This window comes from Papio anubis, chromosome 2 (assembly GCF_008728515.1).
Source record: "Papio anubis isolate 15944 chromosome 2, Panubis1.0, whole genome shotgun sequence".
NCBI classification, from domain to species: domain Eukaryota; kingdom Metazoa; phylum Chordata; class Mammalia; order Primates; family Cercopithecidae; genus Papio; species Papio anubis.
In genome coordinates this window covers 118,384,344-118,456,432 of record NC_044977.1, presented here as the reverse complement: position 1 = coordinate 118,456,432, position 72,089 = coordinate 118,384,344, and the positions used below count along the sequence as shown (strand labels likewise).

At 40.7% G+C, this 72,089-nt stretch overlaps 1 long non-coding RNA gene and 1 pseudogene across 1 annotated transcript; one reads left to right on the top strand and one right to left on the bottom strand.

The window, feature by feature from the left end:
• Positions 1–26,447: 26,447 nt before the first annotated feature.
• LOC103882186 lies at positions 26,448–60,115 on the top strand. Its single transcript, XR_643933.4, has 3 exons — positions 26,448–26,833; positions 47,724–47,869; positions 58,270–60,115. It is a non-coding gene; the product is annotated as an uncharacterized LOC103882186 (long non-coding RNA).
• Positions 57,105–58,271, bottom strand: LOC101016259 (annotated as a pseudogene).
• Positions 60,116–72,089: the final 11,974 nt, after the last annotated feature.

The following is a 72,089-nucleotide window of genomic DNA, read 5'->3' as shown; positions in this document are numbered from 1 at the left end:
CTCAACTCTGCACCAAGTGGACCTAATAGACATCTACAGAACTCTCCACCCCAAATCAACAGAATATACATTCTTCTCAGCACCACATCGCACTTATTCCAAAATTGATCACATAGTTGAAAGTAAAGCATTCCTCAGCAAGTGTAAAAGAACAGAAATTATAACAAACTGTCTCTCAGACCACAGTGCAATTAAACTAGAACTCAGGATGAAGAAACTCAATCAAAACCACTCAACTACATGGAAACTGAACAACCTGCTCCTGAATGACTACTGGATACATAACAAAATGAAGGCAAAAATAAAGACGTTCTTTGAAACCAATGAGAACAAAGATACAACATACCAGAATCTCTGGGACACATTTAAAGCAGTGTGTAGAGGGAAATTTATAGCACTAAATGCCCACAAGAGAAGGCAGGAAAGATCTAAATTGACACCTTAACATCACAATTAAAAGAACTAGAGAAGCAAGAGCAAACACATTCAAAAGCTAGCAGAAGGCGAGAAATAACTAAGATCAGAGCAGAACTGAAGGAGATAGAGACACAAAAAACCCTCCAAAAAAATCAATGAATCCAGGAGCTGGTTTTTTGAAAAGATCAACAAAATTGATAGACCACTAACAAGACTAATAAAGAAGAAAAGAGAGAAGAATCAAATAGATGCAATAACAAATGATAAAGGGGATATCACCACCAACCCCACAGAAATACAAACTACCATCAGAGAATACTATAAACACCTCTATGCAAGTAAACTAGAAAACCTAGAAGAAATGGATAATTTCCTGGACACTTACAGTCTTCCAAGACTAAACCAGGAAGAAGTTGAATCCCTGAATAGACCAATAGCAGGTTCTGAAATTTAGGCAATAATTAATAGCCTACCAACCAAAAAAAGTCCAGGACCAGACGGATTCACAGCCGAATTCTACCAGAGGTACAAGGAGGAGTTGGTACCGTTCTTTCTGAAACTATTCCAATCAATAGAAAAAGAGAGAATCCTCCCTAACTCATTTTATGAGGCCAACATCATCCTGATACCAAAGCCTGACAGAGATACAACAACAAAAAAAGAGAATTTTAGACCAATATCCCTGATGAACATTGATGCAAAAATCCTCAATAAAATACTGACAAACTGAATCCAGCAGCACATCAAAAAGCTTATCCACCATGATCAAGTGGACTTCATCCCTGGGATGCAAGGCTGGTTCAACATATGCAAATCACTAAACGTAATCCAGCATATAAACAGAACCAAAGACAAAAACCACATGATTATCTCAATAGATGCAGAAAAGGCCTTTGACAAAATTCAACAGCACTTCATGCTAAAAACTCTCAATAAATTCGGTATTGATGGAACGGCATCTCAAAATAATAAGAGCTATTTATGACAAACCCACAGCAAATATCATACTGAACGGGCAAAAACTGGAAGCATTCCCTTTGAAAACTGGCACAAGACAGGGATGCCCTCTCTCACCACTCCTATTCAACATAGTGTTGGAAGTTCTGGCTAGGGCAATCAGGCAAGAGAAAGAAATAAAGTATTCAGTTAGGAAAAGAAGAAGTCAAATTGTCCCTGTTTGCAGATGACATGATTGTATATTTAGAAAACCCTATTGTCTCAGCCCAAAATCTCCTTAAGCTGATAAGCAACTTCAGCAAAGTCTCAGGATACAAAATCAATGTGCAAAAATCACAAGCATTCTTATATACCAGTAACAGACAGAGAGCCAAATCATGAATGATTTCCCATTCACAGTAGCTTCAAAGAGAATAAAATACCTAGGAATCCAGCTTACAAGGGATGTAAAGGATCTGTTCAAGGAGAACTACAAACCACTGCTCAGTGAAATAAAAGAGGACCCAAACAAATGGAAGAACATATCATGTTCATGGATAGGAAGAATCAATATTGTGAAAATGGCCATACTGCCCAAGGTAATTTATAGATTCAATAGCATCCCCATTAAGCTACTGATGACTTTCTTCACAGAATTGGAAAAAACTGCTTGAAAGTTCCTATGGAACCAAAAATGAGCCTGCATTGCCAAGACAATCCTAAACCAAAAGAACAAAGCTGGAGGCATCATGCTACCTGACTTCAAACAATACTACAAGGCTATAGTAACCGAAACAGCATGGTACTGGTACTAAAACAGAGATGTAGACCAATGGAACAGAACAGAGTCCTCAGAAATAATACCACACATCTACAGCCATCTGATCTTTGACAAACCTGAGAGAAACAAGAAATGGGGAAAGGATTCCCTATTTAATAAATGGTGCTGGGAAAATTGGCTAGCCATAAGTAGAAAGCTGAAACTGGATCCTTTCCTTACAAAAGGAAATTCAAGATTATGATTAAGGAAATTACTAAAATTAATTCAAGATGGATTAGAAACTTAAATGTTAGACCTAAAACCATAAAAGCCCTAGAAGAAAACCTATGGAATACCATTCAGGACATAGGCATGGGCAAGGACTTCATATCTAAAACACCAAAAGCAATGGCAACAAAAGCCAAAATTGACAAATGGGATCTAATTAAACTAAAGAGCTTCTGCACAGCAAAAGAAACTACCATCAAAGTGAACAGGCAACCTACAGAATGGGAGAAAATTTTTGCAATCTACTCATCTGACAAAGGGCTAATATCCAGAACCTATAAAGAACTCAATCAAATTTACAAGAGAAAACAAACAACCCCATCAAAAAGTGGGCAAAGGATATGAACAGACACTTCTCAAAAGAAGACATTCAAACAGCCAACAGACACATGAAAAAATGCTCATCATCACTCGCCATCAGAGAAATGCAAATCAAAACCACAATGAGATATCATCTCACACCAGTTAGAATGGCAATCATTAAAAAATCAGGAAACAACAGATGCTGGAGAGGATGTGGAGAAATAGGAACACTTTTACACTGTTGGTGGCACTGTAAACTAGTTCAACCATTGTGGAAAACAGTGTGGCGATTCCTCAAGGATCTGGAACTAGAAATACCATTTGACACAGCCATCCCATTACTGGGGATATACCCAAAGGATTATAAGTCATACTGCTATAAAGACACATGCACACGTATGTTTATTATGGCACTATTCACAATAGCAAAGACTTGGAATCAACTCAAATGTCCATCAGTGACAGACTGGATTAAGAAAATGTGGCACATACACACCATGGAATACTATGCAGCCATAAAAAAGGATGAGTTTGTGTCCTTTGTAGGGACATGGATGCAGCTGGAAACCATCATTCTCAGCAAACTATCACAAGAACAGAAAACCAAATACCTCATGTTCTCACTCATAAGTGGGAATTGAACAATGAGATCACTTGGACACAGGAAGGGGAACATCACACACTGGGTCCTATTGTGGGGAGGGTGTAGGGAGGAGGGATAGCATTAGGAGATATACCTAATGTAAATGACGAGTTAATGGGTGCAGCACACCAACATGGCACATGTATACATATGTAACAAACCTGTACGTTGTGCACATGTACCCTAGAACCTAAAGTATAATAAAAAAAAAAAAAAGAAAAATAGCTATTAAAAGTAGTTCAACCTAAATATATACACTAAATATGTTAAATTTAGTTTAAGGGCCAGATACATCAATAAAGTGACATGATGTTTGGTATGTGGTATTGATAGAATACTTAATGATATGAAAAAATCAAAATATACAGTAATTAGATTTTTTTAAAAATCATATAACAAAACAGTGAATAGAACATGTCCTTTTAGTGACTTGGTGGATACCAGTTAATATCTACATATTGACATGATTAACATGCATTATCTCTGGCTGTGGTACTGTAGATTACTTTATATTCATCTTTGTGACTTTCTTTGTTTTCCGAACAGCTATGGCAATTTTGTATTATTTTTGCAATCATAAAAATAAACCAAATACTACATACACACACCTCAGTAAGGAGAATTGGGCCAGGCGTGGTGGCTCATGCCTGTAATCCCAGCACTTTGGAAGTCCGAGGTGGACAGATCACCTAAGGTCAGGAGTTTGAGAGCAGCCTGACCAATATGATGAAGCTCTGTCTCTACTAAAAATACAAAAATTAGCTGGGTATGGTGGCATGCGCCTGTAATCCCAGCTACTCGGGAGGTTGAGACAGGAGAATCTCTTGAACCCAGGTGGCAAAGGTTGCAATAAGCTGAGATTGCATCATTGCACTCCAGCCTGGGCAACAAGAGTGAAACTTCTTCTCAAAAAAAAAGTTTAAAAAGAGAGAGAATTGGAGAATTGGCAGAGTATTCCTGCACCACTATAGCTCTGGAGAAAAAAAGACTTTGCTTCCTCTCACGACCTTCTACAACTCTTGTCATGGGTCCATTTTCATTTGCAATTGGGCAGATAATCATGGACATAAAGCAATTTACGTCCACCCTTAAATAAAGTTTAAACAGTTGACTGGGAGGTATGCCTTTAGCAAAGAGTATTCCTTGTGCTTCCCAGAAGGCTGAAATGCCTTTCACAGAGGAAACATTCAAAAAGGACAGGCATCTTCCCTGAGAGGGAAAATCATCATTAGGGTTAGGGGAAGGGCAAGGAGAAAGTACACAAAGGTTGAGCGGTTAAGGCCAACTTGGGAGCAGCACCTAGGGCAGGCAGTGATGGCTGAGCAAGGAAGAAATTGGTCTCAATACAGACCTACTCAAGTTCATAGTTGAGAAATAGGAAACCAGAAAATAACCAGAAGAAAGCAGTAGCTTTCTAATACCTCTTCATGCTGGACGTGAGTGGTGAATTAGAGAAAGTTCGTGATATTCCCCTGAGTACCTATGTTCAGAACCAACTGTTGAGAAATCTATTTGAACTCGATTTCATAACCTACTAGAGAGACTAAAAACATGTTGAAACACGAGAGAAAATGATTAAAGATATAAATAAATCCAGACTTGTTTTAATACATGTGGCATCTCAAAGTACAAATTTTGTTACTTCATATTTTGGCTAGTGAGGTGTTTTTTTTGTTTTTTTTTTTAAACAAAATAGTCCTTCGCCAGGTACCTCCAGATAAATGGCTTGGTGTACCCAGGATTCCAGAATTCTTATTCAATGATAATGAAAGGATGCTTCCCTAGGGTTTTATAAAACAAAGCATTGGGAAAAACATAAATGACGTTATTGGTAAAATATACAGATTTACTGACTAGTTCATGTGCACAGGCATTGTGAAATATGTGGGTGTCGTTTTGATGATTGAGTCCTCCACTCAGTAACTAGTCATAGCATGAACTCCAGAGCCAGGCTCTGGGCTTGACTCCCAGCACTGCCACTTATTGTCTATATGGCCTCAATCAAGTTATCTAACCTCTCTATGCCTCAGTTTCTCTATCTAGAAAATGGAGTTAGTAACAATAACCCCTTTGCAGGATTACTGTGAAGACTAAATGAGTTAAAATATGTAAAGCACTACAGCACCTGGACATGGCAAATAAAAGGGAGGTGTTGGTTCCCCATCTCTCAATATTCCTTTGTCTTCCACATCAGCAGTTATCAATCTTTCCCCCAATTCATCACGTTGAGAAATATATGTTTTCATCAGTAATGGGAGCTTACTATGGCAGTGATTTTTAAGAGGAAGGTATGGAAACTTCCCTGGATGGGGCGAGGGTTGGAGAGTGGAGAATTAGACTCTTGTGGATGCCTTCACCTTGTAAATGCTCCCCAGATGACTTTGACATCCACTTCATTTTTTTTTTTTTTGAGACGGAATCTCTCTCTGTCACCTAGGTTGAAGTGCAGTGGCATGATCTCGGCTCACTGTAACCTCTGTCTCCCGGGTTCAAGCAATTCTCCTGCCTCAGCTTCCCAAGTAGCTGGGACTACAGGCACACGCCACCACACCCAGCTAATTTTTTGTATTTTTAGTAGAGACTGGGTTTCACTATTTTCGCCAGTCTAGTCTCGAACTCCTGACCTTGGGTGATCCATCTGCCTCAGCCTCCCAAAATGCTGGGATTACAGGCGTGAGTCACCACACCCCACCATCTACCCCATTTTCGTGAGAGTCATGAAGTAGAATAGTCCATCCAGAGATACTATTAGCATCAATTATTCTAATCTGCGTTAACATACAATTTCTTTGATGACCTGCTGGTCCCTGACAGAACGATTCTCAGATCCTGCCTGCCCCTTTCTACCCACTCTGTCAAATTATCAGCATTATACGTTTGCTTCTCTTTTTATAGTAAGAGAATATGTGCATCCCACGCATCACCCAAACTACTCCGAGTTCTCGGACAGTCATGCTGCTTCCCTAAGCCGGAAGCAGCTGTCTACACTGGGGACACAAGTTATGCAACTATCCTGTGATTTGAAGTGAGGATCAATTTATGAGGGTGTTTTTCATGAAGTGTTTTAGTTTTGCCGTGGGGAAACCCAAAGAGGCCATCTCTCTGCAGAATTCTGTCTTCTAAATATTGTAGTCAGACTTTAAAAACTGCCACCAGGTGGAACGCAAACAAACTAAAAACTGCCTTTCCCTGGGGCCACAGCCAGGGCTCTGCTCTGACTCTGATGGGCCTGGACACCTTTGCTTTGTAGGCCCCTTCCTCTATTAAAAAAAAAAGGAAAAAAGGTAATATTTTATGACTATGTTGGCATAAAAATGAATGTTTATATATTAAAACATTTTATTTAACTTAAAAGGTTAGGAGTTTTTATTTTAAAATAAATTAAACCCCCCAGCATTTTGGAAGGCTGAGGCGGGTGGATCACGAGGTCAAGAGATCGAGACCATCCTGGCTAACAGTGGTGAAACCCTGTCTCTACTAAAAATACAAAACTTAGCTGGGTGTGGTGGCACGCACCTGTAATCCCAGCTACTTGGGAGGCTGAGGCAGGAGAATGGCTTGAACTCGGGAGGCAGAAGTTGCAGTGAGCCGAGATTGTGCCACTGCACTCCAGCCTAGCAACAGAGTGAGACTCCGTCTCAAATAAATAAATAAATAAATAAATTAATTAATTAATTAAAACCTTTTGATGGGTCCCTAAAAATACTCTGCACCATAGGTACTGTGCCTAATGGACAAGTTGTCCCTTGCCACAGTGGTTGCCAAGGGGCCATAACAGAAGAGTCTTGTCATTTTTTTCTAGCTCCCTACAAGTGGTCACATTAACTTCAAGGCAAAATCTAGAAGGACCAGCTCAACAAGTAGAGAACTGTGTATATGAGTGTCCTGTTAGCAGATCTTGCCACATTTTTCACATTTTTTTTTTTTTTTTTTTTTGAGACCGAGTCTCGTTCTGTCACCCAGGCGGAGTGCAGTGGCCCGATCTTGGCTCACTGCAGCCTCCACCTCCCAGATTCACGCCATTCTCCTGCCTGTCTCTCGAGTAGTTGGGACTATAGGCGCCTGCCACCACACCCGGCTACTTTTTTGTATTTTTAGTGGAGACGGGGTTTCACTGTGTTAACCAGAATGGTCTCAATCTCCTGGCCTCGTGATCTGCCCACCTCGGCCTCCCAAAGTGCTGGGATTATAGGCGTGCGCCACCATACCCGGCCAGACCTTGCCACATTTTGTCCTGAAGTAATGACAGTTACCAGTGTCTACAATGCATAACTGTAAATGTCAGCACCTTGGGTTGTCAGTTGAATTGCATGAAAATAAACTACCAAGGGTAAAACTGCTCAAGTAAAGTGGCCAGGTCCAATCCACTGTCTGGATACCACCCAAGGAATGCCTGTGAAGTCTCAAGTTTTTTAATCTTATAAATTACTCTCATTCCCTGTCCTTTAATATACACAAGCATATACCATTATATGCTGCCTGGTGGGGCAGTATTGATTTGTTGCAATGCTATTTATCTCAGAAATAAGTTTGCCTAGTCTTTAGGATTTCTGCTTGCCTCATGCTAACTCTAAGGGCAAATGGAATGTTCTGAGCACATGCTCTGAAGTCTAGTCTCACTAATTTTCTGCTATGTGAATGGAAATCCTCACCTCCTTCATCTGTTTAATGGGAATAACCAGAAAGCAGATCTCATATGGTTGTTGGAGGATAGAAAGCAATAAAAGTGCCTACTATATAGTAAGCATAAACAATTATTTTTTTCTGGCAGGGCATCGTGGCTCACACCTGTAATCCCAGCACTTTGGGAGGCCGAGGTGAGCAGATGATCTGAAGTCAGGAGTTCGAGACCAGCCTGACCAACATGGAGAAACACCCGTCTCTACTAAAAATACAAAATTAGCCGGGCCTGGTGGTGCATGCCTGTAATCCCATCTACTCCGGAAGGCTGAGGCAGGAGAATTGCTTGAACCCAGGAGGCAGAGGTTGCAATAAGTGGAGATCGTGCCACTATACTCCAGCCTGGGCAACAAGAGCAAAACTAGGTCTCAAAAAATAAAAAGATATTATTTTCTTTTTGTTTTTGTTTGTTTGTTTGCTTGTTTGTTTTTGAGATGGAGTCTCATTCTGTCACCCAGGCTGGAGTGCGGTGGTGTGATCTCGTCTCACTGCAACTTCTGCCTCCTAGGTTGCAGTGATACTCTTCCTTCGGCCTCCCGAGTAGCTGGGATTATAGCGGTGCACCATCACGCCTAACTGATTTTTGTATTTTTAATAGAGACGGGGGTTTCACCATGTTGGCCAGGCTGCTCTTGAACTCCTGACCACAGGTGTTCCACCCGCCTCGGCCTCCCAAAGTGCTGGCATTACAGGCGTGAGCCACCATGCCCAGCAATAATCATTTTCATGCCATAGCATCTACTGGCCTCCTCCTATAGCGACCAATGCAAAGAAGAGCAAACAAATCACTGCTTTGTTCACCTGTTAGCCTCAGAGCATGGCCAAATTCCTAGCACATATTAGGCAACCAAAAATATTTCTTGAATGAATAATCAAACAAATGAATAAATAGTTCCTAACATGTTTTAAAATAAGTTATTAACCTCGTGGCTAGCGGCAACATTTCCCTCTTTCCTATATCCTGTTTTTAATTAATAAGTTATTTTTCCTAACAGTAAATGTATTATGTTGTTGAAATTTTAGATACGACACAGAAAAGTGCAAAAGAGAAAATATAAAACCATGCATACCCTAAAGCCCAGAAGCAACCTCTGCTAATGTATTGGTATCCTTTCAGAGCTTTTTTCAATATATGTCTAGTACATCCTCCCATATTATAAATCTATGACTACTTGCCTATAGTCATGTGCTGTGTAACAATGTTTCCATCAATGACAGACTGCATCTAGGAAGGTGGTCCCATAAGATTATCATGGAGCTGAAAATTTTTCTATTGCCTAGTGGCGTCATAGCCGTCGTATGTTGTAGCACAACACATTACTTGCATGCCCTTAGTGATGGTGGTGTAAACAAATCTATTGCACTGTTAGTCATATAAAAGTATAGCACATACAATTATGTACAGCATACAATGCTTGATAGTAATAAGTCACTTTGTTACTGTATTTATTATATTATACCTTTTATTTTTATTTTAGAGTGTACTCTTTCTACTTATATATTTTTTAAAAAGATAACTGTAAAACACCCTCAGGCATGTCCTTCAGGAGGTATTCCAGAAGGTGTTGTTATCATAGGAGATGACAGCTCCATGCACCTTACTGCCCCCATCTCCCTGCGAGGTAAGATGTAGAGATGGAAGACAGTGTTATTGCTGATTCTGACCTTGTGTAGACCTGGGCTAATTGTGTTTGTGTCTTCGTTTTTAACAAAAAGTTTAAAAACTAAAACTAAAAATTGTTAAAAATACAGAAAAACTTATAGACTAAGAATATAAAGAAAGAAAATATGTTTGTACAGTTAGACAATGTGTTTCAGACTAAGTGTTATTACAAAGGAATCAGAAAGTTAAAAAAAATTAAAATGTTTTTCAAGTAAAAATGTTACAGTACGCTAAGGTTAATTTATTACTGAAGAAAGAAAAAATGTGGCCGGGTACAGTGGCTCAGGCCTGTAATCCCAGCACTGTGTGAGGCTGAGGCAGGCAGATCACGAAGTCAGGAGATTGAGACCAGCCTGGCCAACATGATGAAACCCCGTCCCTACCAAAAACATAAAAAATTAGCCAGGCGTGGTAGCATGCACCTGTAATCCCAGTTACTCAGGAGGCTGAGGCAGGAGAATTGCTTGAGCCCAGGAGGCAGAGGTTGCAGTGAGCCGAGATCATGCCACTGCACTCCAGCCTGGGCAACAGAGCAAGACTTTGTCTCAAAAAAAAAAAAGAAAAAAAAAAGTTTAGTAGATTTAGTGTAGCCTAAGTGTACAGTGTTTATAATGTCTACAGTAGTGTAGAGCAATGTCCTAAGGCCTTCACATTCACTCAATCAATCATTCACTCTCCCACAGCCACTTCTAGTTCTGCAGGCTCCATTAATGGCCGGTGCCCTATACAAGCATACCATTTTTATCTTTTATATCGTATTTTTACTGTATACATACCATTGTGTTACAATTGCCTACAGTATTTAGTACAGTAACGTGCTGTACAGGTTTGTAACCTAGCAGCAATAAGCTATACCACCTAGCCTGGATGTGGAAGGCTATAACATCTAGGTTTGTGAAAGCACAATCCAATATTTGCACAATGACAGCATCACCTGACGACACATTTCTCAGAACACATCCCCATCATTGTTAAGCGGCACATGATTGTATTTCAGTATAGTCTCTGAAAGTGGCAGTGCTCTGGGAACACTTATGTATAAAGTCTCCAATACCTGGTATGAATGAGTGAGTTTGTCAAAGTGTTTTTACCATTGACTGAAAAGATCTGCATAACCTGAAACTCAGAGTCATCAGGGCAAATGGAAAACATTTTTGAGAAGGAGGAAATGAAGCTAAACTTTACCCATTGTAAAATTGAGGCTGGGCGCAGTGGCTCACGCCTGTAATCTCAGCACTTTGGAAGGCCAAAGCCGGTGGATCACCTGAGGTCAGCAGTTCCAGACCAGTCTGGCCAACACGGTGAAACCCCATGTCTATTAAAATACAAAAATCAGCCGGGCGTGGTGGTGAGCATCTGTAATCCCAGCTACTTGGGAGGCTGAATCTCTTGAACCCGGAAGGCGGAGGTTGCAATGAGCCGAGATCGCACTACTGCACTACAGCCTGGGTGACAAGAGCAAAACTCTGTCTCAAAAAATAATAAAAAATAAAATAAAATAAATTGAGCCACAGCTGGCCTTGATGATGAACATCAAGTCAGTACGGCTTAATGCAGAATCCTAATAACAATGGTCCTGTCTTGCTAAAGAAGTAAAGCAAACAAAGACCCCGTAACATTACCTGCATTTATATGTAAGAAGAAGGACAAAGAGGTTTTTTCTTTTCTCAAAAGTTGTTTTAAGATTCATAGTCATCCAGCTTTCACTTTTGAAATTAATGTTAGCTTGTTTCCACAAAAAGTGTGAGGAAATGAGTCAGGACAGAGTAAAAGGGTGGAGTGGGAGGGTTGGGGAGAGAGAGAAAGAGAAAGAGAGAGAGAGAGAGAACTCATCTGAGGAACAGAGGCAGGGTGATTATGTCTGAGTGGTTTTACTATCCTACACCTGGGTTTCCTGAGACTGGGAAAGTTCCAGGAATAGAAGCTGCCTTGAGAGCTTCCTATTGGCATTCTTTCCCATTAATTTGGCTTTTTGCAAGTTATTAGGCAACTTAAGTTGTTTAACTTTAACAGTGTTCTGTTTTTCTGTGGTTTCTGGATTACGTAATACCTAATCAAAGAATAAACAACCAAGGAAAATAAGTTTTTCTTCATACTTTGGCAAGTGTATTCAAAAGGCAAAGATCTAGATCTGAGAAACAGTTTGGTAAAAGTGAAGGTGCAATTAGAAAACTAAATATCACAGAAATGAACTGGCTGGCCTCTCCAGGGAGGTTTTCAAGGTGATATATTTTCAGTGAAATGAATCATACATGCTTTTATGGTCACTGGTCAGAGTGAAGGTTACTCAGTAGAAAAGCAGTGTTGTTTTGATTCTACTAGTCTGATGGTGAGAATGCCCTTGAATTCAAATTAAAGAAATGTTTATTGCTGGTGCCTACAGCACTGATATATGACTTTGTTTTGCAGTTAAACTCTGATCACTTTTCATGCTATTGGGAACTTATTTTTCAGCCCACAAGATGGAAGAACAGATGATTTAACTGATATTAAATAGAGGCTGTTATTACCTTTTGTATGGTCACTTTTTGACCTCAGTTGAACCTATGAGAAATGTAAACAAAACTGTGTATACATTTAAATATGAAGTGAATTCTTCAGGCAGAAAGCACAAGGTTATAGCCATAATGTAGAAGAAAAAACAATAAAAAGGTAACCCCAAAGCAGGTACCACCCTCATACCTGGTTTGATTTATGTGATCTTGGAGACGATTGCCACACCTAAAATGCAGATAATAATAAATATTTATCCTATCTGCCTCATGGAGACTCACACGAAGTACTGATGGGTGCACTTTCACAATAATTTGCCTTCTTTTCACATTAACCTCGCTAAGCATTATGCTAAGTGCATTGTATTTTATATCTATTCTTCTTAACTATTCTGCAAGCTGAGTGTCCTCTCTCTCCTCTCTCTCTCTTTCTCTTTTTTTCCCTCTCTTTCTCTCTGTCTCTCTCATAGAAGGAGAAATTAAAACTCAGAGACTATAAGTAATTTTTTTCAAGGTGTAAATGAATGATTTGAGATCACAAGACTGAGAAAAATAGACTATTCTTTATGAGGAAATATAGGTCATGTAGCTTTGGATTGATACTCTTTTCACTTGGTTATTTTATCTGACAAAATTCAGATGAAAAAGCAGAGAGACTTACTTTTTCACCTTAAATCATTTTTTCCTAGGAAATGTTAAAAGAAAAATCATTGCTAAAGATAACTTTTTTTGCTTTCATTTAAATGCTTTTCTAGTTTGTACAATACTTCTCAAACGTAATCTCTGCTGGAATGCTTTTTAATTTTTTACCTTTAGCTCCTAGCAAATATGAATTTTTTTTTGTTGTCGTTGTAAGACCCAACAAAGCAAATTAAAATGTTAAGAAGAAATATACAGAAGTGAACCTCTACCACACCACCTTAGACAATTGGCCGAAGTCAGCATCACCAGCAAAGGGACGAATCAACATCATGTGCCTCCTAGCATGCTGCACTGAGCAGAACACAACAATACTTGAATGATATTCCTGACAAAGGTTGTATAACCTCAATCTATAATGGTCTGACAACCCCAGATTGAGGGACATTCTAGTAAATGACTCATCTGTACTCTTCAAAAATGTCCATATCATGAAACACGGTAAGACTGAGGAACTCTTTGAGAATAATGGAGACTAAAAGGCCGTGACGGCTGAATGCAGCACCTGATCCAAGACTTTCATTTGTTATAAAGGACATTATTGGAATAATTGGCTAGATCTGAATAAGGTCTGTACATCAGATAGTAGAATTAGATCAATGTTAATGTCTTAATTTGATTATTGTTGCATGGTTATATAAAAGAATATACTAAAATATTTAAGTACTAAAGGGTATCATGCCTGCAACTTATTCTCAAAGAACTCAGAAAATGTGTTGAGAAAGAAAAAAAAAAAAGCAAACAATGCAGTAAAATGTTAATGTTTGGGTAATTCCAGATGGAGAGCACTCAGGGATTCTTAGTAATAATCTTGCAACTTCTCTGTAAGATGGAAATTGTGTAAAGTTTTTTTTCTTTTTTCTTTTTGAGATGGAGTTTTGCTCTTGTTGCCCAGACTGGAGTGCAAGTGCACAATCTCGGCTCACTGCAAGCTCCGCCTCCTGTGTTCAAGCGATTCTCCTGCCTCAGCCTCCTGAGTAGCTGGGATTACAGGCGTGTGCCACAACGCCCAGCTAATTTTTATATTTCTAGTAGAGACGGGGTTTCACCATGTTGGTCAGGCTGGTCTGAATGCCTGACCTCATGATCCGCCCACCTCGGCCTTCCAAAGTGCTGGGATTACAGGCATGAGCCACTGAGCCCAGTCAGTGTAAAAATTTTTTTAAAAACCTTCTTAAGGTGCGTATATGCAAATTTATCTTTTTATTTTTAATATTGTTAAATTCTTAATTTTTAAATTTTTGTGGGTACACACTAGGCGTATATATTTATAGGGTACATGAGATGCTTTGATACCGGTATGCAATGTGTAATAAGCATATCAGGGAGAATGGGTTATCCATCCCCTCAAGCATTTATCCTTTGTATTATAATCAATCCAATTACACTCTTTTCATTATTTTTAAATGTACAGTTACTATTAACTATAGTTGTCCTGTTGTGCTATCAAAGAGTAGATATTATTCATTGAATCTAACTATTTCTTTGGACCCATTAACCATACTCATCTCCTCCACCCACCCCCAAGTCCCAACTACCCTCGGAGCCTCTGGTAAGCAACCTTCTTCTCTGTATGTCTGTGAGTTCAACTGTTTTCATTTTTAGATCCCACAAGTAAGCAAGAACATGAAATGTTTCTCTTTTTGTGCCTGGCTTATTTCACTTAACATAATAATCTCCAGTCCATTCATGCTGTTGCAAATGACAAGATCTCATTCTTTTTTTATGGTGGAATAGTACTCTATTATGAATATGTACTACATTTTCTTTTTAACTTTTATTTTAAGTTCAGGGGTACATGTGCAGGATGTGCAGGTTTGTTACATAGGTAAATGTGTGTCATAAGGATTTGTTGTACAGATTATTTCATCACTCAGGATTTAAGTCTAGTATCCATTAGTTATTTTTCCTGATCCTTTCCCTGCCCCCACCCTCCACCTTCTGATAGGCCCCAGTGGGTATCGTTCCCCTCTATTGGGTCCATGTGTTGTCCTTATTTAGCTTCCATTTATAAGTGAGAACATGCAGTATTTGGTTGTCTGTTCCTGTGATAGTTTGCTAAAGATAATGGTCTCCAGCTCCATCCATGTTCCTGCAAAGGACATGAGTTCATCCCTTTTTATGGCTGCATAGTATTCCATTGTATACATGTACCACATTTTCTTTATTCAGTCTATCATTGATGGGCATTTGGGTTGATTCCATATCTTTGCTGTTGTGGATGGTGCTGCAGTGATCATATACTCATTCATGTATCTTTATAATAGAACAATTTATAATTTTTTTTTGAGACAGAGTCTCATTCTGTTGCCCAGGTTGGAGTGCAATGGTGTGATCTCGGCTCACAGCAACCTCTGCCTCCCAGGTTCAAGTGATTCTCCTGCCTCAGCCTCCCAATATCTGAGATTACAGGCATGTGCCACCATGCCCGGCTAATTTTGTATTTGTAGTAGAGATGGGATTTCTCCATGTTGGTCAGGCTGGTCTTGAACTCCCAACCTCATTTGATACGCCCACCTCGGTCTCCAAAACTGCTGGAATTACAGGAGTGAGCCACCACTCCCAGTCAACAATTTATATTTCTTTGGGTATGTACCCAGTAATAGAATTGCTGGGTCAAGTGGTATTTCTAACTTTATGTTTTTGAGGAATCACCACACTATCTTCCACAATGATTGAACTAATTTATACTCCCACTAACAGTGTATAAGCATTCCTTTTTTTCCACAACCTTGCCAGCATCCATTTTTTTTTTTTGACTTTTTAATAATAGCCATTCTGACTGGTGTGTGATAGTATCTCATTATACTTTTGAATTGCATTTTTCTAATGTTCATTGATGTTGAGTTTTTCTTCATAGCTTTTTGGCCACATGTATGTCTTCTTTTGAGAAGTGTCTGTTTATGTCCTTTGCCCACTTGTTAATGAGGGTTTTTTTTCTTGTAAATTTAAGTTCCTAATAGATGCTGGATATTAGACCTTTGTCAGATGCATAGTTTGCAAAAATTTTCTCTCATTCTGTAGGTTGACTGTTTACTCTGTTGACAGTTTCTTTTGCTATGCAGAGCTCTTAAGTTTAATTAGATCCCATTTGCCCATTTTTGCTTTTGTTGTTGCAATTGTTTTTGGCGTCTTCATCATGAAATCTTTTCCCATGCCTATGTCCTGGATGGTATTGCCTAGGTTGTCTTCGAGAGTTTTTATAATTTTGGGTTTTACATTTAAATCTTTAATCTATCTTGAGTTGATTTTTGTACATAGTATAAGGAAGGGGCCCAGTTTCAATTTTCTGCATATGACTATCCAGTTACCCCAGCACCATTTATTGAATAGGGAGTCCTTTCCTCATTGCTTGTTTTGTCAGTTTTGTCAGAGATCTGATGGTTGTAGGTGTGCAGCCTTATTTCTTTGTTCTCTACTCTGTTCCCTTGGTCTATGTGTCTGTTCTTGTACTAGCACCATACTGTTTTGGTTACTGTAGCCCTGTAGTATAGTTTTAAGTCAGGTAGCATGATGTGTCCAGCTTTATTCTTTTTGCTTAGGATTGCCTTGGCTATTCAGGCTCATTTTTGGTTTTATATGAATTTTAAAATAGTTATTTCTAGTTCTGTGAAGAATGTCAGTGGTAGTTTAATGGGAATAGCATTGAATCTATAAATTGCTTTGGGAAGTATGGCCATTTTAACAATATCGCTTCTTCCTATCCTTTCTTTTCCATCTGTCAGTTCCATCTCTAATTTCTTTGAGCAGTGGTTTGTAGTTATCCCTGTATAGATCTTTCACTTCCCTTTACATTTTCTTTACCCATTCATCTGTTGATAGACACTTAGGCTGCTTCTAAATCTTAACTATTGTGAACTGTGCTGCAACAAACATGAGAGTGCAGAGATCTCTTCAATATACTGATTTCCTTTCTTTTGAGTATATACCTAGCAGTGGGATTGTTCTATTTTTGTTACAGTATGTTATGATAGCTCTATTTAGTTTTTTGAGTAACCTCCAAAGTGTTCTCCATAGTGGTTGTATTAATTTACATTCTCACCAACATTGTATGAGGTTTCCTTTTTCTCCACATCCTCACGAGCATTTGCTACTGCCTGTCTTTTGGCTACAAGACATTTTAACTGGGGTGAGATAATATCTCATTGTAGTTTTGATTTGCATTTCTCTAGTGATCAATAATGCTGAGCACCTTTTCATATTCCTGTTTGCTATTCATGTATCTTCTAAGTAATGCCTATTCAAATCTTTTGGCCATTTTTTGATTAGATTATTGGAGTTTTTTCCTATAGAGTTGTTTGAGTTCCTTATGTATTCTGGTTATTAATCCTTTGTCAGAGTGGTAGTTTGCAAATATTCTCTCCCATTCTGTAGGTTATCTCTTTACTTTGTTCATTGTTTCCTTTGCCATGCAGAAGCCTTTTTTTCTTTTCTTTCTTTCTTTTTTTTTTTGAGACGAAGTCTCACTGTGTCACCCAGGCTGGAGTGCAATGGCATGATCTCAGCTCACTGCAAGCTCCGCCTCCCAGTTTCACACCATTCTCCTGCCTCAGCCTCCAGAATAGTTGGGACTACAGGCACCCACCACCATGCCCAGCTAATTTTGTGTGTGTGTGTGTGTGTGTGTGTGTTTTTTTTTTTTTTTTTAGTAGAAACGGAGTTACACCGTATTAGCCAGGATGGTCTCGATCTCCTGACCTCGTGATCCACCTGCCTCAGCCTCCAAAAGTGCTGGGATTACAGGTGTGAGCCACTGTTCCTGGCCACTGTGCAGAAGCTTTTTAACTTGATGTGATACCACTTGCTCATTTTTGCTTTGGTTGCATATGCTTGTGGAGTATTGCTCAAGAAATCTTTGCCCAGACCAATGTCATGGAGATTTTCCCCAATGTTTTCTTGTAGTAGCTTCATAGTTGAGGTCTTAGATTTAAGTCTTTAATGCATTTTGGATTGATTTTTGTATGTGGTGAGAGATAGGGGTCTAGTTTCATTCTTCTGCATATGGTTATCCAGTTTTCCCAGCACCATTCATTGAAGAAACTGTCTTTTCCCCAGTGCATGTTCTTGGCACCTTTGTTAAAAATGAGTTCACAGTAGCTGTGTGGATTTGCTTCTGAGTTATTGATTCTGTTTCATTGATCTATGTGTCTGTTTTTATGCCAATACCATGCTGTTTTGGTTACTGTAGCTCTGTAGTATAATTTCAAGTAAGGTATTGTGATTCCGCCAGTTTCGTTATTTTTGCTTGGGAGAGTGACACGGTTTGAATCTGTATCCGCACCCAAGTCTCAAGTTGAATTGTGATCCCCATTGTTGGAGGTGAAGTATGGCAAGAGGTGAGTGGATCATGGGGGCAGATTTCCCACTTGCTGTTCTCATGATAGTGAATGAGTTCTCACAAAATATGGTTGTTTAAAAGTGTGTAGCAGTTCCCCCACTTTTTCCTGCTTCAGCTATATAAGACATGTTTGACTCCTCTTCACCTTCCACCATGACTGAAAGTTTCCTGAGCTCTCCCAAGAAGCCTCTATGTTTCCTGTATAGCCTGCAGAACCATGAACCAATTTAACTTCTTTACTTTATAAATTACCCAGTCTTGGGTCTTTCTTTATAGCAGTGCAAGAATGAACTAATACAGATAGCTTTGGTTATTCTGGGTCTCTTATGGTTTAGTACAAATTTTAGAATAGTTTTTTTTTCTATTTATGTGAAGAATGTCATTGGTATTTTGATAGGGATTGCATTAAATCTGCACATTGCTCTGGGTAGTATGGACATTTTAACAATGTTGATTCTTCCAATCCATGAACATGGAACATTTTTTCATTTTTTGGTATCTTCTTCTATTTCTTCATTAGTATTTTATAGTTTTTATTATAGAGATCTTTCACTTCTTTGGTTAAGTTAATTTCTAGATATTTAATTTTATTTGTGAGTATTGTCAATGAGATTACCTTTTAAATTTCTTTTCCAAATTGTTCACTGTTGGCATATATAAATGCTACTGATTTTCATATGTTGCTTTTGTATCCTGCAAATTTACTGAATTTATCAGTTCTAATAGTTTTTGTGTGTGTGTGTGTTATCTTTAGGCTTTTCAAAATATAAGATCATATCATCTGCAAACAGAATAATTTGAGTTCTTCCTTTCCAATTTGGATGCCCTTTATTTCTTTCTCCTGTCTGATTGCTCTAACTAGGACTTCCAGTACTGTGTTGAATAACAGTGGTGAAAGCAGGCAACTTTGTTGTGTTCCAGACCTTAGAGGAAAGGCGAAAGCCTTTTCCCTATTCAGAATGATACTAGCTGAGGGTCTATCATATATGGCTTTTATTATGTTGAGGTATGTTCCTTCTATACACAATTTTTTGAGGGTTTTTATAATGAAGGGATGTTGAATTTCATCAAATGTTTTTTCAGCATCAATTGAAATGATCATATGGTTTTCATCCTTCATTCTGTTGATATGATGTATTACATTGATTGATTTGTGTATATTGAACCATCCTTGCATCCCTGGGATCAACTGCACCTGGTGATGATGAATAATCTTTCTACTGTATTGTTGAATTCAATTTGCTATTATTTTGTTGAGGATTTTTGCATCAATGTTCATCAGAGATATTGGCTTGTAATTTCCTTTTCTTGATGTGTTTTTTTTCTGGTTTTGGAATGAAGGTAATACTGGTCTCATAGAATGGGTTTAGAAGTGTTCCTTACTCCTCTATTTTTCAGAATAGTTTGAGTAGGATTGGTATTAGGTCTTCTTAAAATGTTTGGTAGAATTCAGCAGTGAAACCATCAGGTCCTGGGCTTTTCTTTCCTGGGAGACTTTTTATTATGGCTTCTGCAAAGTTATCTTTGAAAGCTTACCTGCCTTATGTGTCTTGAACTGTCCTAGACCCAGACATGGAATTGGCTATTTTTCTAAGAAGCCCTGGTTTGTTTTTGTGGAATGATAGCATTATAAACCTCATTATGAGTAAAAAGCCTACACAGTGTGTCCCATCTGCAATTCTATCATTAGTAAACTATTTAGTAGATAGTTCTAGAATATATATTTTTTCTCTTAGTGTCATGAGTTTATATGAATATTTCTAATTCAGTTATATGATTGTGTTTTTACTTATTTTCTATAATTGTACTTCCATTTCTCTTATACTGAAAAATCTTGATTTTTAACAAAAGAAACATTATTGCTTATTTGTTTTACATAACAATAAAAATAAAATAGTTCTGAAAAAATAAAACCATTAGTACAAACAATGAGATGATAGGATGAAGTTCAAGGTTTTCTTTTTTTTTTTTTTTCCTTTTTGTTCTTAGAATGCATTCTACTATAGATATATAGTCAACTTATTTTGGTCTGAAGTCACTTACAAGTCTTCATTTCCGTGTTCTATAGAAATGAGTATCTAATATATGATTGTTTCTATTTCTTTCTTTTTTTTTTTTTTTTGAGACAGAGTCTCACTCTGTCGCCCAGGCTGGAGTGCAGTGGCGCGATCTCTGCTCACTGCAAGCTCTGCCTCCTGGGTTCACACAATTCTCCTGCCTCAGCCTCCTGAGTAACTGGGACTACAGGCGCATGCCACCCCACCGAGCTAATTTTTTATATTTTTAGTAGAGATGGAGTTTCACTGTGTTAGCCAGGATGGTCTCGATCTCCTGACCTTGTGATCCACTGCTTCGGCCTCCCAAAGTGCTGAGATTACAGGCGTGACCCGCCGTGCCCAGCCCTCTCTTTCTTTTTAATTTGAGGTTGGTAATATTCTTACAAATGACTGTTCTCAGGTTTTAGAAACTTCTAGTGTTTCTTCAGAGGAGGGCTAAAGTCCCATGGGAGATAGGAGGGAAAAAAAGTCAGCTACTGAATCTCCACAATTCTTTGTGTTTCATGTAAGCACCAGTTGATCCCTCATCAGTAACTAAATGAATGGCATATGTAAGATTTACAGGCATGAGCTAGCAAAATAATTATGCCTTCTATTCAATAATCTTAAAATATATTAATATTATATTTAAGCTCCTGTGGAAAATATTTTTAAATCTATAAAACAAAGATTACCTCACATATAAAGACAGCCTGTTACCAGTTATACTTATTTAAATTTCAGTGTCAGTGTTTCCTGCTAGATTCAGATGCTTTCATTCAAATATAAGCAGTTGGCCAGTATGGTGGCTCATGCCTATAATCTAACACTTTAGGAGGCTAAGTTAGGAAAGAGGATCTCTTGAGCCCAGGAATTTCAGGCTGCAGTGAGTTATGATCAGGACACTGCACTTCAGCTTTGGTGATACAGCAAGACTCTGTCTCTTAAAAACAATAATAAAATAAATACATAAATAAATACAAGCAATTGCTTTATCTTCTGCCTTTTGCAATCTATCCTTACTCTGAGGACAGAGCTACTTCATGTTGACCTATTTCCAATTTCCAGCTATGGAGATCAAATATCTTGGATACTGAACCCCAGATGTTGATATTGAGTGGGCCCCCCCTAAGGTTTTTGGGGTGTTAGAGATAGTGCCTCGAGGACTCAATCTTATTATGAGGCAACCTGATTGATGGGATCCTGGCCTCTGCTGGGATAGTGAATGGGGAGGCACATGAGGATTCAGAATAAGGAGCTTCTAGCGGATTTCATGGGCAGAAGACGAGGGAAGCCTAATTGACTAGGGAATTTACACTCCTGTCAAAGGGGTGAGGTAGGGAGAGACATCAAAGGGTAAAATCTTGAGGTCATTTTCCGGAGAGGTTTTACAGGTAATTGAGGAGGCTTCTTACGATTTTTTTCTTAAAGTTCTTAAAGAGGTCTTGAGTATTTGGTAGTAAGCCTCATCTCTATCTCACTCAACTACACACACAGGTAACACACACACACACACACACACAAAATAAATTCATCTAGGCAAGAAGAGCATTTTCCATTATTTTCCTTAGATATTTCAAGGTCAATCCAAAGAAAACTATAGTTTGAGGTCATCTGTGGCTTTGGTATTCCAACTCTAAAATAGTTCACAAATTGTTAGCCACAGTGCCTGCATTGGCTGCAGGGTGAATCCATTAGCCATGGAGACTGACACACCACAAGGGGCTGGATTCATGCACTCCCTCTTCTCCTCTTGCTGTAAGTAAACAGTGTACCAGTTGAGCTGATGTGCATGTTGTCCGTTCTTAGAGACCTCTAGTCATGCACTGGTTCTTCCCTGGATAGCATTTATCTGACTTTTAACCTTGGCCACATTCATGTTGTTGTTTACCCTGCACACAGCCTGACCATCCAGTGGAGGGTGAAACAGATTTGGTACAGTAAGTAGGGTCTCTGAGAAGACACCTTGTCATGGCATAGTGGAAGTGAGACCCCATCCAGGGTGGTGCTGGCTCCTGGAGATATTGGAGATGATGAAGCTCTCAGTAAGGCCTAGATACACTTCGATCTGCCAACAGAGGTAAATGGGATAGTGAGAATAGCCCTGAGAACCTTGATGAATTAACTAGATGGATGTGGGCAAAAATTAAGGAGGTGGGAAAGCCCAAAACCAGACAATCTCCTGGTTACTGACTCACTGCCTTTGTGCCGCCAGCCTGGGGCCACCTTGGCCTAAAACACCCCCTGACCAGTTACCCCCAGTCTTTACCTAGCAGTGCATTAATGACAGCATTTCCAATGCTGCCCTAGTTAAAATAAGAAGTTTCTCTGAGATTGAACTGGATAAAAAGAAACAGCAATATGACCAACAGCCCAGCAAATTCATACCTTCCTGGACTCTCCACTTGATTGATGAGGGAGCAACCCAGACTATCTTCTACTGTAATGAGTGGAGAAGCCTGGACCAGATGGGGGAGGATGGGATTCATTGTTACAATGGATCTTTGCCCACATTGAACAGATCAACTCCTCAGGATTGCACAGATGACAAAACTGGTGACAAACCAATCTGCTTGAAACCTGATGATCTTCCTAAATTGAAACAATTCTAGAAAGACTTTCAAGCAGCCATTGACTGGGTGAGAGCCCCAGGAGCCTCCCTATGGCTCTATCAATCCAGAGGGGGATTTAGACGATATACCACTGCTTGACAGCAAATACACAACTTAATAAAATGAGGGTGTCCAACAGGTGGGCTCCATTAACCCTCTTAGTCTCTCTATGAATGACTATGGGCGACATCGTTGAAAAACTGCACCGTAATGTGCCCATGTGGGGCCCTGCCAAAAACACAGCCATAGTAGTGAGTGGTGGCCACTCCCTCATCACACAGCAAATGGGGCTCCAAACCACCATCAGGAGCCCACCAAAAGATAAAAGGAGCCACAGAAAAGGAATGCCTCAGGCTGCCCTGGACCCAAGGGAAGAGTCATGTGGCTATGGCTGCTTAAGCATAGTGGCTAAGGAAGAGACCGATGGAATCCCTACTGAACACCTGAGGGATCAGTATGAGCTGAGGGAGGAACCTGAAATCTTTTGTTTTTATTTTAAATTTTTATTTTATTTTTTTCTCTTTTTCTTTGTTTTTTATATTTTTTATTTTAATTGTTGTGGACACATAGTAGGTGTACATATTTATGGGGTATGTGGGATGTTTTCATATAGGCATGCAATGCATAATAATCTCATCATGTAAGATGCGGTACCCATCCCCTCAAGCATTTATGGATCTTGAAATTTTTTTGTAAGGTTATCATGATACTCTTTTTTTTTTCTTCTTCAACTTTTATTTTAAGTTCAGGAGTACATGTGCAGGATGTGCAGGTTTGTTACACGGGTAAACATGCGTCATGGTGGTTTGCTGCACAGATCAACCCATCACCTAGTTATTAAGCCCAGCATCCATTAGCTATTCTCCCTGAGGCCCTCCCTTCCCCACCCCCTGACAGGCCCCAGTGTGTGTTGTTCCCTGCCATGTGTCCATGTGTTCACATTGTTCAGCACCCACTTATAAGTGAGAACAGGTGGTATTTGGTTTTCTGTTCCGCATTAGTTTGCTGAGAACAATGGTTTCCAGCTCCATTCATGTCCCTGCAAAGGACATGATCTCATTCCTTTTTATGGCTGCATAGTATTCCATGATGTATATGCACCATATTTTCTTTATCCAGTCTATCACTGATGGGCATTTGGGTTGATTCTATGTCTTTGCTGTTGTGAATAGTGCTGCAATAAACATACATGTGCATATATCTTTATACTATTAATAGAATTATTTATATTCCTTTGGGTATATACCCAATAATGGGATTGGTATAATGGGTCAAATGGTATTTTTGCCTCTAACTCACCACAGTTTCAAAATTGTTGAACGAATTTACACTCCCATCAACAGTGTAAAAGCGTTCCTTTTTCTCTGCAACCTTGCCAAATCTGTTGTTTCTTGACTTTTTAATAATCGCCATTCTGACAGGCGTGAGATGGTATTTCATTGTGGTTTTGCTTTGCATTTCTCTAATGAATCCTGAGATTTTTTTTTTTTTTGACATGGAGTTCCTCCCCGCTCTGCCGCCTAGGCTGGAGTGCAGTGGCGTGATCTTGGCTTCCTCACTGCAAGTGTTCCGGGCCTCCTGTTCACGCATTCTCCTGCCAGTTCTCAGCCTCCTGAGTAGCTGGGACTGTGGCACCCACCACCACGCTAATTTTTTGTATTTTTAGTAGAGACTGTTCATGTTAGCCAGGATGGTCTCACTCTCCTGACCTTGTGATTCACACACCTCGGTCTGAAGTGGGAGCTGAACAATGTGAACACATGGACACATGGTAGGGAACAACACACACTGGGGCCTCTCAGGGAGTGGGGAAGGGAGAGCATCAGGGAGAATAGCTAATGGATGCTGGGCTTAATACTAGTGATGGGGTTGATCTGTGCAGCAGATCCAAAGTGCTGGGATTACAGGCGTGAGCCACTGAGCCCTGCCTGAATCCTGAGATCTTAATGTTAAATGCTTGGTTCAAGCAATTGAACAGCAAGAGGAATGCTTGTTTGACTGGGTTGATTTTGCTGACTGGTTCTCTGCCCTGCATGTTCCCACCAACACTTGAAGGGTACAAAACAGCAGAGACATTGGTGGGTGCCAGAGAGAAACTACTTGAAAAGGAACCACTTCCACCATTATATCTTGAGCTAACATCTTTGGAGAAGACAGACTAAAGATGGGACGAAGATTTGGGGCCACCAGTGGGAACTGAACTCCTAGTTTCAGAGGTAGGGGAAAAGGGTACTACACAAACTTTTATGAGTCTCTTGGACACTGGGGCTTAGGTCACTGTCATTCCCAGTTGTGGGCAAGAATGACAGGTGACCCTGGGAGATTCAGAAATAACACTGTCACAGGGAGTCGCCATGCACTTAATTGTTGATTCCTCTAGCACCTTGACTATGGCCAGAGATTGTAGTTCCCACTGCTAAATGTACAATACTTATATAAAGTTTGGCCTCCTGTACACAAGGCACCCATCGTGATTCTGAGGGTGTGCCCTACCAAATGGTTTCATTTGGATGAGCGTCATGGGATGCATCCTGTTTATATTTTGTTTTCCTGACCTTTTCTACGTCTTCCTCTAGTTCTCTGAGCATCTTTAAGACAGTTGTTTTTATATCTGGTAGATTCCCCAGCCATCAGGTCTTTTCAAGGAAGTTTCTGTTGATTTCTTTTTTTCCTTTGAATGGTCCATGCTTTACTGTTTCTTTGTATGCTGATATGGTTTGGCTCTGTGTCTGCACCCAAAGTTCTTCTTGTAGCTCCCATAACTCCCACATGTTGTGAGAGGGACGTGGTGGGAGATGACTGAATCATGGGGGTGGGTCGTTCCTGTGTTGTTCTTGTGCTAGTGAATGGGTCTCACAAGATCTGTTGGTTTTAAAAATGGCAGTTTCCCTGCACAAGTTATTTTTTTGCCTACTGCCATCCACGTAAGATGTGACTTGCTCCACGTTGCCTTCTGCCATGATTGTGAGGCCTCCCCAGTCATTTGGAACTGTAAGTCCAAGAAACCTCTTTCTTTTGTAAATTGCTCAATTCTCGGGTGTGTCTTTTTCAACAGCATGAAAATGGACCAATACATATACCTCGTGATTTTTTTTGTTCAAAACTGAACATTTGGGTCTAGTAATGTGGTAACTTTAAAAATCAGATTCTCTCCCTTCCCAGGACTTCCTGAGTCTTGTTTTGGGGTTGGTTTTTGGGGGGTGGTTGTAGGCTATCTGTATGCTGAAGATTAGCCTGAGGTGCAAACATAAGGTCTTCTTAAGTGTTTTCTGAGTCTGTACCCCTTTCCCTGGGTTTATGTGGTGACTTAATTTCCATTGTGTATGAGCTTGTTCCATATGTCCTAGTCTTTAATGTTTGGCCCCTCCAAAAAAGGAAAGAGAAAAATGAAAAAAAAAAAAAAAAAGGGGAAGGAAAAAACACTTGCCTTTTAAATTTCCCAGAAGTCACTAGATGGTGGGGGAAGTAGGGTTAGGTTACAGGGGGCAACAATAGAAGAACATGCAACAGTGGTTTCATTTTTCTGCACTTCTATGTTTAGAAGCAGCAATTTTGAGCACAGATCTCCAATAATTAGAATACAGCATTCCTTTGTCCACACTGAGCAAAGCTCTGTGTAAGCTACTCCAGGATCATCTGCACAGCTGCCTGCCAAGCAGCTGAGGGATAAGGGATGGCTAGAGCTGACAATGACTGAAACTAACTGCAATTTACAATGTGATATTGTTTGGCTCTGTGTCCCCAGCCAAACTGCATCCTGAATTATAATCCCTATTTGCGTCAAGGGAGGAAGCTGTAATTCCCATGTGTCAAGGGAGGGAGGTGATTGGATCATGGGAGTGGTTTTCCCCATGCTGTTCTCATGATAGTAAGTGAGTTCTCATAACATCTGTGGCAGTTTTTCCTGTGTGCTCTCTCTCCTGCTGCCTTGTGAAGAAAGTCGCCATTTCCTCGCCCGCCATAATTGTAAGTTTCCTGAGGCCTCCCCAGCCATGTGGAACAGTGATTCAATTAAACCCCTTCCCTTTATACATTACCTAGTCTCGGATATTTCTTCATAGCAATGTGAAAACAGACTAATACAGTTAATTGGTACCAAGGTAGTGGGGTACTGCTACAAAAATATGAAAAATGTGGAGGTAACTTTGGAACTGGGTAATGGGCAGAGGTTGGAACAATTTGGAGGGCTCAGAAGAAGACAGGAAGATGTGGGAAAGTTTGGAACTTCCTAGAGACTTGTTGAACGGTTTTGACCAAAATGCTGATAATGATATGGATGGACAATTGTTGCGGAAAGTCAGAGACCCCAAACAGAGGGACTGGCTGGAGCTGTGGCACAGGAACATAAATTGTGAAGATTTCATTTCAATATGGACATTTATCAGTTCCCAAATGATACTTTTATAATTTCTTATGCCTGTCCTACTGTAATCTCTTAATCCTGTTATCTTCATAAGCTGAGGATGTATGTCACCTCAGGACCACTGTGATAATTGTGTTAACTGTACAAATTGATTGTAAAACATGTGCATTTGAACAATATGAAATCAGTGCACCTTGAAAAAGAACAGAATAACAGCGATTTTAGGGAACAAGGGAAGACAACCATAAGGTCTGACGGCCTGCAGGGTCGGGCCAAAAGAGCCATATTTTAATTCTTGCAGAGAGCCTATAAGTGGACATGCAAGTAGGGAAGATATCACTAAATTCTTCTCCTTGCAAGGAATATTAATATTAATACCCTGGGAAAGGAATGCATTCCTGGGGGGAGGTCTATAAATGGTTGCTCTGGGAATGTCTGTCTTATGTGGTTGAGATAAGCATTGAGATACACCTTGGTCTCCTGCAGTACCCTCAGGCTTACTAGGGTGGGAAAAAAACTCCACCCTGGTAAATTTGTGGTCAGACCAGTTCTCTGCTCTTGAACCCTGTTTTCTGTTGTTTAAGATGTTTATCTGCTGGGCATGGTGACTCACATCTGTAATCCAAGTACTTTGGGAGGCTGAGGCGGGTGGATCATGAGGTCAAGAGATCGAGACCATCCTAGTCAATGTGGTGAAACCCCATCTCTACTAAAAATACAAAAAAATAGCCGGTTGTGGTGGTGGGCGCCTGTAGTCCCAGCTACTTGGGAGGCTGAGGCAGGAGAATGGCATGAACCTGGAAGGCGGAACTTGCAGTGAGCTGAGATCATGCCACTGCATTCCAGCCTGGGTGACAGAGTGACACTCTGTCTCAAAAAAAAAAAAAAAAAATGTTTATCAAGACAATATGTGCACTGCTGAACATAGACTCTTGTTAGTAGTTCTGTTTTTGCCCTTTGCCTTGTGATCTTTGTTAGACCCTTATTAGTAGTTCTGCTTTTTGCCCTTTGAAGCATGTGATCTTTGTACCTAATCCCTGTTCGTACATCCCCTCCCCTTTTGAAATCCTTAATAAAAACTTGCTGCTTTTGAGGCTCAGGTGGGCATCACAGTCCTACCAATATGTGATGTCACCCCTGGTGGCCCAGCTGTAAAATTCCTCTCTTTGTACTGTCTGTCTTTATTTCTCAGTCAGCCAACACTTAGGGAAAACAGAAAGAACCTATGTTGAAATACTGGGGACAGGTTCCCCTGCTAGACAATGAAGTCCAGGCAGAGGTGGTCTCAGATGAAGATTAATAACTTACTGAGAAATGGAGAAAAGTCACTCTTGCTATGCTTTAGCAAAGAGACAGGTGGCATTTTGCTCCTGCCCTAGAGTTCTGTGGAACTTTGAACTTGAGAGAGATGACCTGAAATTGGTACTATTGTTTAAAAGGGAAGCAGAGCATAAAAGTTTGGAAAAATTACAGCCTCAGCATGCAGTAGAAAAGAAAACCCCATTTTCTGGGGGAGAAATTCAAACTGGCTGCAAAAATTAGCATAAGTAATGAGGAGCCTAATGTTAATCATGAAGACAATGGGGAAAATATCTCCAGAGCATGTCAGAGACCTTGGCAGCAGCTCCTCCAATCACAGGCCTAGTGGCCTAGGAGATTAAAAATGATTTATTGGGCCAGACCCAGGCCCCCACTGCTGTGTGCTGCTTTGGGACTTGGTACCATGCATCCCAGTCACTTTAGCTCCAGCCATAGCTAAAAGAAACCAATGTACAGCTCAGGCTGTGGCTTCAGAGGGTACAAGCCCCAAACCTTTGTGACCTCCCTGTAGTGTTAGGCCTGTGGGTGCACAGAAGTCAAGAACTGAGGTTTGGGAACCTCTGCCTAGATTTCAAAGGAAGTATAGAAATGCCTGGGTGGTCAGGCAGAGGTCTGCTACAGGGGCAGAGCCCTCATAGAAAACCTCTGCTAGGGCAGTGTGGAAGCGAAATGTGGAGTAGGAGCCCCCACACAGAATCTCCACTAGGGCACTGCCTAGGGGAACTTTGAGAAGAGGGCCACTATCCTCCAGACCCAAAAATGGTAGATTCACCTACATCTTGCATCATGCAACCAGAAAAGCCATAGGCACTCAATGCCAACCCATGAAGGAGCCACTCAAGGCCATGGGAGCCCACCCTTTGCATCAGTGTGCCCTGGGTATGAGACATGGAATCAAAAAAGATCATTTTGGAGCTTCAAGATTTAAGGACTGCCCTGCTGGATTTCAGACGTGCATGGTGCCTGTCATTCCTTTGTTTTAGTCAATTTCTCCCATTTGGAATGGAAGCATTTACCCAAGGCCTGTCCTCCCATTGTATTTAGGAAGTAACTAACTTGCTTTCAATTTTACAGGCTCATAGGTGGAAGGAACTTGCCTTGTCTCAGATGAGACTTTGGACTGTGGACTTTTGAGTTAATGCTGAAATGAATTAAGACTTTGAGGGACTGTTGGGAAGGCATGATTGGTTTTGAAATGTGAAAAGACATGAGATTTGGGAGGGGCCAGAGGTGGAATGATACAGTTTGACTGTGTGTCCCCACCAAATCTCATCTCAAACTGTAATCCCCACACCTTGAGGGAAGCACCTGTAATCATCACATGTCAAGCGAGGGAAGTGATTGGATCATGGGGGCAGTTTCTCCCATGCTGTTCTCACGATAGTGAGTTCTCGCAAGATCTGATGGTTTTATAAGTGTTTGGAAGTTCTTCCTTCACCCTTCTCTCTCTTGCTTCCATGTGAAGAAGGTCCTTGCTTCCCCTTCGTCCTCTACCATGATTATAAGTTTCCTGAGGCCTCCCCACTCATGTGGAATTGTGTGTCAATTAAACCTCTTTCCTTCATAAATCATCCAGTCTCAGATATTTCTTCATGGCAGCATAAGAACAAACTAATACACAACCTAAACCTTCCTCTAGAAATTGCAAGCCTTGAATTGCTCCAGAGTTCCAAGACAGTTAAGTCATAGTCTGCCAATGCATTAGTTGGGTAGGTCAGGACAGAGATTCCTGATTCTTCTTACTCTATCATGTTCCCAGAATCTTCTTATTGTCTCTCTTAGTCTGTTTGGCCTGCTATAACAAAATACTATAAACTGTGTAGCAAACAAATAAATGAAATTCAGAAATTTGTATTATTGCAAGTAAGTGACAATTACCTTACAACCACATACCATATTTATCTGAAGAACTTAAAAACTCTCTCAAGTATAGAAATGCAATACCTTATAACAATCTTCTTCCTCTTTGAGGTATTTCTCATGATGAAACCACAGAAAAACAAAAGTGGCGCCTTAAAAGAAACTATGAAAAGAAACTTAAAGCTTCTGTTTGTTCCTGGAATAGAATTTGAATCAAATCTAGGAAGGAAGCTCTTCCTCTTGAAAATTAACTGCCTGAAAACAAATCAGAAGAAACAAAAGTCAGTTATATAATGTTGGTGGACAAGGAATTTAACCATAGAGAGGACAGTTATGCAGTTCATTTTACTTTATACTAAAATGAGACTCTTTTTTTCCTAAGTAGGGTAAAGATTTTCAAAGTTACATTCAAGGGCTTATACCATTTGTGATATATTGACTTCCTTTTAAAAATTACCTTATGAATTTCCATATGAAATGAATTTTTCCAGAGTCTTTGAGGGACTTAACCTAAGATTTTCCCCTCAGTATACAACAGTGACTAGATTTTTTCTGCCTGTACAACACTTCAACTATGTGGAACAGGTTAAGTCTTGTTGGATAATTCAGATTAGTAAAGGTACAAAATGATCATGAACATGCCTGATCACCATACCTGAAACTCACCCTAATCCTATAAAATGAATACTACTTTCCTTCCTATTTCAGCCTCATCCCAAGCAAAAGAAAAAAAATTTTGAGGCACTACTTATTTTTTATTATACACAAAAATTTACGCAGAATTATACATGTGACAAATGTAAAATGACATGCATTCACCAATGTAATATCATTCAGAATAATTTCACTTTCCTAAATATCCTCCATGTTCTGCCTATTTATCCCTCCCTCCCCTCTAGCCCCTGGCATGTATTATAATAAATGTGTGCTTACTACCAGATCATCTAAGGCAGCACCAGTGACATGTGAATATACCTTTGGAAACAATGGACTAAAGTTGTGTTAGCCATGAACAAGTAGCTGTAGTTTATCAATCGAGGTAGCAGCTTGAATTTTTCTGAGAAAGAGGATTATTGTTTCTAAGTATGACTTAAGTGGCAGAATGTGAGTCTAGAGATTCTGATACCCATATGTCACTACATGGAGAGAGGTCTCAAGAGAATGAAGTCAACATGGGGGTGGGAGATGGAGTGGAAGACTGTGAGACCGAGAGAGAAAGGAGATTGATTTATGACTGCATCTTTTAAGTATCTGGATTTAATTATGCCTGAATACAGCCTTATTCTTAGTCCCTAGACTTTTTAGTTACATAAACTGATACATTCTCACATTCAGTTGAGCCAGTTTGAGTTAGGTTTCTGAATGACTCAAGAAATCTACTGTAGAAATTAGTCTATGGAAATGAAGTTTTACATGGAACAAACCCTAAATTGGATTTGTACAAGACAAGATGTATCACAGTAGGGTGGAAACTTTCCTATCCTGGCTGAGAAGGGAAGATCCTTGATAGGTGATAGCAAAACAGTCAACTAAACTGTCACCTCTTGTTGTTGTTGTTTAGTAGACCTTATTTTTTAGGTTCAGTTTTGGGGTCACAGAAAAATTGAGCAGGAAATAGAGTGCCCATATATTCCCTGCCCCTACAACTGCTTAGCCTCTCCCACTATCAACATGCCACACCAGAGTGGCACATTCTGGGTTATAATGAATCATTATCACCCAAAGTCCATAGTTTACGTTAGGCTTCACTTTTGGTGTTGTTCATCATATGGATTTTGATAAATGCCTAATGACATGTATCCACCATTGTAGTATCGTACAAAATAGTTTCAATGCACTAAATACCCCCTGTGCTTTGCCTGTTTATCTCTGTCTCCCCACTAACTCCTGGAAACTACTCATCTTTTTACTGTTTCCCTAGTTTTGCCTTTTCCAGAATGGCCTATAGTTGGAATCATGCAGTATGTAGCATTTTCAGATTGGCTTCTTTCACTTGGTAATATGCATTTAAATTTCCTCCATGTCTTTACATGGCTTGATAACTCATTTGAGTTTAGTGATGGATAATATTCAATTGTCTGGATGTACCACACTTTTCTTATCCTCTTGTCTACTGAAGAAAATCTTGGTTGCTTCCAAGTTTTCACAGTTACAAATAAGGCTGCTGTAAACATCCATATGCAGCTTTTTGTGTGGACATGAGTTTTCAAGTCCTTTGGGCAAATTCCAAGGATATGATTGCTGACTCACATAGTAAGAACATGTTTAGACTTATAAGAAACTGCCAAATTGTCTCTCTTAGTCTGTTTGAGCTGCTATAACAAAATACTATAAACTGGGTAGCTAACAAGTAACAGAAATTTATTTCTCACAGTTCTGGAGGCTGAGAAGTCTAAGATCAAAGCAGTGGCAGATTTGGTATTGGGTGAGAACCTGCTTTCTGGTTCATAGATGGTGTCTTCTAGCTGTGTCCTAATATGGCAGAAAGAACTTGCCAGCTCTTGGGTCCTTTTTTTTTTTTTTTTTTTTTAAACAAGGCTGCTAATTTCATTCATGAGGGCCCTGCTCTCACGATGTATTCACTCCCAAAGATTCCACTCCTTACCATCATCATAGGGGTTAGGATTTCAACATATGAATTTTAGGGAGACGTGAGTATTCACTCTATTGTACTGTCTTTCAAAATGTCTGTATGATTTTGACTTCCCACCAATATTGCTCCACTATCTTGCCAGTATTTCGTGTCATTAGTGTTTTGGATTTGGGCCATTCTAATAGGCATGCAGTAGCATCTCATTGCTGTTTTAGGTTGCAATTCCTCAATGACATACAGTGTTTAATATCTTTTCATATGTGTACTTGATATGTGCATATCTTATTTGATGAGGTATCTGTTGAGGTCTTTTGCCTATTTTATTTAGTTATTTGTTTCCTTATTTTTGAGTTTTAAGAGTTCTTTGTAAATTTTAGATAACAGCTCTTTATCAAATATATCCTTTGCAGGTATTTTTCCCAGCTTGTTTTTAAATAAAATCAGACCATATCCTTATGCCAAGGCCTGATTTGGGGGTATTTAGTGGGGAAATATCAGGATATTATGTGTTGACCACTTTCTGCAAACATTGGTAAAGTCTTATCAATGACAAACATCTCTCCAGTGTGGCCTACCTGAAAGGCTAGTGGTAAGGGAAAAAAATTAAAGCTTTTGTAAGAAAGATACATCTTGCCTGTGTCCAGAAATCCAATGTGGTTGAAACCTGTATTCTTCGCACCAAGCTAAAGTAAGAGGAATCAAATCGGTAAAAATGTGGTTAGATACAAGATTGAGATCTGGGGATGTTTGATTCTTCAGTCTCTCGGTCTCCAACATATCCTTTGGGACTCTATTTATTGACAAAGTTGACAACTACCACCATTGTTAAAATCATTCCATGAAGTATAATGTGGGGTAGGGGAAAGGAGAACTGTTCTCCAATCCAGGCTACAGGTTTGCACTGCCAAGATGCCCTCTCCAGGTTGAATGCTGAAAACTTACAGAATAGACAAAGCACTGAAACTTGTTGGCACATGACAATCCCTCAGATTAAGCTCTTAATGCAAGAGTCATAACTAATCAGACCTGTGGAACTGAACAAACATAAATCAACAGAGGCTAATAAACTTTAAAAGAGATGTATGCCTGGATAAATTCCAAGCCTATTACTTAAGAAAGCAAAAACCAGAATGATGTGAACCTGAGAGGCGGAGCTTGCAGTGAGCCAAGATCTCGCCTCTGCACTCCAGCCTGGGTGACAGAGCAAGACTCTATCTCAAAAAAAAAAAAAACCAAAAAAAAAAAAAAAAAAAAGAAAAGAAAAACAGAAAAAAAAAAAATATGCAAAAATACAGCCCCTGTTGCAAATCCCAACCCTTAGAGTTTACACCAACAGGAAACAGACTAATATATGCATCCCTCAGAAAATGAGTTCTCACTGGTGCCCATATTAGCTAAGATCAATAGTTAGCTTGCAGGACTGGGGAAAGCCAAGTTGGTTGATTTAGAAACTTGCTCTACTGTCTTGGCAGGATGTAATTGCTATCCTCGTTTAGCAGCCATTATCGATGCAGCAAAGCAGTGTCCTTTGTATTTTGTTTCCCCATTTTCCTATTTGCAAAAGGAATTTTTATTGTAGTTATGACGTTTCCCCTCCATTATTTTAGACTGGGAGTATAGAGGATGAATAAATATGTCATTTAGTCCAGATGCCATTAACATAAAGTCTAGAGAGAAATGTGCATCTCCCAGAGATCCTGGAACATGTATGCAAGAACTGGTGCAACTTGAGGCTATCTCCCTTCCTAAAAGAGAAACTCTATGTATTTTTGGTTGTATGCTGATGCGTGAATTGTGTTAGTGGGGAGAATTCTGATGATTGTTTATATGAGGAAAAAGAAGAATGTGAAACTTGGGCTGCTGAGAGACGCACTTAGTAGGTATCTATAGTTTAGGTCTATCCAGTATCCATTCTTCTTTTTGGTACTCACACTTAGATTTATCTTTGAGGGAACCACCTTTCCCCTATTTCATTCATGAAATTTCAGTGAAACTGATTCTATCCCCAGGTCCAGGCAGAAGCATTATTGGCTTAGGAATGGCAGGTAACCCAAATTAATCCAGTGAGAAAGAGTCAGCTCTGGAAGATTTGTTAGAGTCAGAAAAGATCACTTCCTTTCTCCCTCTTTGCTAACATGGTAGACTATAATCCTGGACTATAATGGCAATCTTACTCCTATTTAGGAAGAATCTGCTGAGAATGAAGCCAACACCGAGACATTCCTGATTTTATCCCTTTTTTTTTTTTTTTTTTTTTTTTTGAGACAGAGGGTTGCTCTATTGCACAGGCTGGAAGGAATGCAGTGGTGCAATCTTGGCTCACTGCAACCTCCTCCTTCTGGGGGTTCAAGCGATTCTCCTGCCTCAGCCTCCTGAGCAGGCGCACAACACCACACCCAGCTAATTTTTGTATTTTCACTAGAGACGGAGTTCTGCCATGATGGCCAGGCTGGTCTGACACTCCTGGCCTCGAGTGACCTGCCTGTCCTGGCCTCTCAAATTACTAGGATTACAGGCATGAGCCACCGCACCCAGTCCTGATTTTATCTCTTGATCATCTGGATTACACTGTACCAGAAGACACTCCTGGGACTTTTGGATTGCACAAATCAATAAATTTTTTTCTTTTACCTGAGTAATTTTGTGCTGGGTATCTGCCCTGGCTGATATAGTTATGTTAGACTGACTCTGTATTTAAGTGCTGGTAGTTATTTCCTAGTTAATAGACTATTAGATAACTTACTTTCAAGTATATATCCTTTTTTCTTTGTAATTTTGTCAAATCCTTTAAGTATTCATTTCTGATTCATTTCACCAAACTCTGAATCTTCTGGGAGGGGCTGGAAAAAAAGTTGTTATTTCCCCAGTTTGCATGCTTCAATAGACCAGGTGTTGACAGCTGCTGTCTGAGTCAATGCGTCTGTGACTATGCCCTGCCAGTTACTAAATATTTTGAATATCATATCTAATTGGTAGGGGGACACTGGTCTAAGTTGTTCTTTGAATATATTTTTTGTTTGTGGACAATAATCTTAATATAACTGACTCCCAGATGGCTTCAAGTGTAGTTATAACTTTAATCAAATAATAGAACAGTATGGAATTTTACCTAACATTTAAATCCAGAATAAAGTTTTGCAAAAAGAGCTCTGTGTGGAACTCAGGAGGGCTCGAGCAAGCCACTAGTCCTAATTTTCTGGATCTGTAAAATAAGAAGTTACTATCCTTCAAACTAAATTTTTATGATTCCATTTGGAATAAGGAGAAACAAAAGTGAAAGCACTACGTTTAAAAAAAAAAAAACTTAAGGTCACTTTAGAACATAGCTAATTCTGGGAAATCAGGCACATCTCAAATTTGATAAGAAAGTCAAGCACATAAGCAAGCAAACACTCATAGGAACACATAAATAAATACACATACAATGGAAAAAAAGCATTGCAGCATTGCAGGCTGTTCTCTAACTCCTGAACTTGTTTTATTTAAACATGAGGAAGGTATGATGGAACCCAGCATTAAACAGTGTTACTGGCATTTTTTTTTTCTTTCTGAGATTTGGACCTTAAGTACATCAATCCTTTTCAGACTATGGCAGGAATATTTAAAGCAGATTTTACCAGTTAATCTAGGCACACCCAGGCTTAAGTCTCTCTCTATTTGCTTACTCCAGTATAAATACATTCTAGAAGTTATTTTTTGTTGTTCTTTTTTGCTAGTTTGCTTGTTTTTCTCTGTTAAGAATTTTATTGATGATAACTTTTAGTAACTTGAGGAAATTTTTGAGTATTCACCTTTACTGTGGAGTTTTTCATGAACATAGGAATCTGGTGATATCAATTTAATCAAAATTTAAAACTCAGAGTACATATTACATCCCTCTTGACTTATTCCCCACCTTTCTAAAAATCAGAGATCAGCCACTATGCAGTGGTGTCCTTTAACTTTTCAGTAATATAGATTTAAAACAATAAGGAAAATTCTCATATGAATTTGTGTTTATTGATGTTAACAGATGCACTTGGAGATTGGGTGGGAACTTTTCTAGCTCTGCCTTCTCTGTGTTTCATCCATTGTCATCACTTGGGGTTATTGAAGGACTTCCCTTCACGTCCTTTTATATTCTGATTCCTTATAAAACCTGAAGGCAATTTTTAAAAATTTTTTTTGTTTTCTTCTGGTTTTTTTTGAGATGGAGTCTCGCTCTGTTGCCCAGGCTATAGCGGCAATATCTTGGCTCACTGCAACCTCTGCCTCCTGGGTTCAAGTGATTCTCATGTCTCAGCCTCCCGGGTAGCTGAGACTACAGGCACGAGACACCATGCCCAGTTAATTTTTTGTATTTTTAGTAGAGATGGGGTTTCACCATTTTGACCAGGCTGGTCTTGAACTTCTGACCTCAGGTGATCTGCCTGCCTCGGCCTCCCAAAGTCCTGGGATTACAGGTGTGAGCCACCGTTCCTGGCCTGGAGATAATTTTTAAAAGTCATTGGCTCCACTCACCAGATTTCTCTTTGGTTCCAAGATTATGTAGCCACTTTGCCCATAAACCTAAACCTACCACTGCCATCTATTCATGCCATTTCTTCATCTTTAAGGGTATTTGCTCACAATTCTCTGTATAACACAGAGTAGAGAAATAATGGAAAATAATATTCTACTTCTAATGCTATTGCCTGCTTAGATTTATTTCATTTCTTCTAGAACCCCTTCACATAGGCCAGTAGTTATTTCTTGCCTCTTATTTTTTCTTTCTTTTCTTTTTTTTTTTTTTTTTTTTTTTTTTGTTGTTGTTGTTTTAGAAGGAGTCTTGCTCTGTCACCTGAGCTAAAGTGCAGTGGCCCGATCTCGGCTCACTGCAACCTCCCCTCCTGGGTTCAAGCGATTCTTCTGCCTCAGCCTCCTGAGTCTCCTGAGTAGCTGGGATTACAGGCGCCAGCCACCACACCCATCTAATTTTTGTATTTTTAGTAGAGACGGGGTTTCACCATCTTGGCCAGGTTGGTCTCGAACTCCTGACCTTGTGATCCACCTGCCTTGGCCTCTCAAAGTGCTGGCATTACAGATGTGAGCCATGGCACCCAGCCTCTTTTTTTTTTTTATAATAACTTTAGGTTGATGGGTACGTGTGCAGGTTTGTTATATAAGTAAACTCTTGTCATGGGGTTCTGTTGGACGGATTGTTTCATCATCTAGGTACTAAGCATAGTACCCAATAGTTACTTTTTTGGATCCTCTTCCTCCTCTCACCCTCCACCCTCAAGTAGTCTCCAGTGTCTGTTGTTCCCTTCTTTGTGTCCATGTGTTCTCATTATTTAGCTCCCACTTATATGTGAGAACATGTGGTACTTGGTTTTCTGTTCCTGCATTAGTTTGCTAAGGATATGGGCTCTAGCATCATCCATGTTCCTGCAAAGGACATGATCTCATTCTTTTTTATGGCTGCGTAGTGTTCCAAGTGTATATGTACCACCTTTTCTTTATTCAATCTACCATTGATAGGCATTTAGGTTGATTCCATGTCTTTGCTACTGTGAATAATGCTACAATTAACATGTGCATGCATGTGTCTTTGCGATAGAACAATTTACATTCCTTTGGGTATATATCCAGTAATGGAATTGCTGGGTCAAATGGCAGTTCTGTTTTTAGCTCTTCGAGGAATCACCACACTGCTTTCCACAATGGTTGCTCTAATTTACACTCCCACCAACAGTGTATTGGCATTCCCTTTTCTCACAACCTTGCCAGCATCTGTTATTTTTTCACATTTTAGTAATAGCCATTCTGACTGGTGTGAGATGGTGTCTCATTGTGGTTCTGATTTGCATTTCTTTAATGATCAGTGATATTGAGCTTTTTTTTCATATGCCTGTTGGTTGCACGTATATATTCTTCTGAGACGTGTCTGTTCATGTTTTGCCCACTTTTTAATGAGGTAGTTTTTTCTTATAAATTGGTTAAGTTCCTTATAAATGCTGGATATTAGACCTTTGATAGATGCATAGTTGGCAAAAATTTTCTCCCATTCTGTATGTTGTCTGTTTACTCTGTTGATAGTTTATTTTGCTGTGCAGAAGTCCTTAAATTTAATTAGAACATATTTGTCCATTTTTGCTTTTGTTGCAATTGCTTTTGCTGTCTTTGTCATGAAATTTTTGCCCATTCCTGCATCCAGGATGGCATTTCCTAGGTTGTCTTCCAGGATTTTTATAGTTTTGAGTTTTACATTTAAACCTTTAATCCATCTTGAGTTGATTTTGTATATAGTTTAAGGAACGGGTCCAGTTTTAATCCTCTGCGTATGGCTAGCCAGTTATCCCAGAACCATTTATTGAATAGGGAGTCCTTTCCCCATTGCTTGTTTTGTCAGCTTTATCGAAGATGGTTGTAGATATTAGCCTCATTTCTGGGCTCTATTCTTTTCCAATAGTCTATGAGTCTCTGTTTGCACCAGTACCATGCTGTTTTGGTAACCAGCTTTGTTCTTTTTGCTTAGGATTGACTTGGCTATTCAGGCTCATTTTTGGTTCCATATAAATTTAAAAATCGTTTTTTGTTTTGTATTGTTTTGTTTTGTTTTGTTTTTTAAGTTTTGTGAAGAATATCATTGGTAGATTGATAGGAATAGTATTGAATCTATAAATTGCTTTGGGCAGTACAACCATTTTAATGATACTGATTCTTCCTGTCCATGAGCATGGGATGTTTTTCCATTTGTCAGTGTCATCTCTGATATCCTTGAGCAGTGTTTTGTAATTCTCATCATAGAGATCTCTCACCTTCCTGCTTAGCTGTATTCCTAGGTATTTTATTATTTTTGTGTCAGTTGTGAACGGGATTGCATTCCTGATTTGACTCTCCGGTTGCCTGTTGTTGGTGTATAGGAATGCTAGTGATTCTAGTGATTTTTGTATGTTGATTTTATATCCTGAGATTTTGCTAAAGTTGTTTGTCAGCTCAAGGAGCTTTTGGGCTGAGATGGTGGGGTTTTCTATATAGAATCATGTCATCTGCAAACAAGAATAGTTTGACTTCCTCTCTTCCTATTTGGATGCCCTTTATTGCTTTCCCTTGTCTGACTTCTCTGGCCAGGCCTTCCAATACTACATGTGGTTGATTTTAGAGTATGTGCCCTGTGGTGATGACAAGATGGATATTCTGTTGTTTTGGGGTGGAAAGTTCTGTAGAGATCTACAAAATTCATTTGGCCCAATGTTGAGTTCGGGTCCTGAATATCTTTGTTAATTTTCTGCCTCAGTGTCTGTCTCATACTGTCAGTAGAGTGCTAAACTCTCCCACTATTCTTGTCTGGGAGTCTAAGTTTCTTTGAAGGTCTCTAAGAACTTGCTTTATAAATTTGGGTGCTCCTGCATTGGGTGTGTGTATATTTAGGAAAGTTAGGTCTTCTTGTTGAAATAAAACCTTAATCACTATGTAACATCATTCTTTGCCTTTTTTTTTTTTTTTTTTATCTTTGTTGGTTTAAAGTCTGTTTTGTCTGGAACTATGATTGCAACCACTGCTTTTTCCTGATTTCCATTTGCTTGGTAGATTTTCCTCCATCTCTTTGTTTCGAGCCTATTTGTGTCACTACATGTGAGATGGGTCTCTTGAAGACAACATACCACTGAGTATTGCTTTTTTATCCAGTTTGCCACTCTGTGCCTTTCATTTTTTATTTTTACTTATTTATTTATTTTTGAGACAGAGTTTCATTCTTGTTGCCCAGGTTGGAGTGCAATAGTGTGATCTCAGCACACTGCAACCTCTGCCTCCCAGGTTCAAGCAATTCTCCCGCCTCAGCCTCCCAAGTAGCTGGGATTACAGGCACCTGCCACCATGCCTGGCTAATTTTTTGTATTTTTAGTAGAGGCAGGGTTTCTTCATGTTGGCCAGGCTGGTCTCAAACTCCTGACCTCAGGTGATCCACCTGCCTTGGCCTTCCAAAGTGCTGAGATTACAGGCATAAGCCACCATGCCCATCCTTTGTGCCTTTTAAGTGGGGTATTTATCCCATTAATATTCAAGGTTAGTATTGATACATTGGATTTAATCCTATCATTGTGTTGTTAGCTGGTCATTATGCTGACTTGCTTGTGTAGTTTATTTATAGTGTCACTGGTCTGTGTACCTAAATGTGTTTTTGTATTGACTGGTAACAGTCTTTCCTTTCCATATTTAATGTTCCTTTCAGGATCTGTTGTAAAACGGGTCTGAACTCCCTAGGCATTTGCTTATTTGGCTATTTCTCCTTTGCTTATTAATATAGTTTGATTCTGTGTCCCTACCCAAATCTTATCTCGAATTGTAATCTCCACATGTCAAGGGAGGGACCTGGTGGGAGGTGATTGGATCATGGGGGCAGTTACCCTCCCACCAATGCTGTTCTCATAATAGTGAGGGAGTTCTCATGAGATCTGATGTTTTAAAAGTGGCAGTTTCCCCTGCACACACTCTCTCTCTCTCCTGCTGCCGTGTAAGATGTGCCTTGCTTCCCCTTCACCCTCCGCCATGATTTTAAGTTTCTTGAGGCCTCTTAGCCATGCGTAAGTATGAGCCAATTAAACTGCTTTCTTTATAAATTACCCAGTCTCAGGTAGTATCCTAGCAGTATGAGAATGAACTAATACACTTAAGAAGCTTAGTTTGGCTGGATATGAAATCCTTGGTTAAATATGTTTTTCTTTAAGAATGTTGAATATCAGCCCCCAATCTCTTCTGGCTTGTAGAGTTTCTGCTGAGAAGTCTACTGTTAGCCTGATGGGGTTCTCTTTTAGATGACCTGCCCTTTCTCTCTAGCTGCCTTTAACATTCTTTCATTTCAAATTTGGAAAATCTAACAATTACATGACCTGAGGATGATCTTCTTGAGTAGGATATTGTACAGGTTCTCTGTATTTCCTGAATTTGACTGTTGGCCTCTCTGGCAAGGTGAGGGGAGTTTTCAGGAGTGATATGCTAAAATGTGTTTTCCAAGTGGTTTTCTTTCTCCCCATCTCTTTCAGTGATGCCAGTGATTTATAGATTTGGCCTCCTTACATAATCCCATATTTCCTGGAGGTTCTGTTCATTCATTTTCATTCTTTTTTAAAAATTTTCGTCTGGCTGTCTTGTTTCAGAGAGCCAGTCTTCAAGTTCTGAGATTCTTTCCCCAGTTTGGTCTATTCCACTGTTAATACTTGCAATTGCATTGTGAAATTCTTGCAGTGTGCTTTTCAGCTCTATACGATCTGTTAGGTTTCTTTTTAATACTGGCAATTTTGCCTGTCAGCTCCTTTATCATTTTATCATGATTCTTAGTTTCCTTGGATTGTGTTTTGCTGTTGTCCTAAATCTCAATGATCTTCATTCCTATCTATACTCTGAATTCTATTTGTCATTTCAGCCAACTCAGCCTGTTTAAGAACCCTCATTGGAGAACTGGTGCTGTTGTTTGGAGGACATAAGACACTGGCCATTTGAGTTGCCAAAGTTCTTACATTGGTTATTTCTCATCTCTGTGTATGGGTGTTCCTTTAACTGCAGTGTAGATTGACTACAGTCAGAAGACTTTTTTCCTGAATATTTTCATAGGGCTGAGGCTTTGTGCAGGGTCTTTATTTGTGGCTGACTTCTTATGTTTGGTTTTACAGGGTAGGTATGTTAGTGAGATATTTTTGGTATTGAAGCTATGGGGTGTGACCCAGTAGGTGGTGCTTAGGTGCTTCATGAAGGTCAGTGGGTGATACAATTTGATGACATAAGATTCAAAACTGAGAGGCTTTAAGGAGGAGAGAAGGAGATGAGGGGTTTTGTGTAGTGGTCAGTAGGTAGGCTCTTTTCCAGTCATGTGACTCCCCTGTATTTCCTCATGGTTGCAGCTTGGCTCTCTCTCAATGCTCTGAAAGTGTGGACTCCTCTCCCACTTGAGTGCTGGCTATAGATTGCAGCTTGGCACTCCTAGGCTGCCCACCACAGCTCTGGGGAGATCTCAGGGTTTATGTTTCCTCCCCAACTTGCAGGCAGCAAAGGGAAGGACCTTAGCAGTGGTTGTGACTGAGGGTCTTTTACTTGTCTCCTGGGGACTCCACCCCACAGAGATGCAGGTCAGCAATTGCTGAGTGTGATCGACCCAAGATGGGGGAACTGTGCTGTGGGTCCAAGCTGGGGGTTCCCTGCCTGGTGACAAGCAGCAGGGGTGGGCGGGACCCGTGGGAGATGGACTGGTCTCTTCTCCTTGGGTTAACTGCAGTGCATTGGGGGTGTGGATGATGCACTTAGGGGCTTTGCTGTTTAATTAGTCTAAAGGTAGTAGGGGTAGTACCACTACAGAGGCAGTGGCAGAGAGGCTTTTGGTTGCCTCTGGGGGCTCCAACCCCAAGAAATGCAGAGCCACTGCTTTGGGAATGTTCAACCAGTGAGGTGGGTGGCTGCATTGCTGGTGTGAGTTGGAGCCTCCACTTGTTGGGGAGCAGGGGTTCAAGGGCTCACTGAGAGGAGACACTGGTCTCCTCTCCATGTGGTCACTGTGGTGTGCTATAAGCTTAGGTATAACCCTCGGGCCCTTTGTTTCTTCCCCAGACTGAGGGGAGCAGGGTTAGAACTGCTGCTGTGGCAGTGGCAGAGGGACCATCATATGCCTCTGAGAGCTTTTCCCCTCAGGACACTACCTGTGGGTATGCTCAGCTGTGGGTGGGGTGACTGTTCCATGGTCACGAACCAGAGGCCCTGCCTGGTAAGGAGTAGGGGGTGGGGGTTCCCAGGAAAGAGAAACTGAACTCCTTTCCGTATGGTGGCTGTGGTGTGCTAAAGGTGCCAGCGTAGTAACGAGGACCTTTGTTCCTTCCCCAGCCTGAGGGCTGTTAGGGCAGTAGCACTGCAACTGCAGTGGGAGGGTTTGTGGGTTCACTCGGGGATTTCCTCTTCGAAGAAATGCGGGGGTGCCTCTGATTGAAGTGGTCAGGCGGAAACAGGGTGGTTGTGCTGGAGTGCCCGGTTGGGCAACCCTACCCAGTGAGGAGAAGTGAGGACTGGGACTTGTGTGGGGAACAGTCTGGCCACTTTTCTAAGGTGGGTGCTCTGTGCCGGCTGTCCGGACCAGCCCCTGGTACTCAGGGAGGACTTTTCAGAGGCTGGAGATAGTAAGGACGAGGGCTGCAAGACAGCAAAGATCAGAACCCCCACCCTCTCATCCTCCCACCCCCACACACACTGGGAGTGCTGTCCCAGAGAGTTGCTGAGCTGTCACTGGCTCAATATCCCTGGCAGGGGGTGGGTGGAGACCCAGGCCAGGAGGACTCACCCAGTGAGGAGAAACAGGTTTGGAGACTTGTGTAAAAAAGCAGTCTGGCCACTTTTCCATAGGGCAGCTGTGTTGTGCTGGGGGTCCACTCCAGTCACTGACTGGTCACCTTGCACTCTCTAAAGCCTGAAAGCAACAAGGGCTGAAGCTGTGAAACAGTGAAGATGGCCGCCTATCCCTTCCTCTGAAAGCTCCCTCTCAGGGATGTGTAACGCTGCTACCAGTAGCTGGCTGGAGTTCCAAGCCAATGGGTCTTAGTCTGTGGCCTCTGAAGTGCTATGGAGGTGTGGCCTGCAGATCTTCGCTGCTCAGCTCCTTGGATTCTGCCCTTTTCATAGGAGTATGTACGGGGGTCTAACCTCCCACTTTGCTGGAGTAGCAGTTACTTGTGCCAGGAAGCCAGGATGCCAGGATATCTAAGGCTCCCGGGGCTCCGTGTGCACCTGAGCTAAGACTCCCCATAGCTCTGTGTGTGAGACTGAAGGCCCTAGTGGAGGGGGTTCATGAGGGGATCTCCTGCCCCAAGAGTAGCAACGATCCCTGGGAGAAGCATTGGTCCGCAGTTGCTCATTCACTCACTGCTTCCCTGGATGGGGAGGCTCCCCTGGCTCCACGTTGCTCCTGGGTGGGCGGCTGCCCTGCCTTGCTTTTGTCCGTTCTCCATGGGTCAAGTTGTTTTCTTGATGAATTCCAATGCGTGTATCTGAATGTTTCGGTTGAAAGTGCAGTATGTACTTGCCCCATCTATTCTCTCTGTGAGAGTAGTACACACTGCTGCTTCTAGTTGAGCGTAAGAAAAATAAATACCCCTTTAATGTGTTTGCTAGAAGATAGAAAACACTGCAAAGAACAGAGTAGAATTCATATTCTTAAAAACAAATATGAAAACTTATTCTACTTTCCTTCTTTACAAATGAAAATAAGCATATTTATTGTCCTCAATGCACTTTTTCCTTTGAAATTATGATTCCTCATAAATACCCTTGGGGTTAAGAATATCAGCTGTCACACAGAGCTAAATCCTTTTAATTGTGAATTTTTCCCCACAAAGCTGAATGAACTACATCTTGACAGGGCAGGCAAAGCATTAAAGTAAAATATTTTTTCCCTCATTTTCTTTTTCTCTTTCTTTCTTTTTTATTTTGAGAAGGAGTTTCACTCTTGTTGCCCAGGCTGGAGTGCAATGGCATGATCTCAGCTCACTGCAACCTCCACCTCCCGGGTTCAAGTGATTCTCCTGCCTCAGCCTCCAGAGTAGCTGGGATTACAGGCACATGCCACCATGCCTGGCTAATTTTTTTATTTTTAGCAGAGATGGAATTTCACTACATTGGCCAAGCCGGTCTCGAACTCCTGACATCAGGTGGTCCATCTGCCTCAGCCTCCCAAAGTGCTGGGATTACAGGTGTGAGCCACTGCACCCAGCCCCCACTTTCTGAGGTGAGGTAAAGGAAGAGTTAATCATTCATACTCCTTTTCTTGGGTTCAGCTGCTACTGTTACCTCTGATGGAGGACCAGGGATTTCTGGGACTTGAACTCTTATTATAGAAGGTCAGATTAGCCTTATGCTGAACAGCAGCAGCTACCTGGGCCTTTCTGCCCTGAATAAAAGTTCTGAAGATCTAAAATGAAAATATGAAAGGAAAGAAATTATCAAGTTCTGTCTACTAAATATCTCCGTGGATTTCCTTAAACACTAGAGCCTCAACTGGCAGATTTGTCTTAAGGCCTTTGTTTGTAGTGTTTTCCTACATGTCTCAATGTCTAACAAAGGCAGGCGTTCCCGGTCAAGCTCTGCCAAATTCACCATGTGACCTAGGACCTGAAGTGAACTTTCGTTTCTCCTCTTCTCTCTCTTTCCGACCTTCCCTCCCTCCCGAGGCAATGCAGACAGGAACTCAATATATTTGGAGTTCTCCATAGGAAAAGAATTATTATTATTAAAACAATAAGCTATCAAGATAAATACCAATATATAATGCATATATATTCATCTATACATCAATACATACTAGCTTTCATATCTGTATTCTCTTTTTTCTTTCTCATCCAGAACTCAAGAAGACATGTCTGTATCCCTTTTTTTTTGAGACGAAGTTTCACTCTTGTTGCCCAGGCTGGAGCTCAATGGCATGATCTTAGCTCACTGCAACCTCCACCTCCCGAGTTCAAGCAATTCTGCTGCCTCAGTCTCCTGAGTAGCTGGGATTACAGGCACCTGCCACCATGTCTGGCTAATTTTTGTGTATTTAGTAGAGATGGGGTTTCACCATGTTGACCAGGCTGGTCTTGAACTTCTGACCTCAGGTGATCCACCTGCCTCGGCCTCCCAAAGAGCTGGGATTACAGGTGTGAGCCACCGCACCCCGCCCAACATGTCTGTATTCTTAAGGCTGTGAAAGTGTCTTTACTATTTTGTTCTCTTAGGTGAGAATCCGGTCCTCACCCTACACTTTATTCCTCAGGTGAAGAGACTGTGTGTGTGTGTGTCCATTCAGGGAAGCATGAGGGCATTTGAATTCAGCTGAGCAGATTTAGTCATCTAGGAGCTGCTCCGTTAAGTGTTTAACACAATAGTTAACAAAACAAAACTAGCAGGAAATTAATCTGGAATTTCCCAGTAACTACATGTTTTAGATAAGTTTTTGAATTGAGTCCAAGATGATGTGATAGTGCATGTTCATAATTAACTAAGAAACTGGGAAAAGCTTTCTTAATCTAAAAACAAAGCCAAAAATCTTTCCATGCAAGGAAAGAAAATCTTAATTGATTAACTCATTAATAGAGCAGGGAAAAGAAAACAAAAGCAAAAGCGAAAAAACTAACTTGAGATCTGGCTGAACTCATAATGTGTATTTGTTTTATTTCCAGTTGCTGCTTACCCTCATTAGCTGTGCAAGACCGAAGGATTTTGTGCTTTCTCTTGCCTGGCAATTGTTCAGTCCAAAATTTAGCCATGTTGTTTTTGTGTTATTATCAGGAGCAAGAGGACATGTGTATTGGTGACAGAAGAGGGGTGAGAGGGCAGGGATGAGATGAATCTGATTAACTTCAGGGCTTATTAGAATAAATCTTGTAGGCTTGAAGAATCTAGAGAATCTTGTAGGCTTGAAGAATCTTGTAGGCTTGGAGACTCTAGAGCTCTCTGAGAAATGGTAAACAGACTTTATAAATCCTGGCTGTGTTGCTGCTATAATCTTCCCCTGACATAATCCCAAGAAATAGAAACAAATAGAAATAGAAATCTAATAGAAATAGAACTATTTCCCAAGAAATAGAAAGTAAAACTGACAAAGCCAATGGAAAGAAATCAGTTTGGAAGCTGTTAATTTTCACGGGATCTGTGTTCAGTAACTGCCCTCTATCGGCTCCCCTGAATAGCACACTATAGAGGACGGAGAATCTGAAAGGCCTTTTTGCTGGTTTTCTTACGAACAGAGAGTTCATAAGCCGGGACCTTCTTCAGCCTCCAAGGTAAAGAAATTTGTGATCTCCAAGCTCCCTCTTGTATGTATTGTGAACGCCACTGTCAGAAGAGAAACACCAAAGCTACTCACCTGGAAATGTTGCAGTATGAAGGCCAGGTATTTGATCGAGACTTTATTTAAATGTTAACTTTGTTAATGAATTTCTTTGCTAACTTCCCCTGCTTTATTTTCATGCCAAAAAACAAAGAGGTGCAGAGAACAGAACTCTGCACCACAGTCTAAAAGTGTTAGTTTCAGGCACAACACTGCTGTTTTTGAGCTGTGGGTCCTCAGACAAGCTATTTTAGCTTTCCCAGCCTCAGATTCCCACTTGCCTGCTTCTTCACCACTTCCTGGGGGGATAAGAGAAGACCAAATGATATGTTCGTGAAGGTGCTTTGCCACTGGTGTGTACCCTGTGCAGACATGAAGCAATATTGGTAGTACTTTATAAAAGTAAGACGTCATTTTCTCATTCACAGGACTGAGGATTAGAAAGAATAATGCTGAGTTTCTGGCTGCCTCTGCTTTTGAGGACCTAGGAGGCATTCTGACCTAAAGAGAGTAGGCTCTGGGGTCAAACATAAATGTAAACACCGTTAGTGTGACCTTTGCAGATCATTTGTCTGCCCTGTGCTTCTATTATGCTATCTGTCTGCAAAGTAAAGAACTTCTTTACAAAATGCCTCATACAAGTGTAAATACAACAAATAAGTTCCATCTCTAAAGTTCTTCATAGAAAACAGAATTATAAGATGCACTCACTATCCAAGAATAAATGATACCAGGAAAGGGCAAAAGTTAATTAATCCTCTTACGATAAAGAGCACATTTCAAGGTAAATAATAAAAATAATTATCTTAAAGTTAACAAAATGTATACGGTTATTTGCAACTATGCATTAATTCTTAGTCTGAAGAATGTTGAGGAGTTGATTTGGCATGAAGAGGACACATTTTCTTGGACAAAATTATAGGATGGCACAGTGCGACTTTGTTCAGCTCATACAACCTTTGTGTAACACCATCGAAGGGGATCATTTTACCAAAAACTTTTTTTTAGTCAACGGTTTTTATCAGTTTTCCAAAGGGATTTAAACAATTCTTTGACATTTAAGCTGGTACATTTTGGAAGTATCTCTGGTATCATCATCTTTACCCATTACTCTTCTTTAGTGTTAATTTATATGATTCCTTGTCTATTTTTTCTTCTTCAGTTTTCACCTAGTCATTGACACGTGACTATACTTGACATTGGAGCAGTTCTCCAACATTATTTTCATCAATTTCATGAAATTCTGCATCTTTTGCAAGAATTACAACTCCACTTTACCATCTATCTGACTTGTGTTGTCAGATGTTTACAATATTCTATAAGTAGTAAGAGTTAGGCTGAAAAAGTTTTGACTTATGATCAGGGATAGTCATTCAAGCTAGGCAAAGAAGGTTGTTTGAAAGGGGAAAAATTTTATGGGTATTCAGTTCATCAGTGAATACTTTCATTTAATGGCAAATATTCCTGTATAATCATATTCTAGAGGAATTTGAGTAATGAAAACTCAGATAAGAAGGAGTCTCTGGGCCGGGCACAGTGACTCGCACCTGTAATCCCAGCACTTTGGGAGGCCGAGGCGGGCAGATCACAAGGTCAGGAGATGGAGACCATCCTGGCTAACGTGGTGAAACCCTGTCTCTACTAAAAATACAAAAAATTAGCCGGTCGTGGTGGTGGGCACCTGTAGTCCCAGCTACTCGGGAGGCTGAGGCAGAAGAATGGTGTGAACCTGGGAGGCAGAGCTTGCAGTGAGCGGAGATCACGCCATTGCACTCCAGCCTGGGTGACAGAGCGAGACTCCGTCTCAAAAAATAAATAAATAAAATAAAATAAAATAAAAATTAAAATTAAAAAGGAGTCTCTGATAATGATTTTTTTTAATCCAAGAATTCCTTTTTGCATTTTCGGTTAAGTTGTAGTGGATTTAGGCTGAACCACATTCACTCTCATAAAGGACCTGCATTTACTTGTCAGTTCCCAACCTGGGTGAAGGGGTGCTAACTTTGCCCAATAAGATCAATTTCATTAGCATGGTGTTCTAAATCAATGTCTCTTAAACTCCAGTCTGTGCTATTCTCTTTATTAATATTCTGCAAACATATGTAAAATAAAGCTATATTTTAGTAGTTTGATGTCAAACAAAATTAAAAGTGATGATTCATTGAATTCATTATTTCTACCAGTAAAGAGAACAGTTAATTTTTTGTTATGTAAAAAGCCAGTAGTTTAATTAAAAGACATCACTAAGAGTGAAAGACTGGGGGCCGGGCGCGGTGGCTCACGCCTGTAATCCCAGCACTCTGGGGGCCGAGGCGGGCGGATCACGAGGTCAGGAGATTAAGACCATCCTGGCTAATATGGTGAAACCCCGTCTCTAATAAAAAATACAAAAAATTAGCCGGGTGTGGTGGCAGGCGCCTGTAGTCCCAGCTACTCAGGAGGCTGAGGCAGGGGAATGACGTGAACCCGGGAGGTGGAGCTTGCAGTGAGCCGAGATTGTGCCACTGCACTCTAGCCTGGGTGACAGAGTGAGACTGCTTCTCAAAAAAAAAAAAAAAAAAAAAAAAAAAAAGAGTGAAAGACTGGGAAGAGATATTTACAATAGATATATCCAATAAAAGGCTTGTATCCAGATTTCTGCCTAATTTTTGAAAAGAAAGGCTGGGCATGGTGGCCCACAACTGTAATCTCAGCACTTTGGGAGGCTGAGATGGGAAGATCACTTGAGCCCAGGAGTTTGAGACCTACCTGCATAAAATAGTGAAACCCTGTCTTTACAAAAATACAAAAATTAGCCTTGCATGGTGGTGCGCACTTGTAATCCCAGCCACTTGGGAGGCCAGGGTGGGAGGATCACTTGAGCCCAGGAGGTAAGTGCACATCACTGAGCTCAGGAGGTCACCTGATCTCAGCTCACTGCACTCCATCCTGGGCAACAGAATGAGACTCTGAAACAAACAAACAAACAGAACTACACTTTAACAGGCATTTTACTGTATCCAAAAAGGGTATCCAAATGACCAATAGACATATTACCATCATTATTAGTCATAAAGGAAATCAAATTACAACCTCAGTGAAATACTGCTATACCTGTGGCAGACAACTAAAATTAAAAGGACTGACGATGCACGTGCTGGCAAATATGTCGAATAACTGGAACTCTCACAAATTGCTGGTGAGACTATAAATTGTAAACCCACTTTGGAATACTGCTTGACAATAACTATTAGGTTGGTGCAAAAGTAATTGCCATTACTTTTTTATTTTTATTTTTTGAGATGGAGTCTCGCTCTGTCGCCCAGGCTGGAGTGCAGTGGTGTGACCTCAGCTCACAGAAAGATCCGCCTCCCAGGTTCACGCCATTCTCCTGCCTCAGCCTCCCGAGTAGCTGGGACTACAGGTGCCCAACACCACGACCGGCTAATTTTTTGTATTTTTAGTGGAGACGGGGTTTCACCATGTTAGCCAGGATGGTCTTGATCTCCTGACCTTGTGATCCACCCACCTCAGCCTCCCAAACTGTTGAGATTACCCACATGAACCACCGCACCCGGCCACCATTACTTTCAACGGCACAACCTGTAATTACTTTTGCACCAACCTAATACTAAAGCTAAAGGTATGTATAGGTTATCATCCAACAATTCTACTTTTCAGTATATACCCAAGAGAAATAAGTGCTTATGTACACCCAAAAGGCAGGTACAAGAATGTTCATAGCTTCTTTTTTTTTAAAGCCAAACTAGAAACAACTCAATGCCCTAGAATGGATGAATACATTGTATTATTTTCATACAGTGGAAAACTACATAGAAATGAAAATGAACAAACTACTGAGATATGTACCAATGTGGCTTTAAAAAAAACAGACACCAGAAATATATAATGTATGCCTTATAAGAAGTTCAAAGCAGACAAAATTAGTCAGTGGTGATAGAGAGAAAATCAACAATCATCCTAGATGGGGATGGCATTGGCTGGAAGGGGACACAAGTGAGCCTTCTGGGGTGCTAGAAATATTTTATTTCTTGATCTGCATGGTGGTTACATGGGTGTATATAAACATTCATTGAGCTGTTCTCTGAAGATTTGTACATTTTTAATGTAAAATATATATAATTGCTATATCATTATTTTATATATAATCATATGTAAATATGATTGTATAATTTTTTAACTTTCAAGTTCAAGGGTACAAGTGCAGGTTTGTTACATAGGCAAACTCTGTTGTATAGAGTATTTCATCACCCAGATTTTAAGCCTAGTATGCGTTAGTTATTTTTCCTGATCCTCTCCCTCCTCCCATCCTCCACCCTCCGAAAGGTGCCAGTGTGTATTGTTCCCCTCTATGTGTCCATGTATTCTCATCATTTAGCTCCCACTTGTAAGTAAGAACATATAGTATTTGGTTTTCTGTTCCTGCATTAGTTTGCTAAGGATTATGGGCCCTGCATGCATTAGGTATTAAGCCCCACATGCATTAGGTGTTTGTCCTAATGCTATCCCTCCCCTTGCCCCCACTCCCCAGCAAGCCCCATTTGTGATATTCCCCTCCCTGTGTCCATGTGCTCTCATTGTTCAATGCCCACTTATGAGTGAGAACATGTAATATTTGGTTTTCTGTTCCTGTGTTAGTTTAAGATAATGACCTCCAGCTCCATCCGTGTCCCCAGGCATAAGCCACCACACCCGACTGATCTTGTTCTTTTTTATGGGTGCATAGTATTCCATGGTGTATATGTACCACTTTTTCTTTATCCGTTCTATCACTGATGGGCATTTGGGTTGATTCTATCTCTTTGATATTGTGAATAGTGCTTCAGTGAACATATATGTGTATGTGTTTTTCTAATAGAATTATTTCTATTTCTTTGGGTATATACCCAGTAATGGGGTTGCTGAGTTGAATGGTATTTCTGTTTTTAGGTCTTTGAAGAATTGCCACACTGTCTTCCATAATGGCTGAACTAATTCACACTCCCACCAACAGTGTACAAGCATTTCTTTTTCTCCACAACCTTGCCAGCATCTGCTATCTTTTTTTTTTTTTTTTTTTTGAAACAGAACCTCACTCTGTTGCCCAGGCTGGAGTGCAGTGGTGTAATCTAGGCTCACTGCAAGCTCCTCCTTCCAAGTTCACACCATTCTCCTGCCTCAGCCTCCCGAGTAGCTGGGACTACAGGCGCCCGCCACCATGCCTGGCTAATTTTTTGTATTTTTTGTATTTTTTAGTGGAGACAGGGTTTCACCGTGTTAGCCAGGATGGTCTCGATCTCCTGACCTTGTGATCTGCCCACCTCAGCCTCCCCAGGTGCTGGGATTACAGGTGTGAGCCACCGCGCCTGGCCAGCATCTGCTATCTTTTGACGTTTTAGTAACAGCCATTCTGACTAGTGTTAGATGGTATCTGACTATGTAAATTTGTGTAATATATAAATATATAATACAAATCATATCTTCTTAAATATAGTAAAGTGGGAAAAATTAGCAGTGAGTGAAAATTCTGTTGCTGAGAAAAATAACTTCAAATGTAAACATTTTAAATTTTTTTAATCACAAAATCAAAATATTTATTTTGTTCTTTTTCATATGACACTGTTAAAACATTCCTGCTACAGCAATAGTGCTCTCCAGAAGCTTACAATCTAAAACAGTCAACATTAATTGTAGACCCCAGTAACTAAGGCATTATATCAAATGCACTTTTTTGGGTTTTTTTTTTGAGATGGAGTTTTGCTCTTGTCGCCCAGGATGGAGTGCAGTGGTGCCATCTTGGCTCCCTGCAACCTCCACCTGCCAGGTTCAAGCGGTTCTCCTGCCTCAACCTCCAGAGTAACTGGGATTACAGGCATGTGCCACCACACCCGGCTAATTATTGTGTTTTTAGTAGAGGCGGGGTTTTACCAGGCTGGTCTCAAACTCCCGACCTCAGGTGATCCACCCCCTCTCAGCATCCCAAAGTGTGTGAGCCACTGCGCCAGGCCCAGACTGTACCTTTTGAAGGAGTAGCTGGAGAGGGCAGGATCAAAATTGAATGACATGAAAGTGTACTCCCCTCCACCTGCTCCTTATAAAGAATCCCTTATGACTAGCACCCAAGACCAGTACCCACAGCCTAAAAGGGAATTTCAGACAACCCTACCATAGAAGTAGTGAAGAAACTTTGATTTCTAATCTCCTAGTGGATACAGTGAGGATTCCATTTATGGGCAATGGGGATGCTGGGAGTTCCTCCATCACAGACTAGAGACAGCACCTAAGATTCTGTAACTTTGGGAAGGGTACCAGCCTTATAGAAATTCCAGTGGGGCAACTGCCTCTTGAAGCATGCTTAAAGTCTCTAACAGATTTATAAATGCCAATTTCTGGTTGGTATTTATATCCACAGCATAACACTGTCCAATGCATCAGGAGGCCTACGGAGATTTAATACAGTAGACGTAAGATCAAAAACACTGAAAGAAAAGGGAAAGGATAGCAGAGTAAGGAGGCTAAAGAAATGGTGATGCAATTTTCTAATAGATGTGAATGGGGAAGGAGGAAAAGAGAAGTTTAGATCCAAACGAACAAAGAAGTCAAGCATTAAATTCCAAATGAACAGGTATACAGAAATGAAAAGTTAATTAAATCATTGTATTATCACAGTCCAAGGGCTCAAGATGGAATTTAAGCTTTTTCTCCTTCACTGGCTTCATCTTTTGGCAGCTGGTCTAGGAATCTCTGAAATTCACATTTTTCAGGAGATTATCTCTACCCTGAATACCTGTATCTCTATCCTGAATACCTGCAGACCTAACCTAAACTGCTATTTATTTATTTCTCTGAATTTCAAAGTCATAGCATTTAGTCTTAACTGGCCTTGAATTTTCTTCTTTCTTTTTTTCTTTTTTTTTTTTTTTTCTCTGGGACAGGGTCTTGCTCTATCACCCGAGCTGAGTGCAATGGCTCAATCATGGCTCACTGCAGCCTCGACCTCCTGGACTAAAGCAATCCTCCTGCCTCAGCCTCCCAAGTAGCCAGGACTACAGATGTGCAGCACCACACCCAGCTAATTTTTGATTTTTTTATAGAGACGGGATCTCACTATGTTGCCCAGGCTGGTCTCAAAGTTTTGGACACAAGCCATCCTCCCACCTTGGCCTCCCAAAGTGTTGGGATTACAGGCGTGAGCCATTGTGTCTAGCTGGCCTTACTGATAACGTTCTGTTGCTGGGAGGGTATTCTACAGCAGTTCATGCTGAGATTTCTAGAGAGCACCAGTGTCACTACTAACTATTGATTTCTATTTATTTCTTATGGTTTTATGATTCCTTGGCTTGAGACAACAGGCTGTATTACATCTTTGTGTTGGACTTTGTCAGTACCTGTCATTCACCCTGCTCATGTTAAGTATCATCATTGCAAGGTGATGGAATGAGAGAAAAGCACAAAGCTCTAAATGTTGGTTCTTGGATTTTAACCTCAATCCAGTAGGCTCATAACCCTCTCTTGGTTCAAAGCCATACAAGTACACATTCCTTGCTCTCCAATATTTAACTGGCACCCATGGAGAAAGTACAAAGGCCAACAGGATAGCTGTGTTTTATTTCCTCTGCCCTGAGGCACAACTGGATCTAGCACCAAGGAGGGCAGGATTTAACAGACCAGCACAAGACAAATCAATTTAAAGAAGTAGTTTGAACCGGGAATAAGACTTCAGTGTAGACTACAACTGAACAGAATAAAAATCCATTGTGGTTCTTCTTTGAGAATAGGGGTTTTGGCCACTTGTAAAGTAATTAAACCCTCACTAATAACAAAGATGCTTACATAGAGGATGAGAATCTTCTTGGTATGAACACAGTTGTTGGAGCCTGAGGAAAATCTGGCCACCAGCAAACCACACCCTGAGTCTTTCCAAAGAGAGAACTGGGCTTTTTCCCTTCTGGCCCGTGACTGGTAGATTTACACTGCAGATCAAAGGTCTCTCTCAACTATCAAACTACTTCCAAGAAGTCATAGACCTTTAAAAATAAGGACTAGTGACTTCATACAGGCTAGTAAAAATACTTTGGCTATAGCCCTTCACGCATATGTGCTTGGGTACACATACACACAGGTGGAGCTCAATAAATATGGAATGATTAGGTATTGATCAACAGTGTTTACTATATGAGTTAGGTCCAGACACACCATCTACCAATCAGCAATTCAAATATCCATGCCCAATACCAGGCAGCCAATCCACCAGCTCATATTTTCTTAGTTTAAAGCAGAGATTCTCAAAGTGTGGTCCCTTGTAGCATCAGCAGGAACTCAGAAGTGCCACTTTGGGGGCTTTTGCATTGAGGCCCAGCAATTAGTATTTTAACAAGCCCTACAGGTGATGTTGATGCACTGTAAAGCTTGAAAATCACTGTTTCAGAGGCAGACATGCGAAAACAATAGTGGGAAAAATAATTCAAATTCTTTTGCTTCACTTCAGCTGGGACAAACCAAGGTATCAAGTCAAAGTAAACTGCGAATGGTATTATTTAAAAATATCTATTTCTTTTTCCTTTTTTTTTGAGATGAAGCCTCGCTCTGTCACCAGGCTGGAGTGCAGTGGTGCGATCTCGGCTCACTGCAATCTCCGCTTCCCGGGTTCAAGCAATTCTCCTGCCTCAAGAGAGTAGCTGGGATTATAGGCACACGCCACCATGCCCGGCTAATTTTTGTGTTTTTAGTAGAGGCAGGGTTTCATCATGTTAGTCAGACTGGTCTCAGTCTCGTGACCTCGTGATCTGCCCACCTCGGCCTCCCAAAGTGCTGGGATTACAGGCTGAGCCACCGCACTAGGCCTAATAATATCTATTTCTATTTTCTCAAATTGATTGTCATTTTTTGATTGGCAAGTTCATGCTAATCAAAGTGTTAAGTGGGAATGCAAATCGATGAGTCAGCCATCCAAGAATACACTGCAAGCTCTAAACCTGTGTTTAGTTTCAAACCACCCCTCTGCATGCTACGAAGATTTTGGTATAATGCATCACATCAAGAGAAAGGCACAATGTATTTCCCACTCATTGAATCCAAAAGCTGTACCTTCTAATTTTTTTTTTTTTTTTTTTGAGACGGAGTTTCACTCTTGTCGCCCAGGCTGGAGTGCAGTGGCACCATCTTGGCTCACTGCAACATCCGCCTCCTAGGTTCAAGTGATCCTCCTGCCTCAGTCTTCTGAATAGCTGGGATTACAGGTGCCCACCACCACGCCCAGCTAATTTTTGTATTTTTAGTAGAGACGGGGTTTCACCATGTTGGCCAGGCTAGTCTCGAACTCCTGTCCTCAGGTGATCGAGCCTGCCTTGGGCCCCCAGAGTGCTGAGATTATAGGCATGGGCCACTGCGCCCGGCCCTGGACCTTATTTTCTGATGTTAAGTTTGAGTTCTGGGTTTAGTTGGGCAAGAATTTCCTTCAGCTGCCATCAATCCTGGCTGAAGTTAACCCCTTTCAATCACTGACCCAGGGGGGAAAAAACACCAAATTTACTTACTATCTGTTAAACATTCAAAAAGGAAGCAGATGATCAAGTCAATGAACAAAAAGCTGCATGGATTAGACAAGAACATATCACTTGGCTGTAAGATGATAGAGAAGGAAAAGACATCTCATGCGGGCTTCTCCTTCAGAGAAATGGGAATCTCGGCTTATTAGCAAAAACAATTTGGGAGCTTACTACTTTAGCTCAGAGACTATAAACTAAACCTCTATTGAGCAGGTGTGTGGTGTGTGTGTGTGTGTGTGTATGTGCACAAAGAGGAGGAAGAAGGGATGATTGGAGCAGGAATCATGTCTTCAAGTGTTGAACAGCTTCCCAATGCAATCAATAAGGCCACACCATAGAGTCTGACATCAATGGCAATGCTCTGTGATGTCTACTACCACTGCCTTCTTCTAGCTGAAGAGGAAGTATCCTGTACCAGCCCCTACTGTTACTGCAAGGCAGAGGTACCCGTTGTAGGTCATGAAGATGAGCATGAGGAAGTAGCTTATGACCACCTGGATGATGTGCAGCACTGTTTGTAGGAGGTGAGGAAAGCTCAGCATCTGCTGCCTAACAGTTTTGTGTGTCTCCATAAGGATGGTTCCATTTGGTCCTGGGACAGGCATGGAATTGTAGCGAATGCTGACTTGTGACTTACACAGCAGGCCAGGCTGTCTCGGGCTACTTGAGTCCTTCATAGAACATTGCTAGTAAAAACACTGCCACAAAAACTCCAGCCATTTCTCCAGCTGTATTGATCACCAAACCAGAAAACAGTAATTCCACATTCTTAAAGCCAAAGTAGAAGGTAATAGGCAACATCATCTTCATGTTGCTGTCTCCTCCATCATGGGAGTGTGAGGCTGAAGTTGTTGGGTGATGGTAAGAAGGCTGCATGGTACTACTGGAGCCCATATAGCTCATCCCCATATGATGGGAATGATTCATTTTTTCCAGGAAAAGTTGAGAGTCAGCAGAAGATTCTTCCCAGGTTGAGTCCAGCCACGAGCGCCTCTCTCTCCAAATCTTAGCCTGTCACCCCCTCCCGACTCCTCAAATGGCCCCTCAACTTCTACCCAGCTCAACGTGTCCATGACCGCCACTGAGGCTGAGGATTTCCCACCCCCAACATTCATAATTCTTAATAGTGTAGCATATTTATAAAGATTGGAAAGACATTTAATAAAATGTTAATGATAACATTGTGGGTTGTTTTATTGCCTTTATGCTGTTCAATATTTTTTCGTTTTCTATGATGAACATGTCTTAATTTATAAACTGAAAAAAAAAATACATGAACAATGTTTTAAGGCATCTGCTAATATATTAACTAAAAATAGTATCCCATTTTAAATTCAATTCACTGATTCATAATGTTAATATTAAATATTTTTTCTTTTGTGTACCTTTTTAAATAAAAGAGAATTAAAAATTATCTTTTTGGATTAATAATACTTGGATAATATTCACAAAAGTATGTATTTTTTCTTTTATTAAAATCATACACAAGATCATAGCATTCTTGCTTTATTTTAGAGCAGTTTAGCCTGTGTTAAGCATTTCAGCTTAAGTCTGGCTACTTGAGTTTATAGACTTAGCTCTGCTACTTCCCAGCCCGTAACTGTAGAAAACGACTTCCCCTCTCTAATTTTTAGTTTCCTTTGAATTGGAATCTTAATAGCATCTATATTAAAAAGCTCATAAAAAAGCAATTTTATCATCATTGCCATTATATATGATTAACTTGTTTTTGATTTATGTCTCTGTGGGTCTAGCAATATTATTTAAAGGGAATTTTGAAGGCTGTTTTACATTAAAAATTATTTATGTTCTGAGCTCTGAAAAGTTAAATAGCATAGCTCTAACCAACTCCTCTACCACCCAACATTGAAAATCAGTAATAATCTACATTATCTAATCATTATAATAACTTCATGAAGTCGGCAGAGTAGTATTTTCATTTTACATGTATGGACACTGAGGCCCAGAGAGGTGAAAGAAGCCTCAGAAGACACAGAGGATGCCAGAATAGAGCAGAGAGCTTCTGACTTGCAGACCACACTGGCCGCAGTGTGCACAGGCAATTGCTTTCCAGTTGAGTTTAACGTTTAATTTCAATATGGCCTCTCTGGTTTCTCCTCTGATCTGTGCTGCGTCCATTATTCTATCCCAATCTCCCACACTCTTCCCATCAACAAAGCTGTGCTGTACCGTGAACTTTCCCACCAACAGACTTATGCTTATATTGGTGCTTTGCCAGAAGTGACTACCATCCTTCAAGGCTAAAATCACCTTCTTCATCTTTCATAAAATATTTCCTAATTTACTTATTTTGGTGCTCTGTTTAATTTTACCCTGTTTTAAATCCTGATAATTCTTTGGTTTTCCCCTTACTCAGCACTTATACTGCTCTGTTTTGCATTTCAGTTATTTGGGTATTTGTCTTCTCTCAACACTTCCGCTATTTATCTTAAAACCCCTTAAACTACCCAGCATAAAAATGACTTAAAATGGGAGATGCCTAATGGACATGTATTGAATGAATGAATGAGTTAATGATGCAGCAGGTAAATAAGTACATTTTTAAGATATTTATTTATGAAACAAGCTTGGAGGCACACATCATAATGTATAGGAATAACTCCCTTTGCCTGAGTATCTTAATGTAGCAAGTAACTTACAGATTCTATCTGCATTTCATTCATGACAATTTTTTCAGGTTTTAAAAATAGGAGTCTTGGGCTGGGCGCGATGGCTCATGCCCGTAATTCCAGCACTTTAGGAGGCCAAGGTATGTGAATCACAAGGTCAGGAGTTTGAGACCAGCCTGGCCAATATGGTAAAACCCTGTCTCTACTAAAAATACAAAAATTAACTGGGCATGGTGGCATGCGGGCCTGTAGTCCCAACTGCTCGGGAGACTGAGGCAGGAGAATTGCCTGAACCTGGAAGGCAGAGGTTGCAGTAAGCCGAGACCACACCACTGCACTCCAGCCTGGGTGACAGAGCAAGACTCCATCTCAAAAAAAAAAAAAAAAAAAAAGGCGGGGGGAAGTCTTGTTCAATTGTCCTTGAGTCTGATCTCATTAATATACTGAAAATGAATTTGCTCTCCTTTTCTGGCACATTAACTCCTACAGACCACAGAGATGAGGCACTCAGAGAGAATTTTCTGAATACCAAACAGGTCAGAGAGTGAGAGCTGGAGCCCATTGTTGACAGATACGCAGCCAATCTTTTCCTGGTGAGTCAGGGTGTTCCTGCCCAGGGCAACATCATATTCAGCTGATTTGTTTCACAGACTGCTCAGTATGGTTAGACAGACTGGTTGACAATGCTGTCTTACATATGGCATAGTGGATGATATAATATTATGTAATGCAAAATGTGATTCTAGAAATTGGGAGAAATATGCATTTCAAGTTTTAATGCTCTTCATCATTTCTTAAGACATGGGTTTTATGTGGTTTTAGATAAATCTAAGTGGTTTGTGCAGTATATCTTATCTGTTAAGAAGTCTTGAGCTTCTTGAATCTGTAAACTAAAGGTATAAAAATAAATTCGGATTTTCGAACCAAAGAACCTGTGCCTTTGAAAAATAATTTGGGAAGGGGAGAAAATGGTGAGAGGTAGGTCAAACGATACAAACTTATGTAGTATTAATAAGTCTAAAGATCTAGTATATAGTAGAAGGATTATAGTTAATAGTATCATATTATTAACCATATTGTATATTGAAAATTTGCTGAGAGAGTTGATATCAGATACTCCTATGACAAAAAAGTAACTATGCAAAGTGAAGGATATGTTAATTTTCTTACTTACAGCAATTATTTCACTATGCACATGTGTAACAAAGCATTATGTTGTATATACTAAATATATACAATACAAATAAATAAATAATTTGAAAAATAAATTTTATGTTTACAATATTTTAATTTAAAAAATTAGAAGGCCTGGCTGGGCATGGTGGCTCACATCTGTAATCCCAGCACTGTGGGAGGCCGAGGTGGGTGGATCACCTGAAGTCAGGAGTTCGGGACCAGCCTGGCCAACATGGTGAAACCCCATCTCTACTAAAAATACAAAATTAGCTGAGTGTGGTGGCGCATGCCCGTAATCCCAGAAACTTGGAAGGCTGAGGCAGAAAATTGTTTGAACCCAGCAGGCAGAGGTTGCAGTGAGCCAAGATCACTCTACTGCACTTCAGCCTGGGCAACAAGAGTGAAACTCTGTCTCAGAAAAAAAAAAAAAAAAAAAAGTAGAAGGCCTTAGCTTTTTTGGATGATATAAGCTACTTTCTATTGTCTGAAATTCTTAGTAACCCCAATGTAAATGAAAGTTAACTTTGCCAAAAAGGAAGTGCAGTGGGAATTTCCAGAACATTACCAGCAATGAATGTGTCAGAGGTTTGGAGATGAGCCAGATGAAACTAAATTAACAGCTGGGTGATCTCAGAATATTTGATGAAAAGAGTTTTTAACAGGATCTCCCACACATCCCAAAACAATCAATGTAGCTCTTAAAGTTGGAGCTTGGGATCAGAAAACGCACCTCCTTGGGGTAGAGTGATGTGATGAAAAACTATGGACCTTAGAGTTAAACTGATCTGTATTTAAATCCCCCATCTCAGCTGCTGTCCAGCTATGTTGTGATGGTTAGTTTTATGTGTCAACCTGATGGAGCCATGGGGTGCCCAGACATTTGTTTAAACAGTATTCTGGGTATGTCTGTGAGGATGTTTTTAGATGAGATTAACATTTGAATCTGTAGACTAAGTAAGGCAGATTGCCCTCCCAGTGTAAGTGGGCCCCATCCAATCTGTTGAAGTCCTGGAGAGAACAAAAGACTGAGTAAGAGAGAATTCACATTTCCTGCTTGACTGCTGGGACATCAGTATTCTCCTGCCTTCAGACTCAGAGTAAACCTTACACCATCAACTCTTCTGACTCTCAGGCCTTCAGACTCAGACTAGAACTGTTACCATTGGCTCTCCTGGGCCTCCAGCTTGCCAAATGCAGATCATGGGACTTCTCAGTCTCCATAATTATGTGAGCCAATTCCTCAAAATAAATCTTTTTATTACACTAAGATAAATATCACACACACACACACACACACACACACACACACACACACCCCTATTGGACCTGTTTTCTCTGAAGAACTGAGATTAAAACATATGTGATCTTGGATAAGCTGATTAATCTTTCAATTTCTGGATTCAAAAAGCACAAAATATTGCCAATCATTAGAGAAAATATTTGTGATGTACTTTATATGTATATATAGGCATCCAATATTTTAAATCTGTTATTGTTATTGTTTCCCTCAGGATTTAGAAAGCAATTGTTCCAAAAAATAATTATTTTGCTGTTTGTATTTTAGGTAACATAGAAAATAGTTTGTAAATGGAAGATGAGTCAAAGTAGCTTCAATGAAATATTTTTATGTATGTACAGTGTTCTTTCAAAAGCCCTGAAGTGTATCTATAACTTTAAATAATAAAGTCTTGAAAATTAAACCAAACTTTGACATTAGTACTTTATATGCTCCATGTTGCTTCATTGTGTGCTTTGATTTTGAGACATCCTGAATCTTCACTGGGTTTCTGTTTTACCAAACTTGGCAAGCTAAGTCAAGGAGGAAAAGGACATGTCTCTCTATTGATGGACAATAAAGTGTTCCCTCTTGTTTACAGTACTCTTTCCCTATTAGGTCATGCCTATTTGGAGACTGAAAAAAAACATGGTATTGAGACTACTTAGAGGGCATTTTAATTTGGCTACATAGAACTTCATGTGCTATTCGGGGCACACATTTATTATGGCCCCAGTGAATAGAACAAATACTGACCACGAGGACCAATAGAACATCATTTATCACATTACACTGGTATCCAACTCTCACTCAGCAGCAAAGCTGGAACAAATAATCCAAGCTTGATTATAATTGACCTGGCTACGGACTCAACCCTAGAAATGAATCTTGGGGGTAGCAGTCACTGAGCCCATGGAGGCAACAGGGCCAGACCCAAGTGAAGTTGTGAAGCCGTGAATGTTGCCTGTTGGTGACCTTCATCTCCTATTTGTATCCTATTTTCCTCCTTTCCAGGCGAACTTTTATTATGTACCTGGTTTCTTTTTTGTGATCTCTCAAAACGCTTTATTCCTGTTGCAGTTAAAGCTGATTTATATTTTGGAATCAGTGGCTTAATATTTTATCCTTTCAGTTGTATTTGTCTTTTAAACAAATTGGCAGCTATAGAGCAATGCCTAGCATAAAGATGCCAATTTGGAGACTTTTAGTTCTATCTCTACCAATTAGTTGGTACATAGCCTTTCTGGGTCTCAGTTACTTCTCTGTAAAAATCAGGTCAATAAAAATTACCTCCCAAGTTACAGTGAAAATTAAATAATAACAACAGTAAAAAATGTTTGATAGGATTTCTAGTTTCTGGCCCAGCATGTAAGGAGGTTGGAAGACACCACTCTATCCTAACAACAAGTAAAAAGTTAAACTTAAAAATCAACAGCTCCTCCTAGATCCACCAGATAAGTGATGTCATAGGGAAAATCACTTCTCCTAAAACTGGAGTGACCAAGAGGTGTACAGAGAATCACAACACGGCAAACAGAAGCTTGCAAGTAGCCACCCTGCCGGAACCAAAGCCAGAGTAGGAAAAATCTGAACTGTAATTGACGAATTGCTGAAAGTTCAGTGTAGAGAACTGATACGGTTCAGCTGTGTCCCCACCCAGTCTCATCTTGAATTGTAGCTCCCATAAGCCCCACATATCGTGGGAGGGACGCAGTGGGAGATAATTGAATCATTGGCAGGTGGTGGGGAGGTTTCTGTGCTGTTTTCCTGATAGTGAATAAGTCTCACAAGATCTGACGGTTTTATAAATGGTAGTTCCCCTGCACATGCTCTCTTGCCTGCCACCATGTAAGACATGCCTTTTTACCTCCTTCACCGTCTGCTGTGATTCTGAGGCCGCCCCAGCCATGTGAAACTGTGTCAATTAAACTTATTTTTCTTTATAAATTACCCAGTCTTGGGTATGTGTTTATTAGCAGCATGAGAACTCACTAATACAACAACTTTGAGAATTAAAAACTCCAGTGGGACCCAACTGGGGGGAGGGGGACTACACTTTTGTTTGTCTCACCTGCAAGAGATCTATCAGGTCAGGAGAGTTAATATTAGAGAAAAATCCCCCTGTGACTCTGGCAGGAACAGGGGAGGTAAAGGAACCATTTTGAAATACACTAGAGCATTTTGTTCTTCTTAACAAGGTCTTTCCTCAGGATAAATAATTTAACAAGAGCCAAATCTGCGGGATTTTTATCAGAGCCTAACTGACCTGGAAGAAAGAAAATGCCCAACTCCAGACTGCTCTGGCCACCCTGTTCCACCAACGGAGAGGTGGGGAGGACTGAGAAGCATGCATGAAGTTCACAATCTAGAGGCATAGACTCACTAAAAGAGCCCAATCACAGGACTACAGAATGCTTCCTACCCCACTTACACTTTACCACTACATTACTAAGGTCTTGTTTATAGCAGTTTCTTTCACCCAGTACTTAGTTTCTAGCTATCAAGAAAAAATTACACAACATACTAAAAAGCAAATAAAGAGTTTAAACAGGCAGAGCAAGCATCAAAACCAGAATCAGATATAGCAGGAATGTTGGAATTATCAGATAGTTAATTTAAAACAACTATGATTACTATGCTAAGAGCTCTAATGGATAAAGTACAAAGCATGCAAGAATAGATGGGCAATGCAAGCAGAGAGATGGATATTCTAAGAAAGAACCAAAAAGAAATACAAGATATCAAAACACTGTAACAGAAATTTTAAAAATGCTTTTGGTGGGCTTATTAGTAGACTGGACAAAGCAGAGAGAAGAATCTCTGAGTTTGAGGATATCTCAATACAAACCTCCAAACCTGAAAAGCAAAGAGAACAAAGACTGAAAAAAAGAGAATAGAATATCCAAGAACTGTGGGACAACTATAAAAGGTGTCACATATGATTAATAAGAGTCTCGGAAGGAGAAGAAAGATCAAACTACAGGACCCAGTTATATCTTGTCTATTGGAGGAACCAGCCCCCAGTATTTCAATGTACGTTCTTTTCTATTTTCCCTAAGCATTGGCTGGTCTGAGAAATAAAGGGAAAGAGTACAAAAGACAGAAATTTTAAAGCTGGGTGTCCGGGGGAGACATCACATGTCGACAGGTTCTGTGATGCCCCTGAGCTGCAAAACCAGTAAGTTTTTATTAGCGATTTTCAAAGGAGAGGAAGTATACGAATAAGGTGTGGGTCACAGAGATCACATGCTTCAAAGGCAATAAAATATCACAAGGCAAATGGGGGCAGAGCAAGATCACAAGACCAGGGTGAAATTAGAATTACTAATGAGGTCCCATGTCCTGCTGTGCATGCATTGCCATTGATAAACATCTTAACAGGAAACAGGGTTCAAGAGCAGAGAACCAATCTGACTAAAATTCACCAGGCTGGAATTTCCTAATCCTAGCAAGCCTGAGGGCACTGCAGGAGACCAGGGCATATTTTATCCCTTATCTTCAACTGCATAAGACAGACACTTCCAGAGTGGCCATTTTCGAGGCCTCCTCCGGGAATGTATTCTTTTCCCAGGGCTGTTTCTTGCTGAGAAAAAGAATTCAGTGATATGTCTCCTACTTGTTTTTGCAAGAAGAGAAATATGACTCTGTTCTGCCAGACCCTGCAGGCAGTCAGACTTTATGGTTATCTCCCTTGTTCCCTGAAAATCGCTGTTATCCTCTTCTTTTCAAGGTGCCCAGATTTTCATATTGTTCAAACACACATGCTTTATAAACAATTTGTGCAGATAACACAATCCTCACAGGGTCCTGAGGTGACATACATCCTCAGCCTATAAAGATGATGGGATTAAGAGATTAAAGTAAAGACAGGCACACGAAATTATAAGAGTATTGATTGGGGAAGTGATAAATGTCCATGAAATCTTCACAATTTATGTTCAGAGATTGCAGTAAAGACAGGCGTAAGAAATTATAAAAGTATTAATTTGGGGTACTAATTAATGTCCATGAAATTTTCACTATTTATGTTCTTCTGCCACGTCTTCAACCACTCCCTTGGTTCGGGGTCCCTGACTTCCTGCAACACTTGTCTATAAGAAACCCACTTTAAATATAAAGGTAATATAGATTACAAGTAAGTGGATGCAGAAAGATATACCATGCTAATAATAATCAAAGGAAAGTAGGAGCGCTATATTAATTTTAAACAGAGCAGACTTTAGAGCAAGGAAAGTTATCAGCAATAACTGATAGCAAAATATTAGCAGATTGCTAAGGAGTTTTGCATGTGTGTTCATGAGAGATATTGGTCTATAGTTTCCTTTAATGCCTTTGTCTAGTTTTGGTATTATGGTGATGCTGGCCTCATAGAATGAAATGGAAAGCTGGAGGTTGCAGTGAGCCAAGATCATGCCACTGCACTCCAGCCTCGGCAAAAAGAGGGAACCTCAGTCTAAAAAAATATATAAACAAATATTAGCAGATTGAATTCAACATTGTATAAAAAAAAATTATAGGCTTGGCACAGTGGCTCACACCTCTAATCCCAGCACTTTGGGAGGCCGAGGCAGGCAGATCATGAGGTCAGGAGATCAAGACGATCCTGGCTAACATGGTGAAACCCTATCTCTACTAAAAATACAAAAAAAATAGCTGGGCATGGTGGCGGGCACCTGTAGTCCCAGCTACTCAGAAGGCTGAGGCAGGAGAATGGCATGAACCCAGGAGGCAGAGCTTGCAGTGAGCTGAGATCGTGCCACTGCGCTACAACGGGGAAAACAGAAAAACACTGTCAAAAAAAAAAAAAAAAAAAAAAGAATTATATATTACAACCAAGTGAGATTTATCCCAGGTGTGAATTATTGGTTCCACATTCAAAAATCAATTAATGGGGCCAGGCGCGATGGCTCATGCCTGTAATCACAGCACTTTGGGAGGCTGAGGCAGGTGGATCACGAGGTCAGGAGTTTGAGACCAGTCAGGCAAACATGATGAAACCCTGTCTCTAAAAAAATACGCGTGTGCGCGCACACACACACACACACACATATTAGCTGGGTGTGGTGGTGCACATCTATAATCCCAGCTACTACAGAGGCAGAAGCAGGAGAATTGCTTAAACCCAGGAGGGTTTAAAATCATTTACTATGAAGAGACTTCAAAAAGTTCATAGAAAAATGGAATTTAAAGATAAAAACAAAAGGTAAACTTTATTTCTCAACATAAGCTACATCAAGGTCAAGGCATTTGTGTAACCAATAATACCCACCATTTAGTTCATCCCTAAAGAACTGAGGGTCCTGATAATTTAACCATGTCACTGTCACCATTTTTACATTATTAATTGAAGAAAAATGGCTGCCCTTTATAGATTTTTTAAAGTTAGGAAATAAAAGAAGTCAGAAGGAACCAAGTCAGAACTCTAAGGTGGATGCCTAATGATTTCCCATTTAAACTCTCACAAAATTGCCCTTATTTAATGATAGTTATTCCTCTGAATAAGCAGGGGTATTGTTGTTGTGGAGAAGGACTTTCTGTTGAAACTTTCCTGGATATTTTTCTACTAAAGCTTTAGCTAACTTTCTCAAAACATTTTCATAATAAGCAGATGTTACCATTTTTTGGCCCTCCAGAAAGTCAACAAGCAGAATGCCCAGCACATCCCAAAGACTCTTGCCGTGACCTTGGCCCTTGATCAGTCTGCTTGTGCTTTGACTGCAGCACTTTCACCTCTTGGTGGCCATTACCATGATTGTGCTTTGTCCTCAGGATCACACTGGTAAAGCCACAGTTCGTCTCCTATTACAATGCTTTGAAGAAATACTTCAGAGTCTCGATCTCACTTTTTAAAAATTTCCATTGAAAGCTCTGCTCTGGTTTGCAGCTGATGCAGATGTTGCTTTTCTGGCCAGAAACATTTGTGGCTGATGGCACCTTTGTCCAAGTTTTGTTCGGGCCTGCTGGGCTCGTTCCACCCACTCGGCCTGGCAAGTTGCATTCAGCTCACGCTACCAGCCTGGACCTCACCCCTCCAAGGAGACTGCAAGTCTGGTGTGGAATGGTGAGAGGTGTGTGAGTGGGCGTGGGGTCTGGCCACTGCACAGTCAGACATGCTGTTGCTGCCATGGAGCAGGCAGCTCCAGGTACCAGCATGGGTGCCAGCTCTCACAGCCTGGGGCAAGGGGTCCAGATCCTCACTGGGTCCCTCTCTGGCCACTCGTTCTGACCTCCTGCTCTGCACCTATACTTAGCAGCTGCAGGGCACCGTGGTCCCCGGTGGTCCTGCCTGAGGGGCAGGTTGTGATGCAGGCGCTGACACCAGCTTGAGGTGGGGTGGGGGTGTGGCCGAACTGCTGTGGCTGTGCCCTGGCTCCAGGAAGGACTACATAGCTCACGGGAGGATCATGGCATCCCCGGCCCTGGCAGCAGCAGCAGGCCTCAATGTGAGCAGCATGGGCAAGAGGGGCAGTGGTGGGGCACAACTCCTTGGGGACTTCCTGGGAGCCACTGCCATGCCCAATCATGCTGTTCTCCCACTGGCAGGTGGCTCAGCCAGCCCCATCATGGTGGCCCCTAGGGCGGCGGGCTCCTGGGGGACTCCCAGGGGCAGACTCCAGGGATTGTCTGCCTCCTCCCTGCACCCTCCCCACAGTGGTGACAGGCAAGAGTGGCAATGCAGGGCCAGGCATCCCACCACCACCACTGCTGCTCCTGTGGCCACTGCCCATGCCTCCTCACTGCAGTCAACTGATGGCAGCTGCTGCGGGACGGCCCGCTGCTGCCATCACAATGGTTTTGGTACCCATTGAATGGAAAGTTTGCTCAACTTTAATTTTTCAGTCATTGTTGTGTAAACTAAACTAATCAAGATGTCTTTGGTGTCAGCTATTGTTCCTGCTGTTAAAATAGTCAGTTCTCTTCCACTGGGGCAAAAACAAGATTTTTTCTTTACAAACTGATGTGGATGGTCTGCAACTGAGGGCTTCATATTCAACACTGTAAACTACTAATTTTGGGGGGGGCATTGTCCCCATAAAATTTCTATGAAATATCAGTGATCTCACAATTCTTTCACCCAAACATTAACAGAAATTTGATATTTGTTCTTACTTCAATTTTAGCAGAATTCATGTTGCTCTGACAGGGCCTCTTTTCCAACTGATATCTTATTCCTTCTTAGTGCCTCAAACTAGATCCTGTTTAGACATGTTATAACAAGTTAGTATGAGTTAATTTTGGTGCAAAAAAATTGAAATCCATGTGTAGTTTTTTTCATAAGATGCATTTCCCATAATATTTGTACAGTCCCTTCATTTATTTTGAAGTCTTGCATTGTGATGAACAGCTGCTTTCTTTTTTAGGGCATGACTCTTCCTGGAGAATACATTCACATTCATTTTCCACCTGGTGTTGCTCTTTTTCAAATTATTTTATGATTTCATATGCACTGATATGGGCATTCCCTATTAAATTTTCCATCTTCTGTGCCATGCTTCTATGTTGTTTTAGAGGCACAGCAATTCATTCCACATGCACTCATACACAGAGCACAAATTTGCTGTAAACAGTACTGGAGAATGAACAGCAGCACTATTACATAAGTGTTTTCTTAGCCTACAGTGCACAGAATTATTTGTGAACCAGTCCGTAACTTTGCTGACTTCTTCGAGCAAATGTGGCATTAATTCATTAAGAGCTACTGGAGTTTCATCAGCTGGAAGGAATGCTGATGCAGATAAATAATGTGTTTTTAAATCGATGTTTTTGTCATTGCCGTATCATGTGGTCAATCCACTCATCTGAATTTTCTGCCAAACGCATTGGGCTGAATGGTAAAAGCACACTTCATTGGTGACACTTTGAAATTCACTTTTAGAGGCCTTGATTGCACCTAATTTCAAATCTGTCACTATGGTTTGGGGATCAGTTAGAAATTGGGGATTTTGGGATTTTGACATTTGGGATGGTGGCATCTGGGATTGTGTTTTTTGGCATTACAATTGGCGCCATCTCATTATCTGTGCTGGTGAACCGTAGGGTACAGAGCATGAGATGTGGGGTTCAGCCTACAGGCCCTGCAGGCTGGCTATCTTCTATTTGCCCTTCCAGATGCACCCCGCAGTACTCTGCCCTGCTGTGGGCCCAGAATCTGACCGATATGACCTGCATGAACAAGTTACCCTAGTTTCTGTTTAGAACATAGAGGCAATGGCAAAAGAATGAAGTCAGAAAGAGAATGTATTACACCATTCTTGCATTGCTATAAAGAAATACCTGAGACAGGGTAATTTATAAGAAAAGGAGTTTTACTGGCTCAAGGTTCTGCAGGCTGTACAGAAAGCATAGTGGCATTTGTGTCTGGGGAGGTCTCTGGAAACTTACAATCTCAGCAGAAGGCCAAGAGGCAGAAAGCATGCCACATGGCAAGAGTAGGAGCATGTTCGGGGAGGTGCTACACACCTTTTTTTTTTTTGACACAGTGTCTCGCTCTGTTGCCCAGGCTGGAGTGCAGTGGTGTGATCTCGGCTCATTGCAACCTCTGCCTCCTGGGTTCAAGCAATTCTCCTGCCTCAGCCTCCTGAGTAGCTGGGATTACAAGCACCCACCAGCATGCCTGGCTAATTTTTGCATTTCGGGTAGAGATGAGGTTTCAGCATGTTGGTCAGGTGAGTCTCGAACTTCTGACCTCAGATGATCCGGCTGCCTCAGCCTCCCAAAGTGCTGGAATTACAGGCATGAGCCACCATGCCCAGCTGGTACTACGCATTTTTAAACAACCAGATCTCACAAGAACTCACCCATTATCACGAGAATAAAATCAAGGGGATGGTGCTAAATCATTCATGAGAAATCCAAACCCATGATCCAGTCATCTTCCACCAGGCCCTACCTCCAACACTGGGGATTATAATTCAACCTGAGATGTGGTAGGGAAACATAACAAAACCATATCGGAGAATGAAGTTTGGAGAATCTGTTTTCATGCCTCCTTCTCTGTTGGTTCATATAGCTGCCTCCAGGCTTTCCTCACATAGCTACCCTCTCTTAGAGTGGTAAATAATTTCCTTCTTTGTCTTACCAGGCCTCGATGAGGTAACAGCTGCCTGTTACTACTAGTCACAGACCATCGTACTGCCTCTTGTTGGTTTCCTTAATTGTGCCCACATCTCTGCACAGAGTCCCTTTATTAAATGCTCCTCTTTGAGTTTGCCATCACTTTCCCGCCTGGACTTGACTTATGCACCTCGTGTGCAGGGAGAATACAATGCACCTCAGGTGGGCCTTTCTATCTTAGATCCTTAAAAAATTAGGCCAGGCGTGGTGGGTCATACCTGTAATCCCAGTACTTTGGGAAGCCAAGGCAGGTGGATCACTTGAGGTCAGGAGTTTGAGAGAAACCTGGCCAACATGGTGAAACTCCTCTCTACCAAAAAATACAAAAACTAGCCAGGCGGGGTGACATGCACCTGTAGTCCCAGCTACCCAGGAAGCTGAGGTGGGAGAATCACTTGAACTCAGGAGGTGGAGGTTGCAGTAAGCCGAGATGGCACCACTGTACCCCAGCCTGTGCAACAGAGTGAGAACCTGACTCAAAAAAAGAAAAAAAGAAAGAAAAATATCAAAAAGCCATAATAGAAATCATTTTCTACTCATTTTTTCTGAGTAATTCACCA